The sequence below is a fragment of the Bombus impatiens genome, unplaced genomic scaffold (genome assembly GCF_000188095.3).
Source record: "Bombus impatiens unplaced genomic scaffold, BIMP_2.2 scf_0296, whole genome shotgun sequence".
Classification (NCBI taxonomy): domain Eukaryota; kingdom Metazoa; phylum Arthropoda; class Insecta; order Hymenoptera; family Apidae; genus Bombus; species Bombus impatiens.
The window spans coordinates 86,959-159,047 of record NT_176715.1 but is presented as its reverse complement, the minus strand read 5'-3'; the positions used below and the strand labels follow the sequence as shown (position 1 = coordinate 159,047).

Below are 72,089 nucleotides of genomic sequence, written 5' to 3'. Positions count from 1 at the left end.
TTTACCTTGGAATTTGCTATTATCCGTGTCATCTTCTTGTATAGATAGACGGACGAACAATAGCCGAGTAAGTGAATAAATGAACAATAAACGAACTCTATATTATGGTCGCCTGAGAGAAGATCAGAAGCGAAAATTAGATCGAACTAGAGTTTTACGCGAAGTATATTTCATATACATGCTTGCGATAATTTGAAAGTGCCCAAATACTGGCGCAACAGTAGGGTAATTAATTTGTTTCTAAAAAATTGGTCATTATCGGTATACGTGAAGCTATAAGAATTGAAATTGATCGATTTGACCGCCGAGACGCTTCGTATACGAGCGCAAATAAATTAGCGCGATAGAATTAGCTCGAATAGCAACGAGATAGAAACGACACGTTGAAACTGGTCGCAGAGTATGAGGATTCGCTTTGACGTTTCGTAAAGAACGGTAGTAGTCTCTTTCTCACGATACACCCAGCGATTTCTGGTCGAGAAGGACCGCTCGTGAGGGCAACTGCGAAATCTTATTACTTTCTGTAGCGAAACGCGGCGGCTCGGATCACAAGCTCGAGAAGAGGCTAAGAGAGGAGAAGTGGAAAATAGCGGTGGAGGAAAGAAGAGCAGAAGAGCTGGATCGGTGTGCGCGCGCTCACTCTCACGACGTGATTCATCCGGCTTTCATGAGAAAATGCAATCTTTACGGCGAAGCCAGCCCCGGCCTTATGTCACGCGCTATAACAGCAGCTATTACGACCGCCCCGCTAGACATCGCTGAGACAAAGCTAACCGGTTGTTCCTTCTCGGATGCACCGACACGACGCCTGCATTACCGTACCACTTGCGAAATGAACGGTATGTACACGTAGGTACACTGCATATTACTACATATGCGCAAACGTGTATCGCATTCCCTCGAGTATGCCGCCTGACATTTCCACCCGGAAATTTTCTCTTCGATCAACTTCTAAAAATATTCTCGCCTTTCTTTTCGTTTTTCGAATATATTAACGCTTCTAACGTACGCCAGACATAGATAACGCGGAACATTACGAATAAATACTCTCATTATATACTAGGTTATAACATTCCCTTTTCCCTTTTCACACCTTCCCGTTCCACATTCCCTTCGCTCTGCTATCTAACATTTTGACCCGGATGTTTTCTCTTCGACCAACTTTCAAAAATCTTCTTGCAATTTTTTTTCTTTCAGTTCGTTTCTCGGACGATAACATTTTCGATATACGAGACGTGTATAACGTAGAATATTACGAATATACATCTGCTATCATTGTTAGGTTATAACATTGACGTACTATATATATACATAGGTATACCGTGTATGCTCAAACGTGTCTTGCATTGCTTCGACGCTATTGCCTGAAATTTCGACCCGGAAATTTTCTCTTCGACCAACTTCTACAAATGTTCGCGCACTTCTTTTCGTTTCACTTCGTTTCTCGACATTAACGTTTCTAATACACAGGATGTTTCACAACATGCGCGACCCACTTCAGCAGTGTACAGGAGACGCGGAGCCAATGAAAAAAGTTCATACAAGCGTGTGTCCTATTTGACCTTGTTTCAAAGTTGCAGCTACTTTCCTGTCACGATGATCCGCGACAGCTTATCTTCGTAGAAAGTGCTCGAAATAGTGTCAAAAAAATTCGCCATCTTTCAATATGCGACCAGCTGTATGTCGTATAACGCAGACCGAGCCATTTCCAGCAACTTTTACGAAGCTAAGCAGTTGCGGATTATCGAAACACAAATGTGGCTATAACTGCGAAACAAGGTCAGACAGGACACGCGTTTGTATGAACTCTTTTCCTAGTTTTTGTATTGCCAAGTATCGAGGTTGGTCCCACGTGTTATGAAGCGCCCTGTATAGCAGACATAAATAGCGTAAAGTGTTACTAATACATATTATTATTATTAGGTGATAGTATACGGAGTCACCTTTATTCGGACGAAATAAGTACGTATGCTTTTACTTTTTATCGTAGTAGGTCTATTAATGGAATTACGTTTCGTTGGAATTGACACACTTTACCCTCGACAGACAATATCTTCGATGTCGTGTTTCTAAAATACTCTCGTTTTAGATTTTGCGAAACTTATCTTACACGTTTCCTCTACTCTACATTTTCACTCTACATTTTCAAGACCAGTATCGCTAAGGTAGTATTTAGGAGGCCAGTACGCTTTTAAGAGACTTTTAACGTAATGCGTGGCTTTGATCGTAGAATAACTATCAATAAGCTTAAGCAAGAGAAAATAATATGAATTTTTTGTGTATTAGCTATACCGCTGTGAAAGAATATACCAAAGAACTTTCAATACTATTTCAAACAAATGATTTATAAAATAAACAAGCGTAAGCCGGCCTCCAATATTATATAGAATATATCGCAAATACACAACATACTCTTCGACATAACTTATGCCCATGGAAAATGAAAAGAATTTAAGCGAACGTTTCATGTTCACATAGTCGTGCTACAAGTTGTCATTGTAGTATGCAGTTCATGTAATTTTGAAAATAATAATTCAAACATTTTTGTTATGTATGAAACATCGGATAAGAATAATTTATTTAGTAATAACAATAATAACGTATCACCAAGTGATCAGGCAACTAAATTCTTGATGAACTCGTACAAAGACTATTCGGTTGAATAAAAAATTTTGATCGATATAGAAAACGAAGTAATCGTATGAATTAATATTTATGTATGTATTTACACGAAATTGACTTGAGATTGGATTAAACAGTTAATTATTAAAACGCCTGCTCGCTACATTTAATGAGAAACTCGAATAAATTTTACTTCATTTAGTCTTTTGCATTAAAAAAAAAAAAAAAAAAATGTCATGCGACTGAAATAACACGTTTGTAATAAAATAACTAGGAAATAAAAACAGTGAAAAGCATACAATTTGTATTAAATAAATATTACATTACATAGAAGAATATACTACGTACATACACAGTTCTTATAACTACTTTTGCATTATTATTTATATTTATTTTTCAAAGGATGATCAAATGTCTGTGTTGTCTGCTTGAATTTATTAACTAATTATCCCACGAATTGTATAATTGTATACATGTAGGTACATGTAATTTAAATTCCTTTAGAAACGCGTTGTACAATTCACTCGCGATGGTAAGATACGTTCAAATAATTTCAGCTCGATTTAATACGAGAAAGTAATGTTTTCCCTCCTTTTATATTTGCATAAAAGTAATATTAAGTTTCGCACCCTATCAGCGCGTTTCGTATCGCCAAGTGAATTCGAAAGTGAAAATCTTCGTTATCGCGAGAATCTGAAAACGATGTGTACATGCAACACATGAACCGACGTTAAGTAATAGTTTGCTTTTCCTCTTTTCAGGCTGTATTTGTTTTTGACAATTGCCGATCGTGTAAAACGTTAACGAAAACATCGATAACTCGTTAATTTACTGTTTTATACGTAATTAAAGTTCTTTGCCGTTCACAGCGGTTCACGAACGCATTCGAACGCTTACCATAGGACATTTTTACGAACATATTGTGCACGATATGCGAAACCTTTTCATATTTTGTTAGCACTGTAACGAGACACGACTACTGTGTGATTATAATAGAAAAATTTGTTCAGGTGTTCACGCTATTATTAGCCAACTTTTTTCTCGTAAATGGGATGCGTTAGAAAAAAGATGAAAGAGGACATAGTTTTACAGTTTTTTATAATCGATACAATAGCGTGTATAATTTTTTTATATTTGCAATACTTTTAAAAGAAACATGTACGTTTTTTTATATTATGTGAAATCGTGCGTCAAGAGAAATTCATCCATGTTCCATACGATGACTGTCAAGATCGTACAGGATCAATAATAAAAGAATTGTTTCGGATGTTACGTGCCAATGTGTTTACAAGTATTGTCCTTCGACGAGGCTACAGTAAATGTTCAATACGATCTGCTTCAGCACATTTCAGCTTTATGAATAACATTTTTGGAATACATAATATATAGAATAATAATAATAATATATAGAATAACTCGAGTGTTTGAAAAAGTAAGAAGACTAATGGAATCGAAAAATAAACATCTATGTTCTGGCGTATAGTGATGATAATAGATCAGCAACGAAGGAATACCAGTATCTAGATATACATTGTATGAAAAGGTTTTGTAACGTAAATACGAGAAATATATTAGAAAGAAGATTACAATGAAAGTGACGATAAAGTTACGTATTATTTTGAAATGTTTACGATATTAAAAGAGGCACTTGGAATTAGGTTTGGTTCGTACGTCGAAGGTTCGACTGCAATTGACTGTTCCAATACTTTGTCGATCTCTGCAAACTATACGTTTCCGATAAATATTTTCCAACTTCTATATACATTTACGAATTCGTTGCAAACTTTACAAGTACCGCGACGATAGGCGCGTCTCGTTCTAGAGCTAATGAGATCTCGAGATGTTGCGTGTAAGATTTATACGACAAAACGTTTCTAACTGTTCGAACAGTTTCGTGACCCACCGTAGGTTTATCGTACCATCGTGGTTAACTAAAAACTGGAAGAAAAAATTGAACGCAAATGAAGCAGTCTATCGCTGTATAATTTAATCGTAATTGCGATCTGCTAAAACTGTCATGGATCGAGTGGAGCGAGTCTGAAGGCAGTCGGCGGACACTATATTTTGCTGTAACAAGATCGAATCTAGAGCTACAAATTCCAGAATTCCGGTCAACAGAGAAAAGGCATCTACTAATGAGTGAGTTTCGTGGGAAAGGGCAGTTTTCTCGTGCTATGACGGCGGCTTTCATAATTGTCTGCACGAGAGACTGAATACAGAGTAATTAGTAATTACGGCACGACACAGCGTTCTCTGTCCGTGTGGGTAACTAAACGCAATATACGTACCGATTGATATATCGATTTTAACGAATTAACGTGCTTTTTGTTTCTCGTAGATAATCTTTCCATGTAATACGATAATCGTAATTTTGCAAAAGTTATTTTGAACGTTCTCTTGTGAAATACATTTTGTGATTACGCATCCGCAACAGCTCGAATAACTTTGTACCCTACAATGAAAGTTTGAATATATTCAGCCTTCACCTCGCCGTTTTCGAATAAACGTAACGCAAAGTACGTAATATCGGTAATTTTGACGACCAAAAATGCCGTATATTATAATGCGAAGTCGCCGTTATGTCCTTTTCTGAATAATTGTTCGTTAGCGTGCGCTCGTAAAAAGTACAGACAGCCAGGAAATTTGTCCCTAGAGGGGGAATCTCAGACACGCGTGAAGAATATGATTCAGCGTGTTCTACTTTTGAAGGATATTGTCGCGCTACAAATACAGTAGAGTCGATTATCCGACGTGACGTGGAACGAACCCAACTCGAATAATCGAGATCTGGAGTAGCAAGAAGGGAGGCTTCGTGGGTGTTAATAAAAACGTTTTAACGTATTACTTGATATAATATTTAAACAAATATGCAAGCATTTTGATGCGATCTTCGATACGACATTTAACGTATATAACGATGTACGATATAACGATATTTAATTGATTAAAAGTTTAATTAACTGCCTCAACAAGCCATGGTATTTACGCCTCCGTGCTCTATATGTTAAACTTTCGGAAAACATGAAATTACGGTTAAGCTCGAAGCACCTCGGATGATAGAAAATTTTGGTTAAAATTTAAAAAAAACATTACCTTCTCCGTAATATCTCAACGATAGAAATTTCATTGAAAAATGAAAATTGAAATTTGCATGTTACACAATGTTTGCCATTTTATTGTGGTCTCCGATTCTATCGGATCTGACCGGTTTACGAACGATGAACGTTCATGTGTGTGTGTGTGTGTGTGTGTGTGTGTGTGTGTGTTGTTATGTATATATGTGTGTATAAGTACATAAGAGAGCGTGCAGACGTCGTGAAGCCGACTTTCTCCTTCGCCGAGCAATAAGGCGGTATTACGCAACCACGCTCTCCGTACCTTTTACCATGTTGCAAACAGAGAGCCGTTGGTCAGGCCTGTTTTCATCATCCGCACTCAAGCTGCGATGTATACGCGTGAAACGTTTCCTTCGAACTCGAATGACATATACTGCGTTTCTCTCCAGCCTCTTATCAATTACTGTACACTACCAGAAGTACATAGTACTTTCTCATGGATATCGACGTAATCAATCCCTTCTTAATTGAAAATCTAGTTATTGTATTCTGTACGATCGTAGTTCATATGTATATATGCAGATTTCAATATCATTACTAATTATTTTAGGCTACGCTTACCCCTCTTTATTTTTACAGATATGACATAATAAATGGAATGTGTAATAATAACTAGACTGCGGATTTTTATGCATTTATGGAAAATCGAAAAGCAGAGAGTATACGTAAAAATATATGTAATATACGAAAATATTAAAAGCGAAATAGTTGTTACAATGGAATTAATGGGCGAAATACATTTTTATACAGGTTCTATCGCCCCAATTATGTCAATAAAGATATGAAATCGTACAAAACAGGCTAATAGTAATAATAATAATAATGTCTAGCTGCAATCTAACAATAACTGTTATATCGAAATAATATAATAACATAATTTTAACTGAAATTATGTTTGCCTTAAAATGCTTCGCTTTTTCAAAGAATCTTTGCATATCGTACGCTAAACCTGCAGCTTAATGCCTAATTGTTATTAGTAGTATAAAGTTAGTAACGTAAATTAAGCCTCAGCTGTATAATCGTAGAATTTTTCTTTCACTTACGAGAATAAAATTATAGTTGATTAGAGGTTTTGCAAAATAGTTTGGAAACCAAGAACCATAATAACTCTTATTAATAAACTACTCGATATCAATGTAATGATATAGCAATAAATTAAGTATAACGATAAAAAGCGACGAGAGTGTGTAGATACAGTAACTTGTAACTGATACAACCGTTATATACGATAATAAACATTTTACTAAGTAATATGAAAAGTTTAGCATCGTAGAAGCACTTAGAATAATAAATATGCACATAAAACTCGACCTCCTTTTTCACGTGCATTGAAACTATGCTCATTACGTTTTAGTTTTATCAGTTAGTATCTTTTTTTACATTGGAAATTTATGTTGCGTTTTTAATTGCATTAATTATTTTTAATAGCTTACTATTCTTTTAATTAATACATCGTAATTTCTTGCTCAACTATACTAATAATTACATACATAATTCCCCAAAAAATAAATGAGATTTAATCCAGTTAAAATGAAAATGTTAAAATAACTGCTTAATGCAAATATTTACATTGGTCTAATGCAATCTGTACGACACATGTATAATTATATCACGTATAACATATTTTATATACATGTACATCTGCTTATGTAATTTATTCGAATATATTGCTATTATTAATTAGTTAAATTTCTCTTATATTAGATTTCTACTATTGTCAGTAATTAAATTTCATATATAACTATTTCAGTAATTAAAAATACATGTGCGAAGGAAGATAATAAAAGATTGTACTACTTCGTGAAAAGTGCATTGAAACTAAAGCTCCTTATACACGCTGAAACATGTTACGATGTATGCATCAACACCTAAGTCCGATTTACGCTGAATGTCAAAAGTACGGTTCGCGATCAATCAAACTCTAGGATTTTACGGAGCTATTCGCACTAAAGCCTGATTCAGAATAGCGATCACGGTCAGATCACGTCAAATCAAGCATCGGTCAAGAGATTTTCATTTAACTTGACCGATCCGCCTACTATGAATGCTATCGTGTTACATGTAAGAGATTTTCACCGGTGTCTGATTTGACGTGATCTGACCGTACCATGATTGCCAGTGTGAATCAAACTTTAGGTTCCATGATGCATGGTACAATGTATGTAGTTTGGTATCGGCAAATCGGCACCGGAAGCAACTTGTATCGATGCAGCAATCAGAATCCTACGTCAAGCTTAGTCTACACTGGCAGACATTTATCCTCGGACGTTTGCAGGCTATAAATAAGCAAGTAAAAACACGAATTTAAGTAATTTTAAGCGTTTTAAAATCATTTATACTTTCTTGAGATGCTAACAAGCGCGCGCCTAAACGTAATAAATAAATAATTAAACGTTTCCTGTTAAAATTTATTTATATTAATTTTTGCTTGAAATATACAGTGTCGATAACGAATCTTGGAATGGTATTCGACAAGTTCTTTACAAGTACCGTATTATTTATTATGAATTAAATTTTGGCGGGCTAAAATTATCTTATAACAGGTGTTTCAAAACTTTCCAGCATAGTTATAAATTATAAACCATAATCTATTTGGCGAAATTCTCAACGATGTGACAATACTACAATACGTCGGAAACTTCGCTAATTGCTATTGTTCGCAGAATAAATAATTTTGTCGAATTAATATTAGACTTTTAAACGATGCTTTGATTTTTCAGTTGAAATAAATTGCTGCATAATGGAACGATTAAAGATTTCAAACATCAAAAAATTTCAACATCTACTTTGATACATTGCTATTAATAACTTTGTAGAATTACGCGCGAGTATTGTCAGAATTATGTTCATTAGAGAGTATTACCTTCGTGAGTCACGTTCATTGAAAATTCGTTGCGGTGGTTAATTAGTTTTATCGTCGCAAAGGTAGTACGTAGTATGTGACCAAATGTAATTTATATAGCATCTATCTTACAGAAGAGATCATTAACATCGTTATTATACACATACACATTGTCGTCGTTGAAAGGATAAACTACAAATATATTACAAAATTGAAGCACCATTCATCCACCAAGCGGTAAAAACCATTTCATGTGGTTAAACGAGGCTAAATCCTTTTTAAACGATGAAAAGAGATTTTCTTGCGTATTGCGCACAAATATTCGTCCAAAGCTCTTAATCTTATTTTAATATTCATTAAACTAAAGCTATTAATCCTATCTTGATGTTATCTATATTAAATTTGGCTGAACTTCAAATTGTTTCATTATTAGCTATAAATGTTTAAGTATTAATGTTTCTAAATTTGATCGATATAAATAAGTAAAAATATAATAATTTCTAGATGAAAGTGATCGATGGAGCAACGTCAACGAGTACGAGACACGTGCTTCGTACGAAATTCCATCGTATTTTTACAAAGAAGTGGAATGACACTGAAGTAGGGTTTAGAACCATTATAACTAATGACAACATCGTCCGCATGCGATTTTCATTTACGCGAATACGATCGTTTCAGTAATATACCATTATGTTCTCTTCTATAGCGAGTTTTTATATTCATTTACAAAGAAGGTTTGCGCAACATCGAAAGTAAATTATTTGACCATTTTCTTTATTAGCCTCGAGTCTTTGTATTATCAACTAATTGCGTTATCGTCTATACGAACCACTAATAAACCGTTCTCATATCAATTTAACTTCTTTTTCCGAACCCAAGGTGTTCCTAATATGAGAAAACAAAAAGCATCTTATGGATATTCGAAAATGGAGCAAACTGACAAGGAAGACAGTTCTGAATCGGAATTAGATGGCGACGCAGGATTTGCTTTGTGTTTGTATTCTAAGGACCAAGTTAGTGAACGGTAGCTGCGATACATCAAAAGCTAGAGATGGCTGCATGAATATTATGGGGCTACTAACGCTGCCTTCCTTCGTGTGTCCAATTTATTTTAAAAAAAGGAAAAAAGTAAGTAGCTTTTTATTTTACACCACAATTTCAACTTTTCGTTTGAATTTTGAACAGGAGCATTGTTTTAAAAGCATTCATTTTGTACTCTTTTATATTTTCTGTATTTTCATAGTAAATAATAGTATCTATGAAACTCGTAGCTTTTTAAGCATGTATAAATGAATAACGAATGTAGAGAACACAATTTTTTAAAAAGCTTTTCTCTTTCTATTATCTGATATTTAATCAAACGCAAATCCGAAACCGTTACCCTGTTTGATTATTTAATTAATTTGATTCTTTGATCGGGGATAATAAAAGCAAAATATAGTTTTTTCATTAATTAAAATTAACGAAAACATATTTCACGTTACCATTTTTTAATAAATATTACCGAAGACGTTGGTCGCTAACAACAGTATTTCGCAACAAGTTTCGACAAACTATCAAAAATTTTACTTCTAACTAAAAAAAAAAAAAAAAAATTCAATCAAGCACTTCTAACTAAAAAAAAAAAAAAAAAAAAATTCAATCAAGCGTTACTATTATGCTTGAAACAATAACGATTTGAGTTTGTATACGATTGCACATACATGAATGGGGTTCCAGAGTGAAAAAGCTATTGTCGCCAACAGATCGATCCTTTCATCCCACCTCTCCACTAGATGATACGAAAAAAAATATAAGAACGTTTTTTTTATTGTTTTTAACGTAGATTATGATGCAAATAAAAAATTTTCGTTCGAACTTTCCGAGGTTATTTGAAGGTCACTCTGTCACTCACCATTTAAAAATGGTGTGCCATATGCACTTACTTATAATACTTATAAATTATACCTATCTATAATAAGTATGAACTTATTGTAAATAAACAGCCATGTCACTGCGCCACGCCAGAAAAATTACTGAAAATTCTCAATGCGAGAATTGATTGTAATTTCAACAAATAAATAAAAAAAGAAAAAAAAATATTTTTGTTCCCGTATGACAAAAAGAAAAGGAAAAAAAGAAAGTCAAGTTCAATACGCTACTTTCAAGTGACTTTCGATCAAAACAAGGCCGCTCATCATAATCAAAACATAAGAAACAAGAAGGAAAATGTTCCAATGTTTTATTTTATGTCATCTATCATTTGTCAGTTTCTTTAAACGGGGAGAATTTGTAGACACCCTGTATGTAGTAAGATATCTGTTTTACGCTTAAAACCACTTGCATAATATAAAAATGATTTCAATTTCACTCTTCCGAATCTTACATATCGTTGCGTGTCTTTAGTCAAAGTATTTTGCCTTTCACAGGACGCCTGGTTCGGCTGGATATCAAGCTGATTCACCGCGCTTCCGTTAAACGCGCGTACGAGCAGTTCGAACTTGTAAACACATTGCGGACCGAAATAAGATTTATATATTAATAGCTCGTTCCCAGATGCATCCGGATGAAAGTGGCCAAGCTGCGAGAAAGAGCGACTTCGAATCGGAAACCAACGAACACCGTGCCGTACGTGAAGAGAGCATTTCTCCAACGTGCTCTTTGAAGCTTATGTTAAAGGCATCAATTGACCTTGAGTGGCTCGATGGTCTCTAGGAAGTACAACAAGTGCTCGAAAGAGCGTTTGATATCGACGAAGTGACCGAAATTCCCACTTTTGTATATTATCCTGACTCTTCGCGATATTTCATTTTTCAGTAAAATTGTACAATACGAGTGGTTTATTACGAATTATCGAACGTATACGCCAAATGTTTCGGTCAAACCAAAAACTTATTTAAAAAAAAAGTAGGGCGATGTGTTCGATCAGAACATCCATCGTTGCTTTCTATAACTGTAAGTCGTCTGTAGTAATACCCACTTTAGCATCCGCAGTTGGGACCAAATTGGGACGCTTATTCGGGCAAGTGATATTCTGCGAATACAACAAAAGCAAAGAAAAGGAACAAGGAGGAACGAGTGTGAGTGACAATACTGATACCGATATGTGCGAACGCGGGTTCGAGCATCAATCGATATGCGACCGGAACAATCGACGAGGATCCGTGTCAAGTTTTATTCGACGCTTTATCTCATTCGGTGTGCTCGAGATTCATTCCGAGGTCCCATTTCCAAGAATTGGTGGGGATAGCGACGGACGCTTGAGCGAGGAAAAATCCGCACGCAAAAATGAAGGCTACTGTATCAGGCAAGAGATGAATTCCATCATGGAAAAATGTTGTGTCTTTAGACAAGATCCCATCGTTAGAATATTTTTGTATTAGCGAGTAAGCTGGCCGTTAGAAGATGTCCCAATCAAGACTCTTTATGGTGTCTTTTGTTGAAGAAGCAGTGTGTGTATGGTCTAAAAATGGTTGTCATGAAGCAGTTTCACAGAACGTTATTCTTTGTCAGCGATCTGACGATTAATAATTCTGACGAAATAAACTCTGAGATTCACTGAAAAATTTGGATTACTCGTTGATACGCCTAATATGTACAGGGTGTCTCATTTTAATCGGTCCCTAAACTATACGTTATTCGAAAAAGTGACTCAAATAAAACTTGCTAAAAGTTTCAAGGGGGCGTCTTACGATCATCGCCAAATTTGTAGGTGTGTTGAAGATGTTTTCGAGATCTCCAGGTAATCTTTATTTTTTAAAATGGAACTATATATCTTTTATACGCCGTTTGATACAGTCTTTTAATTCTCTACAAAAAGTTATCAAGGTACTTGTATCTGTTTATTTTTATAGACATATTTAGCAAGGTTTACATTATATTACGTTGTAAGGCAATATTTACGCAATTTCATGTTATATTAATTTCATGTTATATGTCGTTTCTAGTAATAAGATATTCTAACTTTTAATAGTAATTTTTGTACATTCTTCGCTTAGAAATTTGTATCATGTTGTTAGGTAACAGTAACTTTAAATGGAACTTCGAACAGATGAAATCGCGTGCCTTTGATAAAATCTCTATTGCCGCAAAGTACGTACATAGCAGGCTACTATATCGTTAGATTATAGAAAGGAGTGGGAATAGTGTACTTACAATAGTATCAATAGCATTACACGTAATAACACGTATAAATATGGTATTAACATTAATCTTATTAGCAAAGTTAATGGTATGAAATTAACATTAACGTCAGTTGCATAATTGACTATTCGTTTCGTATTTTCTTCCTCGACCAAAATAGAAATTTGAGTTCTGACAAACAAGTGATACGAAAAAGATTATAATGTGAAACTAACACTAACGTTAGTTACCTAATTGACTGTCTTTTTTTTTGTGTTTCCTTCGTCGATCAAAATAAAAATTTAAGTTCTTACAATAAAAATATCCAACTCGCTAGCAGCAAGCGAAAATAAAAAGTAACGAGGAATATCAATTTAAGATGCGTCTATCATATGCACAAATAGCTCACTTTGTTTCGATAAATCATTATTTAGCGAGGAAGTATCTTTTTGTGTCATGTGTTCTTTCGATCGTCACTTCAACGAATCATTGGACATGTCGAATAAAGGGACCTGATGATAATTTAGTTATATTCGTCAGGAACATTGAATGAAAGGGGGCAATCAATCTACTTGACATTGCAAAATTGAGGAAACAATAGTTATTATATTTTGTATATCATTATATATCACTGCCATATCTTATAATCCTGTATTTGATCTTATCAAACTGAGATTACTTTTGAATAGTTAACAAATTGACTTTCTTACTCGATTAAATTGTCCTTTACAAAGGTGACGTTAATTTCTTAATTTAAATTTATTAATAACCATATAAGTTTTCATATACCATAAAAGTGCTCACCGATGAACTTGTAATTGACAAAGTTTGTAATTTTTTAGGAAATCATGCCCATCTCGTATGTAGCTGAGCGTTTTAATAAACACGGAGATAATTTGATAAAGTAGATTCGTTGAAATTTGTATAAAACTAACAAGAGATATTTAACAGTCGATAAATATTATAGAAATTACTAAGTACAAAGAGTGATTCATAAATCGATTTCTTTTTGTAACGACTAGTTTTCTTAATATACCAGTTTCTCAATCACGAATAGGGTATGAAAGAAATCCAGACAAGTCTTTCTATCCTAAATGACTTTGATTCGTAAGTATTATTGCTTAATTAATCGAATACATTCAGCTGATTTAACCCCCTTTCAAAAATGTATCTATATAAATCGTATTGTTAAAAATTTAGAAAATAATAAGAATTTGTTAATAATACTAAATGATTGTTAACTTAATTTACTAATTCGATCGATCAAGATTTACGTAGTATTAGTTAATGCGTTTCCACGTTTTTGACTTTATTAACGTTAATAACATCGAGGAAGGAAAAGATTAATTGAACGTGTTAAAACGTTCTTGAAGTTGCTTACCTTGGGCTGGCCATGCGATGACGTTTCTTCTTCACATTCGCCACGTGACAATAGTCCAAGGAATCGTGTTCAGAAAAATCCGAGACTCAACGACAACTGGAAGAATCGAAACACCGATCAGGATCTTGTCAAATCCAGAAACGATTGTCAGGAGGAAATAACGTATTCACTAGAAAAATAACCACCGAACGATAACTTTGAAATTTGACAAAATATCTCTTTGGAACTCGCGAAAAATATTCCAAGTGTTCCTAACCTTAATACGTTAAGAAGCGTATAGGGCCGACTTTAACCGAATTTGGACCAATTTAAACCGAACTTGGACCACTCGAGTACGCATTGACGACCGAACTTTTTCGCACGAGTCGTTACGGTCACGTCAACGACGGCGACGACGACGACGATGCTGACAGCGGCAGCCGACGAAGCGCGGATACACGACAGGAATAGAGAACTCCGGGGAGAGTAAAAGGGGGCGGTTGGCGGTAGCCGCGGAAAGGGGGTGGGGAGTGAAGTGAACCTAAGCGCAGGTTTCTGCGCTCGGCGAGTACATTTGCCTATCGAATGCACTTTTCTGCGATATGGGAATAGTCGTAGTAACAGGGATGCGTTTCTTCTTTTTTATTCGCTGCAAAAGCTGCGCTATCAACGCTTTTATGAAACATCTACGAATAGATTTTCTACGGTTCCTTTTCGATATTAGAGGAAAGTAGCCAAATATGGAATCATTTCGTTTTTCCAACGTCATTATCAGAAAATCAATCACGACAAATAAAAATTTTCATGGATATTCGACCATATATCTACGCTCAATTCCGGGCCATTTTTACACTCTCAACGCTATGAACGATTTTCGATATTGGATCGAAATTAAAAAGATGGAAATCATACCCGGTACGGAATAGACATCCAAATATGGAATACTGACATCGGGTACTATGAAAATTAAAAGAGAAACAAAAAATAGTTTCATTCTTTTTACTTTATTTTTCTTGATCGTAACAAAAGCGCACGTTTCAATAACTGCAAGATGCAGCTATTTACAATAGTCGCAAGTCCGGGTATCAAACTCCGCAGCAGTACACTCGTGACTACGCTAAAGTGGTTTGATGCTTGGAGGTAGCCCATTTTCTTTTCTCGAACCGTTTTTATGGCTGCTCCAGCCATCTCTTTCTCGTCCCATAGTTTTCTTTCTTATTGATTTTTCCTCCTGTTCGGAGAGGATATTCTGCTATCTTATAAGTAAAACGACCTATAAAAAAAGTAATTCAAATGTTAGGATACTGTATAATTGGACAGCTATTGTGTATCCATATTTGGAATTTTACCAAGCTAAAAACGTGATATTCAGCTCGTAAATACTTACGAGTATCACAGGCAAGTACGCTAGCAACGACAAGGAGTACAAATATGGCAAAATAATAACAAATACGAAAAGACACGTCAAATTTATACACGATCGAAACTTTTCGACCAGTAAAAAAGTAAAACGATCCTGGCACGATATTTTAACATCCGCCCGATTGATGAACCGCCACGGTGTACGGTACGAAGCTAACGAGTGACACAATCTATAGCTGTTTCATAGGTATTCTTCATTTGTCAGATCTTTAAAAATAGATCTTTAAAAATTATTCTGTATTTGACTAATTTCCCCAGTTAAATACAATTCTTTAGTAGCAAATTTATTAACACATATAGTGTCCCACCTAACTCTCTTATTTGCCACGATACAAACGAATGTTTTAGACAAAATTGCATGGTATCGAGGAGGACATACCGCGCTTTTATCTATTTGACCGTGCGATGAGCTCGAAACGTTTAAAGACGACATTAAAATTTCTAAACGGGTACTCTCATTTTTTATTACATATTCCTGTAGACATTTAGACGTTTTTGAAACACTGGAAACGTGTGTCCAATAAAAGCACAGTATGTTCCCCCCGCTACCTATGCGGAAAATGCTGGCAGAAGAAAGTTTACGTTTGTAAGAAATGTGATGAATAATAAATTTTGTACCCAATAATATAAATCATATTTGTATTTTATTTATTCTATTACGTTTATTACGCTTACTGTTATACAGGGTGGTTAGTAACTGGTGGTACAAGCGAAAAAAGAAGTCGAAAATATAGAATAAAGATCTTTTTTTAATTTTTTTTTTTTAATTTTTCCATCGAGACAACGATCTACAGCCCGTTATAACGTACCGCACGCGTACCGAGCGAACATTCAAAGTCAATTTTCTCGAAAACAAAACCCCAAACGAAAAATTTTTATTGTATATTTTCGACTTCTTTTTTCGCGTAGAATCACCCCCTTTCCGCTTGTACCACCAGTTACCAACCACCCTGTATATATTTTGTTCGAAACATTTTTTAGTATTATGACGAGTAAGAGAATAATGGCAGAGTTAGATGGGACACCTTGTATATGTAAAATACATATTTATACCTACAAATGGATAGCTAACTTGGGATAGATAACTAACTTTGGTTCAAATAATAATAATATCTTATATTACACTTGAATCAAGGTAATTATCGACTTTTTTATATAGAGTGGCGAGCAGGAGAAAGTTTAAAATTGCTAGTTACGTATATGATCGTAAGTAAAATTTGTGTTCCTGATTTTTTCTAAACTGTACTAAACATTCGTCTGTTATATTATATCAAATTATATTGTACATTTATCTCTCTTGTCAATTATAATTCAGCTTTGTAAAATTACCGTATTTTCCCTTACTTACTCTTTAAACTTTCTCTTGACTGCCTCATTTAATACTTTCTGTGCCAATACTATATTTAATTCATTTGAGCCAGAGTGATGTTCTCTTTCGATTACTTCTCATTTGTATCGTTCTGAACAAAAAATACTTTTGAATGGCATAAATGGCTTATTATCATCTTAATCTTCCACTGTTGAACTGTCTTATTTAAAGTTCCCTTGTAAAGACTAAAAACAACGATGTAGACAAAATAAATACATATTGACGATCATGACGAAGATAATTTTTAGAATAGGAAATACAATTATAGCACCGACAGCGCATAAACAAGAATAGATGGCGTAGAATGAATAAATTAATAAATTGTATCAGAAGGAAGATTAATCGTAATTCAGCAACGTTCGTTTCAAAAGATAGCACGTTTTTGCATTAATTCATTAGCACTAATGGTTTCAAAAAAGTGTACAATGACAATGAAAACTGAGTATATATATCTTGAAGGCACGAAATTTATCCGGAAATCCTCACGCGCTTGTTGCATTAATTGAAAATTGATTAATTGGAACGATACGGAGTATCAGGAATACAAATTAACGATAAAAAACATAGGTAAGTTCATATTATACGAATTTTGAAAAATGTATACTCGCGCATTATTCGATAGCGTTTAATTTGCCAGTTAATAACACCGAGTCGCATTACTCGGTGATCGATACGGAACGAGAATTTATTTTCCGTAATTTTCTGTCGGAGGGAAACGAGCTGTCGTCGGAAGTAACGCGTTTGGAAAGACCTTCCTACTTCAAAGTTTCCACGGGTACGGTTAACTGGTCGTGTTGTTTGTACGCCGGTCGGTTTCGCTACAAAGGAATTCGAGTTTTCTCTACGAGGTGAACGGTTGCCGCGGAAGAATTTCTGTTTCGGCAGTATCGTTTGGTTAACCGCCGTTCCAGAGGCAGCAGTTTCGTGTAAACGTGAAAGATTACACAAGCTTCGTGGCATAACGTCGTGTATATAACATCGCAACATTGTACCAACTTCCTTAATTTACTTTTACGCCACGCGTTCGCCTATTTATGCCCGCGTCGCTATGGGGATGCTTTTAGCTAATAACACGTCGTAACGACCCTTCCTTTCTTCTCTTTTATTCGCCTCGCCGCGTCTCCTTCTCGCACTCGTCCCTTCGTCATCCTTGTATTTCTATCCTCGAAGGATTTACGAAATTTTCAACGTGACTTTCCGTGTACATCTTATCGAAGGTGCTGCTTTTAACTCTGCTATGATCCTTGAATTTCTATATCTGGAGTCTTACTTTTATTAAATTTATTTTATTCAAGGTCGACTCGATCATCTTTTACCTTTATGCTTGTCGGCGATAGCGATTAACAAAAGTAAGCCAAGTCACAAATTTAAATAATGGTATTTATACATTTTGTATGTACTACATAGCATACACGATAAAATTGCTGTACAACACAATGCAATTAACCTAAAGTTAAATTAATACGATACAGTATATCTTGAAACTAAATCGGTAGTTTACGATGTCGTAATTAGCGATATAGATGAATATCTTTGAGAAAATAAAGATTTTTTCGATGTTTTTCGTGACTTAGATACGCCCGAATCTTATTTGGACGAGCAAATCTAATTTTGTATCGGGAAACGTTACTACAATTAAGAAAAAGAATTCTCACGCAACACGCAGTTACAGCAACTGCATTTATTTCGTTCATTTTTGGTTATAAGACGAGAGTGTGTCAGTTTAGTATGCCCAATTCTAAGTCTGGTGAGAATAATTTGCTCTTTCCGCGACCGTTTCTAGATTAGTCGAGATTGCTAGTTCAGTAAAACGTAGCTTTTTATTAATATAAATTGCAACTCCTCCGTTCGTACTTTCGGTATGAAGCAACAAAAGAAACTCGTAGATAATTGACATTCCATCGTAAGATATTTTTTTGATTGATAAATAACAACATCAGACTAAAGCAATAGAAAATGTCTGTCTCCCTTGTACGTATCGATACTGTTGTAGTTACATCACAATTTCTTTTACTTTTATTCTTATTCCAATAAACAAGAGGATCTTCGATGTTTCAAGAAAATGAAACGAAAAATCGGGTATGCCAATGAAGATTGGAAACATGTTACTATCATGTCAGGCGATCTCACGGGCTATCATACAACGTAAATCCATGCAACCATGCACGGCATACATGAAATACACCGGTTCACACTTTTCAGATGTCATCGTGGAAGCACGATGAAGCATGTGATTTCACGTGACGCGATACTAATGTGTTTCTATCTCGAAGGTCGCCACCCATGCAACAGCACAACGCCTGACCAGCATCGGACTAGCATCGACGTATTCACAAGTGTCGACCATTTAGCAGCGCAGCACCGGCACAACGAAGTTCCGCTATCCACGCGTCGGCAACATATGATACCATATTCTCAATTATCGCCCATTTTACAAATATGTCGAAATTTACTATTACAGGAATGGCAATAATAGCGTCGCTACTTGACGAGGAGCAAGATAATAGAAAAAGAAGAGAAATTTGAAATTAAGAAAGAGCAAATATGAGTTTCATACGCTATATGGATTAGGTGTACAAACGAGTAATTGAAATCTTTCAGTGGGGCTCGGTTTATTTAAAAACTAGTATAGCAAGTTGACCGATCAAAATATTCGCTGTTGCTTTTTAAGCCAGCTATCAGGCGAACGATGCATTTCATCGTGGAGAAACCCCGCGTCTTTAGGCAAGATCCAATTTTAGTTAATGGTTTTAAAGCAACGTTAAAACCAATTAAAAAGAAGAAAAATAAGATTGGGGTTAGGTTGGGGTTAGGTATAACGATGAAAAGATTATGACGGGCTAAATTGTTTGATTTCGATTCTTGATGGTACGATAAACTATCCTCCAAAGAGTGGATAACGATACAAATCGTTATATAGGATTTTTGTTTCGTAGCACGCAATTTATGTCACCCCTGTATATTGACTGCAATTCCATATTCATTGACAGCATATAATCCGGTATTTTAACACGTTTAGCGTTTAAACACGGTCTGACGCAAATCGCCATTTCCATTTTCATTACTTTCCGTTGCTGACACCTTCCGTTTATTGTTTTATTTCTTCTTTTATCTCTTTATTTATGTATTTATATCGTAAATTTGGTCGATCGAAGATACCAACAATTTCATGATAATTGTTTCACAATTTTGAAATTAATTAAGAAGATTGATTAAACGGTAGTATATTTGAAATAAAAGTATCACACACGTATGTGTATATGTATAATAATAATAATAATAATAATACTATTCTTGCTTTAAATTCAAATAACGTGGAATAGATAGACGTATCATACCTTTTACAAGATAGAGTTAGCAAAAAAAAAGGTTTCTTTAGACCTTTTTCTCTTGTTTACAGACAGCACTGGCATAATACTAAATGCATAAACGAGTAATCCAAATTTTTTAGTAAAATTCAAAGTTTATTTTACGAAGAAGGAAATTATTTAATCAAAGTATTTGATTCATCAAAGAATTCATAATCAGGTACTTGCCGAAATATTAGAGTGTCTCGTATTAGAGATGCTGTTCCATATTAGGTACAGTTACTCTATATGTTAAGGTATTTTTCTGAAGTATATGCTATCATTTAATTAACATCAGCATAGTACACAGAAAAGGAAAAATATTCTACGATTCGAATCTACCATATTTTATATCGATTATTTTTATCGTTTATCGATCGCATTTTTCACGTTTGAAAGAAGTAGCACGGTTCCCAAAGACTTGTCAGCAGTATCGTATACAGTCGCGTGCAAAATGTAAGTAGATCGTGGGAAGCATAAGAACGTATCGTAAGGGTATTAAACGAGATCCCTCGACTCGTGTTAAATATTGTATTTCATTTTAGAAGATGGTGGGATTTTCTAGATTCTAGATCGAGCACGAAGAAAAAACGTGCTCAAGGAACATCGAAATGTTTTTCTTTTTCATTTTATTATTCAAGGTAATGCTAATTGCCTGAGTTATTAGCGACTACTTTTCGATACATTTAACGTGTTGCTCTTGAGAGGATCGTTACTTGCGTACGGAACTTAGACGCATTTTATTTGGAATAACATAAAATAATTCAAATTTGAAATAATGTATTTATTATTCTTATTTTAAAAGCAACATAGAGAAAGTAACTTTATTTTTCATGAATTCAAATAAATAATTTCCAAGTATTTCTTGTCCGAGTTGATAAAATCATTCAAATAAAATAGCAAATAATCTGACATAAGAGATTGTGATCGGATTGCTCGTTATTTATGCGAACGGACGAACTTCTATTCGACCACAATAAAATGTTTAAATTTAGAGTCCGTGAATTTTTGTAACGTAACCACGCTTGCTGCAGCAAAATTGTTCTTGCTTCAAACATTTCGGCAAGAAGACATCCATATTTATCATTGCAGCAAATGGAAAGGATCTCTCCACAAGATAGCGCAGACAGTGGCAGTATAGCGTTATATTTAAAAAAAATTCTCTTCATATTTGGATAATCTTCGAGCATCTTTATTTCTTTATGAAAATTCTTTAAATATCGAATAGCGTGTGTTTGCATGCGCGAAACGCTCTAGGGAAATCTGTATTTCAGAGCAGCTCAAGATGTTGATATAAAGGGATCAGAAAGTACGTACTTAAGAAATGGTTTAAACAAAACTTTATTCAAATAGAAACTCTTTTTTATAGCCTCATAGATTGGTCGCAATTCGTCCTGGTGGAAATTTGTCAGGTTGTTTCAAATAGAAAATAAGAGAATAAAATAAAAAATTTGGCAGCCAAATACTCATCGCAGTAATAACCTCGTGGCATTTGCTACGCACACACAGCTGGATTGTTGGCTAATGAAATAATTTAGAGAAAACCATCTCGTGCTCGAATGAACTAACGCACAACCGTTTCAAAAAATTATTTATGTAAATTCACATTTTTGAGAATCTAATTAAAAGAATAAAATCTCGGTAGAAAATTATTTTACGTATGAAATATTACATAGAACACTATACTTTGGACGTTTTATGTACTTTTTCATATTGCGAGCATTCGCTGCAATTTTGTACCTCTAATTTTCTTGAAACGCATAAAAATCCCCAATTTAAGGATATTATATCATATGTATCGTTCAAACAAAGATTTCTCAATTATGTTATTTGAATAACGCGTAATCAAATATATTATTTGAATAGACGAGCTCGTCGTGTACAAGACTTTAGTACTCCAAGGCGTATCCAAGGAAAATACGTGTCTGCGATGATGGTCGGACCTTTAAGGCTCACCTACACTGACAGACATCGTCCGCGTATATTTTCAAGCCGGCGATCGTCAAAATATCGAAACTGCTAAACTAACCAAAATTATCTATACTGCCTGCAGGAAATATCGTTTCTCCACTAGGAGTGTGCCAGGGTATACCTCGGTGTCGATAAGTCGAGAATGTGTTGAAAATGATCATCAGAAATATGATTATCGCCAAGCGGATAGTCCCCCTCAAGTACGAAGAAGATACCTTAAACTTTTTGAATGCCCACTTTTCAAGTAGGTTATCACATAAATACAAATAATTAACATTATAATGACGAAAAACTGCTCCACGATGAAATATTACACCTGAGTTTTGTTGTTAATATTCAACAGGGAATCAGAATTTAATGATCCTATATATAGACATATAGAGCTATCGATGTATTAAAAGATATATATAGTTGCATTAAAAAAAATGAAGTTGACCTTTGTTCGATTTCCGAACAATTCTTTGCCACATATCCCCGAATCTGCTTTCGTGATAATTTCGACAAGCAGTATGTATTCTTAAACTTTCTACTTCCGCCTTTCCTTGTCTCAGCATCGCACAGCAGAATCGTTGCTTCCCGAACGAGATAAAACGCCCATGTTCCTACATTCGCCAGCAGACGTTATCTCTTGTTTTTCATTTTGGGAGAAAACAAACTGCTTGTCCGTTTACGTGAATTTTACGGTGCTTTCCCCGAACGACGTATAGATATAGGTTGACTGCAAACGCACGTCAACCGACGATTGTCCGTCAGTGCAAACCAGGTTTCCATCCGTGGAGTCTCTGTGGACCTGAATCTTCTCCCCCGTCGTCCGTAGATGTTCCACGGAAAACAAAGGCAAATTGTCCGCAACTACGTGTACGTGGAAAAGTATCTGCAAGCGTGGAATGGGCTTGAGGTCGCACGGCTCGTCGTGGCGTTAGCCGGAAGGTCGAAGGATCGAGACCGCGCCTGCGCGTGTATCCGCACAGGGCTGCACCGGGGAGGTAGGTCGTATTCGGTGGGTGGTCGGCGAATATTGACGCGTCGCAGGCGAGCCAGGGGATAGCAGGTGGCAGGAGCTTTGCAGAGGCCAAGGGCTCCTGGGGGTGGCTACGGGATGGAAGCACGTTCGAGGAAGCTCGGATCCCGCGCGCTCCTTCTTCTTCGTGCAACCGCGTCTCTTTCCAATCCGCTGGATGGATGAACGCGAGCCGAGATCAAAGTTTCAAGATCGTTAGGTAATCCGCTCGACCGTCGGAGTATCACTCTCATTTTAATTATGGAAAATTTGTCGCCGTTCAAGTTACATCGCGGCTGTTCCAATAGCCAGAAACGGTCTTGTTTTTCAACCGAAAGCCAATTACACTCTTTAAAGGGGATGGAGCGATCAAAGAGGAATTTACTGTGGTTCGCGAAATTACAATCTTACTTTGCCCGATGACGTCTAAATGTTGGGCATAAAACGGATACGTTACGAGTAAAAATTGTATTCGTTGTAAAAGTACATAGTTCGATTCGACAAAAGTAATATTTCATAAAATTCTAAAGCATATAGCTACGAAGAGTACGTAAGACAATGTTAGAGAAGAATTTAATATTCTTTTATATTATATATAGAGAAGTATTCGAATACTTATAATAGAATATTTTTTTTACGAGTATATTAAGTGATAGGATTACAAGAGTAAAATTTGGAACCAATCGGATTACGTACGAGTATGTAGACGTTACGAGACATTTATTGCAATGATACACTTAGGGAAAAGTCAGCACGGATAGTCTTAAACGTACAGTTAACGAGGGTGGTTTGGCTACTTATTGCGATTTATTGATATAGCGAATAATCGACTGTACAAACAATTTGGTGATCTCTGTAAAACGTTCCTGATTTATCCGTGCAATATATGATTAAGAAATTTCTAAGAATATTCGAGTATTTCCCTGAGCTGCTGTACATTGTTTCACGCTACTTTATAACATAAGTTTCTACTTGTAATTGTTTTCTATTATGAATTGCGTAATTACACTTTTTTACAGTTGTAACAAACATTATAGTAAAAGTCCAAATGTGATCATGTCGATCATCCTTATTTTCTTCGTGTCATTGATCGTTTTAATACATTAAAGGCATATTCTGTTATACACCTTCGAAAGGAACAGATCTCTTACATTTCCTTGAAGAACATTGTTCTGAGCTATACACGCAGAATCTTACGTTCGATTTCTTAAAATTAGCGAAGTTATGATTATTTAAAAAATACGATGTTCAGTGGTATTAAAACAGTAATACGAAAAGTTTTAAACGCATTTTCCTCGAAACTAAGTTTTTCGAATTGACGTCCACGATATTTCAAGATCTACTTGGCCGATTGGATCAAAATTTCGCTCGCGCTTTCGTTGTACATAGCTGTAGCTTGTACCAGAATCAAAATGAATATTTTTCCAATTTATTTAGACGGCGAAGATTGAAGACAGGTAGAATACTCGGAAACACGAATATCGCGAGAAGATGTTCTTTAATAAAGCTATAACAAGCGAGGCTTTGCAGTATCACCAAGTTTCATTATTGGTTTTGTTATGAGATTGTAAATGTCACTAAGACGAAGAAATATACCTATGCGCAAAATGTTGGCGGAGAAGGATAATTCCTTTCGTCAAAAATGGTAAAAAAGGCTTGAAAGGAACACGTTTTATAGCAGATGACCTCTTTTAAGTATCCAATTAAGATCTTTCTTAAGAAATCGTGCACATAAAGTTTCGCAAGTATTTAATTATTTCTATATAATTAGTAATCCTTTTAGTTTCTTCTAGAAATAGATTGATAGTAATTTTATAGATTTTATGTACGTATAAACAATCTTCTGACAGAGAACACTTTTAGTTTATTGGTAAATCAGATGTACAAAATTCGATAGGTGTATGCTCACTATTGTGACTGACTGTATGCACGTTTAATCATCCGTTGGTTTTAACTCATTTAATCAAACTAACAATCGCATCGATTCAAATGTAAGGGCGTCGGCTAAACGGAAGAAGGATTTGCCGTGCAACGAAACTCTGCTGTTTAACGAAGTTATATGTTTCGCTCTGTAATTCTGTTGCACTTTGTAGCAGAGTGTAAAACAAGTTAGCAGAATGAAATTTAGGCCGCGTCCCTGAGGAACGAAGATATCCTCAACCCTAGTGTACGTTATTATGCGGCGGATTTGGTAGCATCTTGTTGGTTCAGTATCCAGATGTGAACGCTAATTTGAGCGACGACGGATGTCATAGGACAATCTTAAACGTCCGCAGTAGAGTATTTGCTGCGAGAAATTGGGCAAATCCAATATTTTATGTTTGTTCAAAACGAACAATATTTTCTCCATATGTTCCTGAGTATATATATATGTAATTTACAACAAGCAGCAACATCTACAGCAGCTACAATTATCACGGACAACATTTACAACTCAATTCAACGAACCTCCGCCGCTATTCGGGATACATAGACAGTTCGAAGCGCGTTGTACTCCACATTTGCTGCTTTATACAGCGCAAATCAGGAGGTTTGCACTATGTCAACTGTTTTCCCTGTCGAATCCCATGAAATTTTAAGTTTTTTTAGTGCTCAAGGCTAACAATTCAATTCAACGTATCTCCGCTGTTTTTCGGGATACATGGACAATTCGAAGCGCGTTGTACTCCACATTTGCTGTTTTATACGGCGCACATCAGCAGGTTTGCACTGTGTCAACACTGCTCCCGGTCAAATTCGATGCAATTTTAGTTTTTTTTAATGCTCAAGGCTAAAAATTCAATTCAACGTATCTCCGCTGTTTTTCGGGATACATGGACAATTCGAAGCGCGTTGTACTCCACATTTGCTGCTTTATACGGCGCACATCAGAAGTCAACAATGGTCCCTGTCAAATCCGATGCAATTAGAATTAGATTAGTAAATCGCTGTACATCGCAGCTATGATTAGTCTAGTGACAGGGTAATTGAAGCTTGAACGATAGATGCTTGGAAGTTGGCAAGGTAAATCATACTTTCTGGTCGTACACATAAGAATAACAAAAAAGATATTGTTTGCAATCGATAGCATTCGGCAAATGTCAAGAAACTTTTACAGTTTGTTATACTACTCTTTAAGGGTGAACTTTACTCCGTGTACATTCATCTAGGTAGAATTAGCTTAAAGAATCAATAATTAGAAAGTTCTATATTTAAAATGTTTTTTGTTTTGTATATCGTATGAAAGTGACATATGATAGAGGAGCTACGATGGCCACAAATAGTGTGAGCACACCATTGTATTTATTACAGCATTTAGATATTAATTAATTATGTCCGATTATATTAAATTTTTCATTATTTAATAATACTTCCATATGACTATAAAAATTATATATTATGAAAGTAGAAAGATGCTTTATTGGAAATATAGAATATATTTGCCAATACTTTCTCTAGCCACTGTATATGCAGAGGGGGTCAAATGAACGAATACACATTTTAACAAAAGAAGGACCTGTATGTTAATTCAACTTCGTAAAAGTCCACAGATAACGTTTCTTAACGTGCGCATACATTTTTCTGCCGCCATCTGCATAACGAATCGAAAGTTGTAAAATTAACAATAACATTATGCATATTACGATAATCACGGTGTTTTAAAATGTAAATTCTTCTCAGAAAGGGAAAGAAGTTTCGTTCTATTTCTGAAGAACAATCAAATTTGCATTCAGTACTTTTAGAAATGCTATGTTTGAAACTTGCTCGTTAGATTCCTCGTTGGAAATACTACGTTTCAAACCTGTAAAAATTATTATACTAGATAGCAATATTTGCTTATTTATTCGTTTATTTATTTATTATCACGGGCAGGAGTTCTATGTTGCAGGGAAAAAAAGAAGTTACAGCAATGAGTAGTCGATGTACAAAAAAGAAAACAAAACTCAAAAAGAAAATATAAATATATAAAAAAATATGTAGCGGCTGATGGCTGTAGAGAAAGTTCCAGGGATGAAACGCATGTGTTGGCCGCATGGCCTGCGAAACGACGTCCGAGGTCAGAACGACGAAAAATAAACACTGGAACTTACTGAAAAACCCAGGAGCCTTCCAGGAAAATTTATTGTTTTGCGGCCTATGGCTTTTTCCATTCCCACCTTGGAAGAAAACTTTCTCTTACGAGGACCTCGGCACATATAAAAAGGGAAACGTGAAAAACTCAGAGAGTCAGTTCGATTCATTTTACATCGAGCCAGTATCGAGTTCAGTTCGTTCGGTATCGACGTCACGTGAGCTCAACGTGTGTCACGTTACGTAGTCCGACCAAAAACAACGCGTACAAGTCATCATTGGTAAACACTGTCGAAATGATAAAACACTGAGTGCTCTAATAACACCCTACACGTCCTCCACCTCAAATGTATGCTTAGATTTAACTTTTTCTAAAGAAGTTAAGCGTTAAGACTTGAAATGTTCATTATTTCAGCTGTTCTTGTTAATTAATTAATTATTGTTGTCACATATATTGATTTCAGGGTTGTGTGTATAGTTTCAGAATTTAACTGGTGTTAACGGAGAGGAACATTAATGTTCAACGTCACTGTAATACCAGTGTAAATTTGATATTAAAGGTGATTAAAATATTCTATTAAAGAACTTGTCAGACAATGTATATTTCATTCCTTCTAAAATATACAGCATGGTTTAATCTCCATAATAAAAACTGTATTCAACACGTACCATGTTTCAAAGAGAAGGAGCTTTTCTGGAAGTTTGTTTGAACAGGATTTTTGCAGTTTTATTCTCTGAAAAATAACTGGAGTAAACTTAAGTGGATGAAATTTGTCTTATGAAATTCCTCTCGGTTTGAACTAGCGTCTGATTGTCACGCAATTTGATTATTTTATTTAAAAAATGTCCTTGCTTTATCTCAATTTCACTTCTGTCCATAAAAATATCTTTACTTTGTGCGTCGAAATAACAGTTAATTATCTCAAATTTTTCAGATATCTGGAAAAGTTGGAGAATTTGTTAACTGTACGTTGGTTCGCGTTATACGTTCGCGCTATATGAACAGTAGGGTAGCCTTTATCGTTAGCTAAAGATTCATTAGTAAATTCATACTTTTGAAAATATAATTAAAAAAGTAGAACCTCGGTAGAAAATCGTTTTACATATAAAATGTTGTAGAGTATGTGTGCGTTATCATTGCGCGTATTCATATAGCTTTGCACTTTCTAATTTTCTATAAATGAATAAAAATCCTTAGACCAACTATTTATTTATTTATTCGGTTAAGCCGGGACACTATATTACAAAACAGATACAGAAAAGGAGAGGATTAATCTAACAAGACACAAATATCAGTAGACCAGTTTCGTAGCCGCTTGTCTGTATTTATTAATTGGTCCAGTGAAAAGATCAACATTAGCATAGCTGGGTGCACTGGTGATAGAGTCAATGAGTCTAAGATTGCTAGTAAAAAATTCAACACGGAATATAAGAGTGTTGCGCAGAGGACGTGTTCGTGCATTTAAATTAATTAGTTGAAGCAGCGACGGACAGTATACTAAGTTATTTATGACGTCGAAGAGGAATAAAATATCAGCTGAATTTATTCGGTTCAAGCGATGAAACGTCGAATCTATGTAGTACAGCGTCGTAGTTTTGATCACGACTGTGAATAGGATAGCTTAAGCAACGTGATAAAAAGATAGGAATTTATGTTGCGATCTTTCGATAAGCTGGACATATTTAGTGTGACGTGTTTGTATTGCAGGTTTTTCATTAGCTCTCCCATATCTTCTGTTGATAGTTTATTTCTTGGTGGACGATGAATGGACGTAAAAACGATTGGATGTGTATCTTGGATATAGCTTGGACGTAGCTCGGATATCGTTGATGATCGTTCCTTGCGTTTGCAAACGTTTGAAAATGCAAAATGTAACTACATTTCAAGACAAAATAAAAAATATATAGATTTAGTGTGATATGGGGATCGCACGAAGCTTGCGTACTCTTATGGGATCTAACCAGAGAAGTGTGCAGAGTTTTCAGTGTTAGATGGTTTCTGAAATCTTTGCAAATACCGATGGAATCTAAACGATTTCTCTTGAATCTCCAAACAGGATTGGAACCTTAAAACTCTCGAAAGACTCGATTTAGTCTTGAATTAGTCTCCATTTTGTCTTGAATCTTAATGAGTCCTAATTCCTTTAAGTGTCTCGAGTTTTGCTCATTTTAGAAGTCCGTTAACAGTCCGATAACATAATAGGAACGTAATTCGTACAAACCGAGCTTATCATTCGCATTTCCATTTCATGTTCTGTTATATTCCTTCCGATACGAAAACTTAATATCAATGTATATTGTACGTACAGAATATCTCGTATATATTCCGCTTAAAATTTTGTGCGGTATTGTAATATCGTTTGCGTTGATAAAATACTGCTTTTCATTTACATATTTCCAATGTACATTTCATCGTTTACGCAAATTTAATTGCCTTAATTTTATTTATCGTACGGACGAGAGGTTCTTTTCGTATCGTTTGACAACGCTAATAATTTCTACTCTATGAATGTTTTCCTAGGAGTCTTTGTAGCTCAAATATCTCTCAAAATTTATAGCTATTTTGTACATTCTTGAATTTGTCTTAATCTTTCATGAAACGCAGTAATCGTGTGACATACTAACTAAAAATAATCTGAAAGATGTAGTCGTTGCAATCGTACTTTCTTCATGGATCATCTATTGTATTAAATTACAGAAGGTTTGCAGAAAGAACCAATTTCGATCCTCCATCTGAGTTTCATTTAGTTCTCGCCAATGAAAAACTACTTGGACAATACGGGTCATTATCGCTATCTGTAAAATTATTTTTTTATGCTTTTTTCGTTAAGTTTTGGAAATTCACATCAAAACGTTCCGATAAACAGATATCGATACTATCTGTAGTATCTTTTGTAGATATATTAACAAATATAGTACTTTTCTAGAGCAATTTTTCCATACGGTTCCCATCTTGTCCCAACTTTCCCAATTATGCATTACGTGTATTATGTCCCACGTATTCTATATATAGCCAGAATGGTCGCTGACAATCGTAAGATTAACGAAACGTTAGATAAATAAAATAATGACGATGTATTTACGATCTTGAAAAAATCTGTCAAAGCGGAGGAAACGATTGACGCTTAACATTTTAATGAAATTAGACGCCTTACTGCTGTAAGATAATCGTGTAACAGGTTTGCTACAGATGACGACGAGGGCGGTCTGATAATTTCACCCTTGCGCCGGCTCGGTCAAGGTCATTGCCTCCAAAAGATCGTCACGGAGAGATCTGACGACCTTGCAGCTCTTGGTGCCTGCACAACCGAGACGAGGTTCGGGTTCGATGTCCTCCCCTTCCTGACCTACGTCGTGCACGTACGCGTGCGCGGTTCTCGGCCATACACCATACGATTATCCTCAATTATGCTAATTAAACTGTCGCGATAACATTGTCTTTCAAATCGATTATCCGCTTTAAAAGAGATATATGACGTAGTCGTACGTTTCGTTTATATTTAAACTCTACGTGATATAAACGTAAATAAAATCACGCTCTTACGTTGTATGCTTTTATCGAAATTCCTTTATTATTAGTAGACTGCGTAGTTTCCGTGCATTTAAAAGAAATCTGAAAGTGAAAAATTTTTCGGAACGCAGATAATATGAGAAAACACGTAACATATCCAAAGTGCAGTAATTTCTATATTATTTGGTAGACGAAACAATTTTCTACGGAGCTGCTATCGTTTTAATTACATTGTGAAAAATATAAATTTGTATAAAAGTCCGCGATTTAATTATTAGCCATTGCTCGTAACACGCGTTCCAAAAACTAGCTGGTGTAACAGTAAAAATTGCATCTACGGAAGAACCAAATCAGCTACCCATATGCACACATCGCGTTATGACAAAATACAATGTAAACTCGCTCGATAAATTAAACCATACCTTCCGTGACTAGAAGACAAATGAAGAGTTCAACCGTAAAGAACAAACCGCAATAATAAGTTCAGGACACGCTCAACTAACGCACATGTGCGTAAATACTGAAAGATAGCCCTCCTGTTTAAATGTAATATCCGCAACGTGAGATTATCGATCACTCACATAATTATAGAGCGTTCTATATACAACGAGGAAGCAGAAAAACCTAACGTCGACGATCTTAAGAATATCCTCGCATCGATCACATCCCAACAAAAGATCGCGAACTTCCGTAAACAAATTAAGTTTTTGAAGAAAATGCAAAAAAGAAGAGAAAAACGAGTAATGAGCCACAGAGTATAAAAATAGTTAGTAATGAACATGATAGCCGACGCGGCTTTAAATAAAATAAATAACAATGATAATAATAATATGTTTCGACACTTTTCATTCGTGTATTATAGTAACAATCAAAATAACTTCTTCGTAGAGTTATTCTTCTTTCGATTATGTGAGAATATGGGGGATGATCCATGTTGGGAAGAGAATGTCTCGTTTGCACTTGTTACAATTGTTTATCGCTATTATTTATAGCTTACAAGCTCAGCGCTGTATCAGCTACAACTTTCAATTTATATATTTTATATTTTATTTTTATTTTTTATATTGTATACTTTATATATTATTTACATTTATGTGGGATAGTGTGACATCAGGGAACGACGTGGAATGGCGTAATTGTTTATTAGCGTCGTCGAGATATGTTGACGTTGTCAAAGAGTGTTGTGAGCGTTACCAAGGTATGTTTGGGAAAAATGTGAGCATGGAAAACATTGTAACGAAAGTTGAGAGAGTCAGAGTTGAATTTATCGTTGTCGTGCGTAGATCGCTGTGTCGTTGTGTCGTAGAAGTAGCGAGTAACGAATACGTGAAACGGGGTTTTATATTCGATTTCGTGTCAGTGCAAACGATATTGTGTTAATCATACTGTTACCTACAAACTACCTACCTACAAACCTACAAACTAATAATATAACATTCCTACATTTATACAATGTTTGTAAAGAGCTCTTCGAAAACTATCTATGAGCGTGACAATGAAAAATAAAACGTAAAAAAGTTACGGGTGGTGAGGATAAATTGAAAGGAAGGTTTGTTTCGAAAATTTCTCAGATGCACGATATAGATCATGAGGAATACCACAACTTTTAATTTAACTTCTTTCCTGCACATTATTAGTTTCTTAACTATTCACGATAATACGAAAAGTTGGAATTTCTTTGTAAGAACGGAGATATCTCGTCTCTAGGACCGTTTTTCAACAGAGAAAAGAAATTGTTCAGCTATTAGCATCACATAAACTACGGTGGAACTTCGTTTATCCGAACTGGTCGGGGGACAAAATATTCCGGATAACCGATGAGCTGGGATATTAGAAGCTCGCTTGCTACCCTCAGCAGCTGCTGCTTCGATGATAGACTTCGTATAACTGACGGCAAACAAAAACATAAAGAAAAACTGGTTCGTAAAAACGAGATTCGGACAAAAACGTGGTTTCACCGTACGTTAGTGCAGTTTGAAGTTCTTGTGAATTTTCGACTTTCCGAACTTCTCTCGCGTATAACATACGGTCGAAACGTTAAAAAAATTACAAGAAAGTCAATCTACTTTACAAATAAGTATCTCGAATTTACCGGAATATCGAATGTATACAAAAGTCCGATTTGATAGAGACGTTTTCTTCAGTTCGAAGAACGGATAGATTACGTTTCCTCGCTATTCCCGCAAGCGTTCCCTTTCTTCTTTTCGTCAACGATCTGTTCGTTCTTTCGGTTTCTTTTTATCTATGCCTCGTCCTTCTCTCGGAGAAAGGGAAGACGAACGTCTAATGGATTTAGCTCCCCTTGGAGAGCAGCGAGGTTGGTTTTGAAAGGAAAGAAGATTTTCTTCGGTGCTCGGATCGTCGACCGGGCTGTAAGATTGAAAAGTGAATAAGTAAAATCGTAGAGAGTATCCCGAGTCTCGCAGCTATTCCACAAATACGATGATGGAACAGCCTGAAAAATCAGTGACAAGAGTTCCTCCGATTGTAGTACGAATACATTTACCTACGATCGAAACGTATTTTTCAACTATTATCTAAATGTAGCGTTTAAAGCGTGTAAAGAATGATATCAGTATTTCGCATAGCCACGTCGCTGAGTTAAAATTAGTTTTTCGAAAATATACGCTATTGCTCGAAGATACGTGGACACCGGGTTACTTTTCACAGAATATAACACTGTTCCAAAATTTCATATGGAGAGATCCGGCATGGTTTATTCTTCTGACAGGAGAAGAGTTACTTTTAAAAAATAATATACAATAAAATAATTGGTTTTTGCATTCAAACATTATGGAGTAATTTTATTGTTCGTGGAGTTTCTTATTCTCAACTAATAATGGGATCTGAAACGCTTCGAATGGCTTCGAATCTGTATGCAGGATGAGTCAGAACACGTGGGAAGTACGTAGTTCAGCACACTAAACCGAGAAGAAAAGTTCATACAAATATATGAGCTTGGTTTCGACTTACAGCTTTTGCGATGTTAGCTGTGGCTTTGTGATGACATTACTTAGATTAACGAATGCCTGCTAAATGGATAGGTCGTGTTGGTCTTATTTTCTGGTCAGCTCGCTCTCCGCACCCCAATTCATTCGATTATTAGTTATGGCAGGGGCATTTAAAATCTCTTGTTTGTAAAATGTCAGTTGACAGCGTTGTACCGTTCGCGAGCGTGACGATGAAACGTCGACGCATTCAGGTTTCTATCGAAGTTGGACCTGGTCACTTGGAGCAATTTATCAGAAGGCGAAGATAAGATAATATCGAGCGTACGTTTATATGAAAAACAACAAATAAATTCTGATTCTAATCTTAAAACTCCTGAAAGTTTTGGTCTTGAATCTTAATAAGCCTTGGTCCTAGAGTTTTGACGCCCTTGAAAGTTTTGATACGAGAGATATTCGACGTTCTTGAGAGTTTCAGAGTGGAAATGAAGTTTTCATAATTTTTTAATCTTCCCCTGTTCGGTTAGGTTTTTGTAGCTCTTGCGTATTGCACGCGTTTCACGAACAAAATGTTTCAAAGAAAGAAGATATCCGAGGAGATACAAACGTGGGAAAGAATCGAGGAGAACAGCAGGGTTAACTACGTGTAGCAAATACATGTAGGAGAGATTAATTGCAACGAAGCAAATATTAAATTCTATGTGATGTGCGAAGGTTTACTGCGAAAGAATGGAGGAAATATAGAAAAATCTTTCCTTCGCTAGCGTCGATCAATGTTCGATAAAGTAATTAGACGTACCTTAGGGGTGTGCCAAACAACCTCGCTTCCCAAGAGGGCGAAGATTCAAGTTCGATAGGGGTGGCTTATCGAATTTTGGCGGCCTTACCCTGGGGAACATGTTGGAATCGAATTCACCCTCCCGCAAATATACTCGTGTATGTATTAATGCCACACGTATACATGTATATGGAACACATACACATATACATATGACTATATATTTATACGACCAATACGCACCTAGTAAAACGCGTTCGTAAAGGGAGCGATAAGATGAAAAGACTTCAATCCTTGTTATTGTTCATTTTCTTTTATATCCCACTAGATTCAACACTGACGATCGCATTATTAGTCTGTGAATATTAATGAAACGTAGTTCGATAAGGCTATATTTATTACACGATTATGCATCAGGTAAAGGCTAGCTTGCAATTAGGTTTCGCTAGTGCGAAAAACTATATATGCGCTCTATGTATATATATACACTGCCTGAAATTGCCACAAAGTGATCTCCATTTTTACGTTTTTCTGTACAGATATCATCAGATTTATTATCTTTTCTCATCTATGATTATATTTACTCGAAACGTAACATAGAACCATAAGTATCGGCTCGGAAATGTTTAAAGCTAAATACAGGTACGACATTTCTATAAAGCTACTTGCGATTAGATTGCGTTTAGATTTTCTGTGCACAACTACAGCCAGATGTAATTGGAGAAGTGTAACTGCGATTGAAAGTTAAACATCTGTGTTGAAGTTGATCTATAGATTCATAGAAATCGTATATAGTTATACTTTGTTATTAGTCGAACACCACGAGGAAAGTTATTGGCAAGCGAGGAAAAGGAATTCGCTGATGCATATAGAGATATGGCATGTTCCAATCGTACAATAGCGAACAAATTAATGGATCACGTACTCTCGTAAATAACTACGTAAATTTGGTTAAAGACTATAGCAAAAGCCGTCCTAGAGGTGGAAGTTGCAAGCCAACCAAGAAGCAGCGTTCGTTGTGGATGAGAACTGCGACAAAGAATTGAAAAATGTAGCACAAATTCGCGTGAAATTAAGCTTGCCAGTAACTACGAGGCGAGTGCAGCAAATTTTAAAAAGTGCCGAGCAGTTTCACTGGATAAAAAGCGTAGAGAGCAGCATCCAAAGCAGAACGCAGATAAGTTCGTATGCGTTTCGTTCAGACGCACGTGTCACGAACCGAAGAATGGGAATTTTATATCTTTTCCGACCCTTCTGGATATACGAAATATCACTACAGGATATGACAGCGAAAAGCCACATGGCCAAACTCCAGGCCCAGCAATCGATCATCTTAGCTTTAATCGCGCCGTGATACGTAACGAATCTGTGCAACGACGAAATGAGGGAGGACTTAAACATCGTTACGACGTCAGCAGAAATAATTAAAGCAGCTAGCAGCTACAAAAGAAGGATTGAAACACGCATTAACCCGCTAGCCAATAACGTACAGGGTGTTTCATAACACGTGGGACCCATTTCAGAAATGGACAGGGGACACGAAAACGATGAAAGGGATTCATATGTTTAACCTTGTTTCAGAATTACGGCTACTTTTGTGTTGCGATAATTCGCGGCAGCTTATCTTCGTGAAAGCCGTTCGAAATGGTCGCCCTCGGTCTATTTTGCAGTCTTTTAAAAATTCCAGGTACGTGTCGAATCGTACGAACCAAGCATAGCCATATCGAGCACTTTCTGTAAAGTTGAGCTGTTGCAGAGTATTGAAATACAGAAGTGGCTATAACTTTGAAACAAAGTCACGATGTTTGTACGAGCTTTTCTATTGGCTTCGTGTTCCCTGGCCACGTCAGAAGTGGGCCCCACGTGTTACAAAGGCCTGTATGTGACCAATACGTCGAAAGCTCGACAGAATATATTCTGGGATCTATCAAAAGAGCAAACAACTGGACATTGCTCAGATCGATAGATCTTATCGACATAGACGTTGTCTATCATCGTCAATGGATATGATGATGCTATTTTCACCTATAACAGTTTGTTTAATGTCTATGCTTACAGTAGATACCAGGCATGTAAATATGAAACCGGAATTTGTGTATAGATACAAATACACGTTTATCGTATGAAAATGATTAAAAATATTTTATTCGAAGTATTGTCCATCGCTAGCTATACATTTTTCTCACCTGTCTGGCAATTGGTGGATGCCACGCCAAAAAAACTGTCGCTCTTTTGAGGCAAACCAGTCATCGAGCCATTTTCGTACATTTTCGTAAGAAGCGAAGTGCTGGTCAAAAATTGCGTGTCCCATCGATGCAAATAAATAGTAATCGGACGGAGCCAAGTCTGGTGAGTAAGTCGCGTGCGAAAATATTTCCCAACTGAAAGCTTCGATCGTTTCCTTCACCGGTTTTGCCGTATGCGATGGTGCATTATCACGAAGCAAAATTACTTTGTCTTGCCTTTTTTGATATTCTGGTCGTTTTTCCTGCAAAGCTCGATTCAAATCGATCATTTGTCGTCGGTAGCGCTCGGTATTAACGGTTTCGCCAGGTTTTAACAGCTCGTAATAGATCACACCCTTCTGATCCCACCAAACACAGAGCATTGTCTTCCGTCCATAGCGATTTGGTCTTGTACTGTTCCGAGTCTGAAACTTGTATTGTTCCGAGTCGAAAATGTTTGTGAGATGTCAACAAAGACTTTTGGCATCAATGACGCAGTTTAGCGATAACTACATTATCAGCTAGGGCCATTTATAGGCAAATTCCGGTTTCATACTTACAGTCCTGATATATATGATTGTAGTATATATTTATGGCATTTATTTATGGCATATAGTAGACATGATACTTAACAGCTTACAAACTATACAGAGGGTATATTGAAGAAAGAAATCTCTTTTAACGGAAAGAAGTTCAATTCGGATGGGCGAGATGGCTTTAAATATTACTGGCACGATACAAGGAGGAAAAGAAACGTGACAAAGAGTCGTAATCTCGGTGGTGGTGTATTAATGATTTAGGCTGCTTTTAGAGCTGACGCAAGGACACCGATCTGTCGCATGACTCATAAAGCGAATGTTGCGGAATATAGGGAATTGTCGGGAACAATTTTAACGTCATTCGCTGAAGAAGATGGGGTCGACAATTTCATTTATGAACGCGATAGCGCTGCCAAACATGCATACACGATGCAGTGATTATGGTAAAAAAAATCAGGGTTTTGAGAGAGCCAGTGTGTACCCCAGATTTAAGCCCAATAAAAAATCTTTGAGGAATAATCGCAAGAAAAATTTGTGACAACCGTATACAATAAAATATCATTTGCGAATTATATCCTCCTTATAAAACGATATCCTACGCAAACTTGTCACAAATGTGGAATAATTGTAAGATATTATCAAGAAACATGATGTCTTTATAGACGTTTCGGCCACTGTGGTTATGTGCTTACGCGATAGAGATTATCATTCATATCATCCACAAAATTCAGGTGTTTAAATCATCACAATGAACAAAAGTAACATTTGTATAAAATAATATAATATTTGTAGATTTATAGAAATTCGATAGAAAAGTGGCAATGAAAATTCCTTTAACAAATTTGAGAAACAAATAACTCCATTTTTCTTGTTATTAATTTATTATTTATGACATAATCCAACTTAATGCTGCTAATTTATATACTAATCATTCTATTAAGCTGGTTTGTATTTACATACCATTTTTCATACAACTAATAATGACATAACTGATGGATGGTAATACGTAATACGTAATACGTTAGCTGCGCTACATTAATTTGCAATGTATGCTAAACGCTAAATACTCGAAATAGAGACAATTAAATATTATACTATTCGTAGATCATACGTACCTGAACGTTATAGGCATTACGTAGGTAATTAAATATTAATACGCTTTCCAATACCGCTTAAATGGAAATCAATATCGAGTTACATTCATAAATGTGATAAATGTTTAATAAATGTATATAATAAAAAATAGTAGAACATAATAAATAAAGATGCGATATAGGGGACAGAGCAGAATCTTAGATAAGTAGGTTACTTCTTCTTTTTGCATTACGAGATATATTTGAGGAGATTCCCTGTAGGGCTCAACTGCACACTGAATCTCTCCTGAAATTACATTATAGGGAAGTCTGCGCGAAATGAGAGCATCGAAGATTCGCAATTACCCAACGAAATTTCATTCGAATTCCATCGACGTTCCGAGAACCCACGAAAAACGCTGAAAATATTGCAATTTAGCCAACCCTCGGCGACTTTAGCCAAACTTTATTAGATTTGCTTCGTTTCACGTTAGATATTTAGCAATTGCCCTTGTGCATAAATAAAATATTATAAATATTACATTATATAAATGCCGAGTAATTTAATACAGTTTAGAGAAAAAACACGAGATTAAAAAAGGACCAGTTTGATTTGTAATTAAATGAAATTACCTCGATAAAAATACGTAAATAAATAAACTTGGTCCAAAGAGAAAAAGCAAAATGTGTAGGTTTATTAAATATACTTCTTACCTGGAAAAGAAACTTGGTCCAATTAAGAAAGACCATCAGGTAAAATTGGATGAACGGTAAACGAGAAAGGCATTACATATTTTATTAACAACAATCTACATTGCAATCTATGTAATAGGAAAGAAATGGAGATACTGGGACGTATCCTAGTCAAGTGTCTTCGATATAGGCAATGCGAATCAATATCCTCCTTTAAAAAGTATAGACATTATAAGTATCCTTTGACTTCAAGAAGAGAAGCTAATAAAAGATACACGCATAAAATCATGCATGAGATTAAGATCTCTCTACTTGGAGAAACGAATAGAAAGGCAAGTGAGACACTACGATAGGAACGAACGGAGGAAAATCTAATCTGCCGAACTGGTTAACAGCAAGGGGCTACAGCTTTAACAAAACAGTTGACCCATTGTATAAACTTGAAACACGATTTACATTTTCGCATATATGTACATCTATATGTATGTGCAGGTTGTAAGGGAACATGCGGGATCCACTTTGGAAGTTGACTGTACACCTAAAGGCAATGAAAAAAGTTAAAAAGAAGATGCGAGGCTTGTGAGAAATTAGAAGATCAGTTTTAGACGAGGAAAGCTAGTAAAAATTAATTGTGTAATAAATCGAAATTTTGAATAAAGGATAGTAAAGGAGGAAGATACGATTTAGATACGTATGCTTATCAAGTAGATTATATTTGTTGTCATCTAAAAGTAGACGCGTTTATTCTCCGTCTTGCTATGTATCGAAGAGGATATTCGGAATTTCACGTAACGGTTTTACTCCTAATAACTTGCATGATTTTTCCATAAAATGGAAGATGATAAAAAAAAATCCGGGTCGACAGCTGATAATTAAATTCCGGGTAAAACATTAAATCAGACTGCAGACTCAAAAAAGAAAAACGAGAAAAGCTTCGAGCGAAAAGCGTTAAATTCAAATGGACATTTTTAAAAAAGCGATGTTCGAGCTACGCTAAATCAAATTACATCGTGTAAAGAGAGAATTGGGATTTTTTTCTAAACCGTATAAAATCAAATTGCGCAAAAATATATATATATAGAAGCAGAATTGAGCGCACGTTTGAATCATAAAATTCAACTTAAATTCCATTTATTAGTATTAACAGATATTCACATTCTTTTTCGTCGTTAAATGTATTTTTTACGTGTATTTATATTTATAACATTTTATACGAATATTATCTGTTAAAAAATCAAGTCGGATTGCACTGAATCTTATTATATTTTATAATTGTTTGATATTTATTACGGTATTTATTAAAATGATCTATCTTGTTGTATCGTATAAAAAAATATTTTCTTAAATTCAATTATATACTTATATTAAGTGTCAAAATATAAATTATTAAAAGGGACAAAATATAATTATTATATATGTAAAATGTAATTATTAGGAAGCGTAGTACTGTTGAAAAAATTGTTTATCGTTGGGAATTTCGTCATTATCACAGACACGATGGATGAATAAATTTCAAATTTCAAAAATTTCAGTCGAGGATCGATAAAAAACTATAAGTATTGTCCCGATCTTATATCATCCTATTACGATTTGTCTAGACTTTTACAAGATTCCTTTACAAGATTGAAAAAAAAATTGAACACCAATTGTGGCAATTAAGTTATGAAAGCACTGGAAGAATGTTTAGATCATAAGAATGAGAAAGTTTACAGAAATGGAACAAATAAATTGTCAAATAGTTGGAAAACAGTTATACGTAATGACGATAAATATTCGAGATACGCATAGTAATGAAAATTTCATTAAAAAAATTACACTGGCGTAAAAGTAAATTTATTTAACGTTCGATAAATAACAAACAAAAATAGCTAAAAATAATAAATATAAAAGAAAATTGTATTTTCAAATGACAATTAATCTAATTATTCTAAATAACTTATTTCTGTTTTCTACTTGAACTCTTAAATAAAAAATGATTCTCCGTTTCAATGACTATATAAATAGAAATTTATTCGATAGCGGTCAAGATCGCTCGATGCACTCTTTCCAGATAAATGCGAACGAACTTGTTACTGAACCTAATATTTCTCGCGAGTGATGAAATATTTAATGAAACTTTTAACTGACGTGCTTTTTCCTCCGGTAGAAGAAGTTTTCGCTGTCGTCGGTACAAGTCATTCGATTCGATTTGGTCTGAAGCTGGTTAGATTCGAAAGGTGGTCTGATTAAATTCCTTCCGGAATAAGAGTACCGCAAGAGAATGAGGGAGGAGCGTGAGAAGATGGCCAACGAACGCTCGAAATCACCGGAACAACGGAGCCTCTTCGATTTCTCCCTAGTTCGATCGATTCGCTGCTGACGAACGAATAAAGATCGCTTCCGGCCTGTGATCGCATTTTATTGACTCAGTCGCTGTTCAACATGTCAGTTGTCTCAGAGAATATTGGATAATGGCAACTTCGTCACTGAAATTTCTTGTCACGCTCGATATTTTAATCAACCCCATCAAAGCGTGAGAAATGAAATAGATTTCGAACATCGGGCTGTATGTTCAAGGGAAATGTCGCTGTTCACAGCCCAAGCTTCAGGATTTCGAAATCTTACATAGTACGATATACCGTGCTGTGAATAATTATAGACTCGAACATATTTTTCCCGCGCTATTTCGGATTGCGTTGCGAAAAAATGACTTTGGGACGTATTCGTATCTCTGCGACATTTCGAAAGTATTGTCCGACTAAAAAGCTGCATCGACTCGAATAAAGTGATAATCTGTCGCTGACAAACTTGTAGAGTACACCGCGCGTGGAAGAACTTGCCACCCCAAGTGATTCGAGCCATATGGGGCCAGCTCACTGTTGTTTTGTCAAGTTATTGTCGATCGCGAAGCTGGTGTTTTCAGATAAATCAATATCGACCAAACGATCGTACTGAAGATCGGTCAATTTTATCGATTAAAGGTAGTTATACACGGCCGCTTGAAAAAAAGACTAAAACTTTTGCATACACTTAATAACTGGATAATTGGTCAAATTCTTTCCCTCTTTTTCTTTTGTTTTATCTCAAATTTTATTCTTATTTATCGTTTTTCGCATATGCCATTAATGTTACGCGCTTGAAATCTTTTGTACAACGATATCTTTGCTATTATGTAATTTTGTCATTCTAACGCAACAGTTAACGGCGTTAACGATATTTGAACAAAAATCAACGATGCTGTTTCGGTAACTCGAACCCTTTGGACTCGCAACGGCGGATGCAGGAGATTTTCTTGGTGCGAAATGTGTAAAAGTACACGAACAAGTACGTCTTTGAACTTTCTTTTACAAAATTTAAGATTCGTTTGCAATTTATATTTCAATATTTCTATTTGACATTGCAGCTTAAATAATTAAATTCGCGTTAATTGTATATTTAACAAACTTTTCAGAAGCTGACATAATATGCTTATATTTTATTACTCTTCGCAGGGGAAGGAGGCGATCGTCCCTATCGTAATATCATTCCAAGAATTGCTCGATGTTGAAAACATGTAGCAACAGTAGTTTTGTAGTACGCATTTACGTCGTGTATAATTTACACGTGGGAATGCGAGGATACGTGTGTTCGGAGAATTGATGCGTAAAATTTCATGAAGTAGAAATTGTGAGGGGCACGAACGAACTGCAAGGGACATGAACATTAATACAGTTTAAGGGTTCGGTGTACTTTAACGTTGAAAATAAAGAGGAGAGGTATAGGCGGTGCAAACGTGGCGAGTAGAAATCATTTGAGACCTCTTTTACGCTAAATTGACAGGCGTAAACGATTTAAACGATATTAATCATACGTATATAGATGTAAATCATTTGATGTTATCGTTTAAATAACTTTTGTAAAGAACGAAAGCTACAACTATATTCCGATTATTTCAATACTTTCTTTCTCTTCTCTTTGCTATTACAAACGATTTCGTGTTAACAATCCAAAGGCATCAAAAATGTATCGACGATTATATGCTGAATATTGCAATAATTATAATACGCGTAATATATAGTACGCGTGTACAAGAAATTTGAAAGCGCAAGATACGCGATATGATACAAGTACAAACGTTACGATAAGATACATGAAATATTAGTAAAACAGTTTCCTATCGACGTTCTACTTTCTTCTAAATACGTTTTGAAAAATATAAAATTGCGTAAAAGTGCGCCAAACAGCTAAAATGATACAGTACTTCTTAGTCGTTATTCAAATAACTCTTGTAAAGAATGTATAATTGTGTTTTGATTATTCGGATATTCGTTTCTGTTATTAGAGACGATCTCGTGTTACTGACCAATTAAAATAAAAACGATGTATTAAAAGCCTCGAATCGACGCTATGGAATTATACGACGAATATCGTAGCAGTAAAAGCAAAAGTTAAATAATATGGCCTAGTCGTTCGTCAGTCGCTACCCCATAAATCATTAGAGATTCGCAGGCGGACCGTTTCCCTCGTAATTGTCGACTGGGAACCCCTCGTCACACAGCGTATCAGCAATTACGGGGTACCGCGTTAGCACGATGTGTGTTCCTTCGTGCAGATCCGACCTGACGTAGTATCATGGTGGACCTAGATGTTCGTACACATATATATACAATATGCACGTAGGACAGAATCGACCACAAAGACAACGCAGCATGGTTACACCATTAATCGAGCCGATTCTCGGCCATTGTAACGTAATCGGGCATAGTACGTGGAAAACGAAGAGCAGCTACCCGATCTCTCGTTACAACGCGACGTTCCCTTGCTGAAGCTCCTCCGACGAGGCAGTCGATTATCACTGGGTGAACAAAGAATCGTTTGTCGCCCACGCACAATTATGTTAAGAAATGGCAGTTTGGTTGCCCGTTGCCCGCTCTCTCGCGTCTAACGATTCGTTAAAAACAGCGAAATTACGTGTCAGCGCGAGAACGCCTGGAATGTAACTCAACAGCATGTTATAGAATGTTCCTGTACACGCGTACGTGTAAGTACGAATAGCTACATATCACGCGCCAGTGCATCTCTTGACGATGATTGCATTCCGTACAGATATTGATTTTCCTTTAGTTAATGCGCGGTAGGTACTACATACGTGAAATATTACTATTTCACATTATGGCTCTCCGATAATTGCTCGGGCGGGTTAAAATACACGGTGTCCGTCGATAAGTGCCGTTTGATATAACTAGCGAACGGTAGGTGATAGGACAAAAATATACGCAGAATTTTATCATCGTTTTATACGCAGAATGTCACGATGAAAAAAATCTGATATAGTATCAGGGCTGTACAAGTTTTATCTGAACGTGTCTCTTCCGAGGTATTTTAGGTTACTAAAGGATCGTTTTTCGTGGAAATGAACGGTTCTGAACGTTCGACGATCGACGATGCCTTCTATGGTACTCGATTAATTTGGTAAAAGAAGTTTGCATTTCTCCGGTCATATACTTGCAAATGTGAATTCGCATAAAAATCTGTAATTTGGTTGTCAGTATGGAAACGATTTTCCTGCGGAAATAAGCCTGGAAGACTACTCTGGATTTAGGAACTTTGTAACTGTTTCGTTAGAAAAAGTTGGCGCGAAAACGGAAAGAAACGCGAGAATCGTTGCCGGGTCGTTGGCGGAAGTAAAGAAAATCAGAGTGAAAGGAGCCTGTCAGCAAGAAGACGATTAAAGTGGACGAGCTGCGTGTTCCCATTTGCACGTTCTTCCAACAACTGTCCGTAGACGTGGTCACTCGTTTTCCATTCCAATGGGAAACAAAATATTTGTTTCGCAATTGAATTTTCCCTGGGCGACGTATACGGACTGACTGCGGACACACGTTTACAATCGAAGAATGCTTCTAGAAAACAAGTATATAATGTGCTCCAAGTTCATGGAAAAGGAAAGTGTATCCGCGGAAAAGCCTTATATGTGGCACCCTTTAATTTTAAAGAAAATTCAATGTTCCATTCGTTTAGACAAAAACTGGCGTTTATCGACGCTTATACTTTTTTCTACGTCTTCCGACATTATTAAAAACCATCTAGAAAGGGAAATTGCGCTTAAATTCTATTCCGCAGTGTTCTCACTGCTGCGTAGAACATTTCCCAAAGACAATCGTCTATCAGCGTGGACGAGGCTTAATCCGCGGAGGAAAGCACATCGCAGCCGAGAAACCGCGGTTGAACGTTGAGGGCGAAAGTTTAACGCTCGCTCATTTCATGGTAACGTCCAGTTTCTTTCGACTGTATATACCGCACTGCGACATCCTGGTATAACCTGATGCAGCTGCCATCGCAAAAAGTACGACCTTCCGCAAGTATAATAAAACTAATACGACTGCCTCGTCTTTCGTTGAAATTCACATGCCGGAGGTATTACGCACCAGTGCTGCTGTGGTTTGTCTTTCTTACGCAAGGATAATTAATCGCACGTTGTTGGTACGTGTTCTTGCAACGAGAAAAAACGAACGTTCTTTTGGAATCTATAGCAATTACGATCGAATAATCAAGCCATCCTACAATTGCTCTTTTAAATAATTGATCGCGATAATAAAGCAATCGATATATTTTAAATGTTTCAAATACGGAGGATCTGTAGTGTCTAAGTACGTGTTGCGCGATTCATGTGCAGAAAAAGTTGTTTACAGCTTCTAAATGGGCTGCATTGACATGCGATATTTATGTGAATTCGTATTTTCTCGAAGAGAAATAAAAAGTGGAGCTCGACTGGACAATTTTTTATTTGTTACGTGTTATAACAGGTATTATACTTTGAATATCTTCTATATCTTTACATGTTAGATCAACTGTATGCATTTACGCATCTACCAATTTCGCATAAATGGATAGAAATCTGAAGTCTAGATACGTGGTTGATACTTTAAACAGCGTTCAGAATTTTTTCGTTGTAACTTTTTAAAATCATCGAAAGCATAACGCGGTGAATCATGAGTATATAATTTTCCTTGCATTGCTGCTGCTCCTCATAACGTCATACAAATTAACGTTAAGAATAATTTTTCATTCAGACATAAGTAGATTATTTATACGTGATCTTAATTTGATATTGGTTTTGCTATGCCGATACAACGAATAAAACTGTATACCTTGAAAAACGCCTAATTTTCAGAGAACCATATCCTGTTCAAAACGAATTACTACATATAACTTTTATATATCATAATATAACTTTGATAAGATATTAATTTAATAAATATGTTTCAATTAAAAAGCAAAATTTACAATATACTTCTCGTAGTTAGTAGAAATACCTTTCATTAAAATAGAAAAATAACGAGAAAAATTAAATTTGTTTATCGTACGATGTTGATTATTTTGTGATATCGTAAATTTAGAATTGGTAATGAACGATCTATTTACTCTACGCGTATGCAATTCTTTCGAAACATAAATCAAAAATGTAATTAAAAAAGATTCTCAATTTGATAGACGGAAGAATGGCCGCACGGTCTTTAATTTGAGAAACTAACTTGAAAAGCGTTTTGAGGGATGTATATGTACACGTTCATTTGTATACGTCATGAATACACGGATCCACGTACTTATCGTTGTACTGCAGAAAGGACTGCATTTCGTTCGATACCACCTGCATTTCCAATTTTTGCCTCGTGAATGCATCGCCCGGCATAACGAGGGCGAGCATTAGAAAGTAAGATGCGGTGCTTCCCGTTAATATTAATTGCAAAAGCTTTGCGAAGAAATTGGAAACGTAATAATTTGCATTTTATTGCCACGTAATTCTACCGAATAAAGTATATTAAACGTTTTATATAGAATAATTTACGCTAGACTTAATATTAATTACAAAGGTTTTGTTAGGAAACGTAGATCGACAACTTAATAATTGCCACTTTATCGCCATGTAATTGCACGCAATAAAATGTATCAAGAATGTTTTACGTAATTATTTTTAGTAAATTTAATGTTAATTGCAAAAGTTTTGTAAAGAAACGAGAATTCGAAACGCGATGATTTGCATTTCATCGCCGTATAATTGCATACAATGAAATACAGGATGGACCATTTGAAGGAATGCACGCGATTATTTCCTACATCGTTCTTCGTGCAAAAGAACGTTTCAAGTAAAATTTACGTCGTTTCGAGAGGTACATCTTGCGATGCTCGCGATTCTTGTCTAGATAGACATGGCTTATAATATGTTGTTGTTCCGAGCTCCTTCAAGGTCATTTTTCGCTGTTCAAAACTTCCCTTCGTGGAACATCCCCAGGATTCGACTTACACTCGTAGGTATACTTCGTCAATTTCGGACGTAAAAGCGAATCATAATCACGCTAACGATGCGACATATTGTTACTCTTGTTTACAAACAGGGGATACTGCTGCTACATTGGATTTCTGGATACTTGAATAGGAAGAGGAAATAGAATGCCAAGGTCCCTGGATTTAACACCTGCGGATTTTCTCTTCCAGGTTTCCATAAAAGATCAAGTCTATTGGAAAGAATCCACTAGGCCTGATAATATGAAAGACTTGCCTGCAAATTACTTCTGCAACATTGGTCGAGACACAAATATCTTTCAGGGGTAGAGTAAGTCGATGCGTCGGCGTCATTTCGGAGGTCGTCATCTCGAATACCAAAGATAAGGATCGATTTCTGGCCCTTTAGCGAATGAAGGTAATTTACGAATAACAATGAACGACCTTCAACGTCCTTGGAACAGCAACGTATCAAAGGTCAATAAATTCGTCATGGAACGAGCTACACGCCTATCCGAATAAAAACACTCTATTTAAAAAAAGCAGATGTCACTTTGAGATCTCGAAGGCACATCCAAGGCACATCCTGGGCATATCGCAGATAAAATTTCTGATCGCTTCGAGCTGTTCCCCTCGAAATAAAGTAGAATTTATTTCGCATAACGTATAGGAGACAATTGCGTTTGAATAATCTGAATCACTTCGCATGGATCACCCTGTATATTAAGCGTTCTTCATACGGGGTGTCTCGCCTAACTCTTCCAGACTTAGTTGTTCTTATTTGTCGTGATATAAAAAGATGTTTCAGACAAAAGTCGTACGGTATCGAGCAGGATATACCGTGCTTTTATCTATTTCACCCGACGATGACCTTAAAACATCCAACGGTTAGCCAGTTTCGAGCCAGTTTTCAACCAGTTCCTTGTATCGCTCTCTCGAATTCGAAAGCTCGTACTCGATGGCGAAGTTGCAAGAGGCACGAGTTCCTAATGTTTTGAAAGAATATGCAATGCAATGAAAAATGGAACCATCTAAAAGCTTCAAGTCTGCATTTTATTACATACGATAAAGTATATTAAAAACTTTCGATATAATAATTTTTTAGTGTTATACTTTAGCATGCATATTAAAGTTATTAAAACAATTGAAATTCACATCCGCGTTCTGAAGCAATTTGTGAATCGCAGAAGAGTTTTTCTCCGTTTGAGATGAAAAGGGGATGAACAACAGGCTTTGGTCCAATCATATACCTTTTCTGCCTTTGTATTCCTGTAATTGCACATCCGATATAGTTCACGCGTAATGATTTAATTTTAACGAATGGCGTCATCATTTAGGAATGTGATCGTATCACAGCCGCGTAATAATAATAAATGAGATTGCCATATATGATAGCATCGAAAAAACAAATACAACCTGCAGCGCTTGTTATTCTTTAAATCGACAAATATAAACCCATTTTTTTGTAATTATCACGTATTTCGTAAATATATGTAGAAGATATTTTATGCTAACGAAGGTCGTTGTTTTTTGTTGACAAAATTGTACGATCTTTCTTTGTCCGTTGAACCGACATTTATTTCGCGTTGTTTTAATAAAACGTTTTCGTGTTATTTTCATATTTAGGTTGCTTCTCGTAAGTTTAAACTTTGATGTTTACTTATGAAGAACGATATTTTTAAAGATTACATAATTCCAAATACCATTTAGGATTATCCGATGCAAATATATATCAACATTCAGTTATAATTTTTCTTAAACAACAAAATAAACGTTTCGCAAATTGCAGTATCTTACGCTAAAATTGTAGAATAAATTTATGCGTAGTAATCTATTCTTACATTTATAAAAATGCTATCCTTGCTATCTATTGCTATATACATTCAAAGCTTCTAGGTTAACAATACAATAATAAATCTTTGCAAAACACTGTTAATATTATTGTACAAACTGTCGTTTGTTCGTACGATTTTTTCTAGTTGTTTGTTTTACTTGTTAACAATAAAATTGCGATGCGATTCAAATGCAATGAAACAAGGAACAGTGACGTTAATTACAACGAGAAATTAAAAAACATTTTTGTAGATATTAATTTAAACGAAAACAACTGTCTTAATTACGTTCGCTTCGTTCTTTCTTTCTGCTGCTCTTAATTAGTGTGATTATGGTGTAGTGTATGATAATAGTTACGATTAGACTGCGGATTTTTATGGAAATTCATATTTTTGAGAACATTAGAAGAAGAATATTAAACGAGTAGAACCTTGTTGGAAAATTTTTTTACCAACAAAGTGCTGTAAAAAGCACTGTATTTTGTATATCTTATATATCTTTTCATATTATGCGCATTCTGTGCAATTCTGCACTTTCAAATTTCCTATAAATGAATAAAATTCCGTAGCCTAGTTACGATGTTTACGCACGCTTGCATTTCGGAGGCAAATATTAAAGAAAGAAAACGTAAACACGCTTCGAAAATAAGAACTTTCTTCCTTTTCTATCAGGAAATTTCATCGAGTAATAATCAGGAAAATTCGTATATCGAGCTAATAATTAGAAGGTAAAATTAGTACGCGTTGTAATTGTGTACAAGTATCGTTTAATCAATACATCACGTAAAAATAAATATCATAGATGCGTATCGGTGGAACGCAATTTACATCGTAATTTATATCGCTCTTTTGGCAAATGTTATGAAATTTCTAATGAATTATCGTTTAATATCGTAATAACCGTATCTGTTAGGTACTCGCAACCGAAAACAACGCTCACTCGTCATGATTACGAGAACGTAATGCAGGGAAATATAATGATTAAAGTATCCGTAATCGGACAAAACGAAATCTTAAAGGGGAATAACGAAAATTTGTTCAGCCAAGATATAGCCGGAACAAATGCCTGCACATAAAACATCTTTTATAAATACCTTAAATACTCGGAAGCAAAGAGGAAAAGCAAAATATATAGACTTAAATATACCTCTTAGCTACAAAGGAATCCTGGCTAATTAAGACTACCAGGTAAAATTGCATAGACGGCGAACGTTGAGAGTATCGCGTATTTTATTATTTCCTGTATATAATATAAACAAAATTGCACCGGGCGTGAGCCTCGCGCAATAAACAAATGCTACCGCTATCGTTTAGCGTTACAATTTCACAAAATTACGAATACTTTATTCGTACCGCATCGGAGTATACGTAAAATTTGACATAAAATTCGAGTAAACTGTGAATTGCGGAGATTTTACAAAGAGTTAGGAACAGAGAAACTACCTTTTAAACGAGATAGGGTGAGGAAAAGTCAGGGAAAATATGTTCTTTCCAATCCTTACCAATCTTTCGACTAAAAAACGTGACAGAGTTTATGAATTGGTATGATACGTACTTTTCTCGTTTGCTTCTGTAGGTAGAATTATGAATCCCATATGTCAGCGCGATCGATTTAATTCGACCGCGTTAAATAGATTCGAAGGGAAATGGCAGTACAGCGTTTGTCATATACGAGTCAGGGGGTTGCAAATCATTCCATTAGGATAATCTCACTACCATTGCATTTGTGTCAGCCTAAGTAATGACTCATTTGTTATGTCTTCTCTGTCTCTGATATTTCATCGACGTTACGTGATACGAGCTTGTAAACTGAATATTTTTAGGCAATTACACAGCCGCGATATTTCATTTTTCAGAGAAATTTATATCGAATCGTTTCACATTAATCCTAAAATTTTAGAGTTCAAGATCGTTTCTCAGAAGATGTCGAAGATTTTTACGAAAATCCTGGAAACTAGAGCCCAGCAGCGGTTACTCGTACAAGAAAAGATCATTTCCATATTCCAAGATCATTGAAATCGAGATTGTCTCTATTCCGAATAATTAGCAAAAATTCGTGAAATCATTTCAATTACGTTAGAAACATTTCTCCTTCTTTTTTTTTTTTTTTTTATCACAAATAGCAAACATATTTAGGTGGCCTGTTACAAGCTGTACAAGCAAAGCTGCTAACGCTAAGCTTAATTGTCCTTTTCGAAGAGCGAATTTTTATCCGGAGCAAGTACATTGTACGATTAAATTGAATCTCGTTTAAAGTTTCCCAACACTGAAATAAAGTTTCGAGTGCTAAAATTAACTCGTTTTACTCTTTCAATGAATCACTTTCGTCTCGGTTTGCATTGGGGTGTACGTTGATCGGTTGATGCTCCAAATGTTAATTTCCCAATCAATCACATCCTGACTGTCGCACCTACGCCCCTTAGCGAGTCTTCTACTAGTAAGCAATATATGTATCAGAAGAACGTATGGTTGAGAGTGCAAGGCAAATAAAAATAGCAATTGTGTAGCGAATCTTTTTCACGGCTAGGAGGCAGACTAGACTAGACTAGACTAGACTAGAATAGACTTAATAGACTATTATAGAAATCCCCGTTTTGTCAGTATTATCTATCGATCAATATCGATCAATTATACAATGTATTCGCATCAACTGGTCTGTTCTAATCGAGAATCTTATTTAATTGAAACTTTATTGGAATTTCTAAACGAAAGAAACAATTGTTCAGTGGCATTGGTGGAACATTTGCATTGAAATAGAGCAGCTAATGCAGTACTGTTTCAGAAATGTGATAACAAGCGAATGAATATTTTACTCTCAGCTCGTTCCCTCTGTATATTCCAATATTCGTCTATAAGCGTCTGTTTCATATCGCAGACGAATTTGAAAAAAGTTGCTTTTTCTGATAGATAACATTTAGTCGATGATAAAATACGTGTTCCATATGAGAGCAGGGAACTAATAAGTTAATTATCATCGAAATCTTCCAGTATGTATCATTATTACAACATTTAATATTATATCTAGTTTAATAAATTAGAAAATATAAAAGAATCGCTTTGAATTTACGCAGACTGCCTTTTACATTTCATAAGCGGTAAATGCTGAAAGACTGTGGCCGGCGGAATGTGGATTAGCATAATCACGTGGTTTATTATGATTAGACTGCCTACATTTCTGCATTTATGGGAAATTTAAAAAATATAAATGTTGCGAGAGAATAGGATTTATAGCTAGATGAGTGGTTGCAAAATGAGGCGAAACATTAACTCCAGCAAGATACAGGGTGTTTCATAACATGTGGGATGCACTTCAGGAATAGACAGGAGGAACCAAAACGATTGAACAAATTCATACGAACGTGCGTCCGATCTGATCGTTTCAAAGTTGTAGTCATTTTTGTGTTTCGATACTCCGCAAATGCTCATGTTCGTACAAATTCCTCGAAATAGCTATTCTCCGTCTGTATTCAAGCTTGCATTTTCCGCATCAAAAAATATCGCCATCTTTTGAAAATTCCAGGTATTTGCTGAATCTGCTGGCAATCTGGTTATATACGTGCACGGAGTACATACCGCAACGCCGGCCATGAACGTCGAATGCACAATTGTTTCCAAGTGGCAAGAAAATAAAAATCTAATGGATTTAAATCCGGGGAACGAGCAGAGCAGGAAATAAGTCCTGCACGACCTGTCCATTTACGAGGAAATCGCGAAGGTAGACAGTTACGGACTATCGAAACACAAAAATGGCTATAAATTTGAAACGAGATCGGATAGAATACACCTCCGTATGAACATTTTTATCGTTTTTGTGCCTCCTATTCGCTCCTGAAGTGAATTCCACGCGTTATCGTACATCTTGCTGCCAAATAACAAACAATAATAATGTTAAAAAAAAAGAGCAAAATGCTTAATACAACCGGCTTTATGAATATTGTAATACTAAAGTAGCTGAGATTTTTAATATCTACTATGTGCGTGTTGTCGCTGTCGAGCGAGTCTCTGCTTCCACCAAAGGTAAGAAGGATTAGAATTTTTGAAGCGTGCATGGAACGAACGAATATAGCGTAAGTATGTTTTATTCGTGTGTACAACAGCAAACTATGTACACAAAATATGTACTATTTTGAGGGAGAAGTAGATTTCTATGCGGGCTGCAGATTTCTTTAGTTACGTCGATCAAAATATGAGATTGCGTAAAAATCCACGGTCTAGTTACGACATAAAGATTGGAAAATATGAAAACAAATATGCATAGCATAGATCTTCCAAACTGTTTGCAAAGTCTTGATTACACATGGCAAATATTTGCCAGCACATATTTATTTTGTTAGCTGTTTCTATTGCGATATAAAAATAGTTACGTAGGTGGTGTCGCTAGAACAGACAGTGCGAAGCAATATACACACGTAATGTAATCAACGATAAGAATAAATCGCTTTAATTAATCTTCGAACAAGATTCGATAAAGTTTCTAATCAAATTTACTAAAAGGTTTTTAATCAAATCGCGCAGAAAGGGTATTCGTGTTCTATAAAGAGATCCGCTAATGATTCTTGAAGACGTGTTTTAGTTCAAAGATAATGGTTAGCAAGGCGGAAAAAATCGAGCAAACGAATTATTTCAAAGCGAACGAACGATGACAGAATGATCGTAATACTACAAATCTAAGGATCCTTTGCCGAGAAACAGCGAGATCTTTACAAAGATCGTCGTGTAATTTGGGAACCCTGACGAAGTAATAGATCTTCACCTACAAGACAAATACAAGGGGAATCAATGCTCAACCTTTATTAGCTACATACCCGGAAGTAGGATTCTCACGTCTTCGATCTCCTCTGGGTGAGAAAAGGGGAAAGTCTTTTGGGAAATGGACATTCCATCTCAGTTTCGAGCGAATTTCTCTCTTTCTCGCCTGCCCTTTTGGGTTGGCAAGGCAATATAAACGAGGGACGGTAATTCAAAGGAGCTTGAACTCAAGATCGTAATTTATCCGTGTAATGAACTCTGTGACGTCCAGTTCTTTTATATAGCAGGTGTACAAATAAATAATCCAAATTTTTAAGTGAAATTGAAAGTTTGTTCGAAAGAAGTAAAGCAAGTTCGATCAAAATATTCGTCGTTGTTTTCTACAGCTTTCAGCCATCTATCAAATAAGTGACGAACTTCGTCATTGAAAAATGCTGCATCATTAGACAAGGTCGAGTCGTCGAATCATTTTTAATAGTATACAAAGTGCTATTAATTCGCTCGCTAACGATTAACTAATTATTTACTATTTACATATACATGCAATTGTAATCACTACTATTTTGCCAGCTGATGCGACGATTAATTACAAAAAAGAAAGAAAAAGTTACAAGATATTTATCGGAAGTATACGCTCCGTCAACATCGCTAAAGTTTTGTATACGATATTTTTAGTTTATTCGTCTACGATGTATCGTGCAAGGAAATTGATAAAATATTTTTACCAAAGCTTTTTCGCTAAATTAATCGATAACTGCAAGGTATATAAAGTCTGCGTATAGAGAAAAGACTATTCTTCGAAGATTACGCTATCGCAAATTTTCTCCTTCGAAAGTTTTTCTAGATATTAAGAAAGTTATCGAATTAATAGAGTTCGTTGGTTACCCTGTATCGTTTTTTCTTCGTATTTTAGAACTTCCAAAAAAACTGCGTCCGCAATTTCCCTCGACTATTAATAACTTTTATCAGTTTGCTTTCACTGCGCTTTGGAAATATTCTGAAATGTTGGCAAAAATAGTTGTTCAAGTACCTATACGTGTCAAACTTTGCAGACGGCGAGAAAGGTACACGAAACTAATAATTGCCCAGTGTTTTGTAAAGTACTCGTAGATTATACTAAAACTTTCATGAGTTTAGGACGTTGGATATGATTGGCACTGCATCATATTCGCATCACAGATCGAAACTTTGTTCTCTGTGCGTCGTATATCCGTCGCTTGTCGCGTTTCCTTATTAATTTCATTTTCTGCGTTACGATAATAGTTTTAAAAGCAACGCGTTAGACATCATTGGTATATGAAAATCGAGTTAAATAAAATCCCATTAACCGTAGTTGCACGAGTCGGAAAAGTAGTTTAAGGTACGTAGAATGCAACGAACATCGAAGGTGTTCGAAATAAATCTCTACTTTTCTTCGATGGCTAATTGAAACTTATTTTCTGAACACACACGGACGAACTATTTTCGTGCTAGCTGGCAACCGTGATTTAATTCGAGCAATAGTTGTAGATACGCTCTTTCTACTTAACATGGCGGTGTTTCTTATGATGAAAAAATTGTGAAGGATACGGAGGATAAGGTTTGTCCCAGGGGACAGACTTAAGCTCGACGAGAGTACTTTAATGGGTTGGCTAAGGCGGATTGTATTTACGGTAATATAACGTTTCCCCTTTGCAAATTTTTCTTTGTAGTCGTATATTTCTCCCCTTTTCTCTTTTAATTTAATCGTTTCTCTTTGTTTCTTTGTACCATGACGCTAAATTAATAGTTATGGTTTATTGTCAACAATGAAAACAGATTTTTAAATGCCATTGAATCGAGTATATTTTTGAATTAAACGCAAATTGAATAGACGCGATTTTTAATACGGCAATGCCAATGCGAGTGTAAAATTAATAGTCCTTTCGTTTGTTGAAATTATTAAAGAAAATATAAGAATATTTGTTATTTATATATATATTACACTTAAGATATTTATTATATAATTATTTCGTAAATTCTATCTTTTGAACCGTCTGAATATTTATATCAATGGATCAGTACAAATCGTAAATTGTCAGGTATTATTCCGTTATATTTTGTAAAATCATATTTTATACTTTTACTGAAATTATATAAAATATAATTTTACTAAAATTCGAAGTAACCCAATCTGACATTGCAAGGCACAAAATGTTACTGTAACAGCGTAGAGGGCCATGTCGATACGAAACAATGGAAAATATAGTGCTCTCAAACGAACAAAACATCACGGGCACCGCGCTAATTGTAAGCTCGCAAAACAATACCGGCCGCCGAGTGCTGAGTGGTAAACGCGTTACCGGTAGTCAATGCTCCAAAAAGATTCATTTGTCCCTCACGCGACAAAGCGTCGTCCCAGTATGATGTAGTCTAGACATCGTTTTATAATACATTCAAGGTACGTTAACTAATTTAGTTGAAAAGTCACAAAGCCAACTGCAATTACAAAGGTCATGGCTTCTCCGGTATCGACGAACTCTGTTCAACGAGGAATCTTATGCGTCATACGTAGCTACGTTCTAGTCGTTGTACAGGATGCTTCAAACTTAAACGACCAAACTTTACCGCTATAGTAATGCCCGCTTTAGCGTCCAGATTTTTGTTCACTTAAGCGCCACTCCCACCAATTCTTACGAATGGGACCTGGAAGTGAACTCCGAGTGTGCCGAATGAGATAAAGTGCCGAACGAAACTCAACACCGATCCTTATCGTTTGTTTCGGGCACATATCGATTCACGCTCGAGTTCGCTTTCGCACGTGCCGGGTATCAACATCTCGCTCCCACTCGTCCCGGCCCCTTCCTTCGGTTGAATTCGCAGAAGTTACGTGCCCAGATAAGCGTCCGGATTCGGTTCATTCCGCGGAGGACGCTACAGTGGCCGCTGTGTATTCTATGAGCAGAAATAACAGAAAAATGTTAAATAATCGCAACGATAAATATATAAAAAGATAAATATATAAAATATTTTATACAACATAAGTAGTTGGCATCGTAGGCAGTTTGAGTTTATCATTCTCCGAATTTCGTGTTTATCTTGCTTTGATTCAGTGGACGCGCCATTAATCCTTCCTATTAATTCTTGTCGCGAATCGACTCTTGTACTATATCAGGACTGTAAGTATGAAACCGGAATTTGCCTATAAATGGCCCTAGCTGATAATGTAGTTATCACTAAACTGCGTCATTGATGCCAAAAGTCTTTGTTGACATCTCACAAACATTTTCGACTCGGAACAATACAAGTTTCAGACTCGGAACAGTACAAGACCAAATCGCTATGGACGGAAGACAATGCTCTGTGTTTGGTGGGATCAGAAGGGTGTGATCTATTACGAGCTGTTAAAACCTGGCGAAACCGTTAATACCGTGCGCTACCGACGACAAACGATCGGTTTGAATGGAGCTTTGCGCGAAAAACGACCAGAATATCAAAAAAGGCAAGACAAAGTAATTTTGCTTCGTGATAATGCACCTTCGCATACAGCAAAACCGGCGAAGGAAACGATCGAAGCGTTCAGTTGGGAAATACTTTCGCACGCGGCTTACTCACCAGACTTGGCTCCGTCCGATTACTATTTATTTGCGTCGATGGGACACGCACTTTCTGACCAGCACTTTGCTTCTTACGAAAATGTACGAAAATGGCTCGATGACTGGTTTGCCTCAAAAGAGCGACAGTTTTTTTGGCGTGGCATCCACCGATTGCCAGACAGGTGGGAAAAATGTATAGCTAGCGATGGACAATACTTCGAATAAAATATTTTTAATCATTTTCATGCGATATTTGTATCTATACACAAATTCCGGTTTCATGTTTACATGCCTGGTACACAAGCACTTTCGCTGTCGAAGGGTCTAAAGTATAAAGCGTAAGTTTAACGTAGCGTATACCAGCGTAGGTGTAAGATCTGACGATCTCGCGGACCAATTACGTACCCTTTCTGACCAGTCTGTCTTTCGTAATAGCGTCCGTCTATCGCCATTGGGTTTCATATTTTTGTTGTAATTTTTTTGCAAAGCGTTTGCGGATCTATGTTTACGTAACGTCTTTCTCTTATTTCTACTCATAAAAACATACCGGTGATGTTTGATCGTTTAAACTTGGGGTACCTCGTATGCACTCTTTATGTAATCATACGATGCAGTTTTTAATATCTACACTGCGATTTCATATTTCTATGAACGGAACTAAGGAAATGAAACCTACACGTAGATAAATAACTATTTTCCTGCCTTCTGGCCTTGAAAAAGGGTTGACACGTGGCTACACAGGTTGGTCATGGTTTCGTTGCATACCGTAGATATAGATAATATAGATATATACATCAATGCAATACTTTAAAAACCATTGGACCCTTTTATGCGAAACCCTACCAGGAACCAATGACCCGAAAGCGATAAAATTTAGTTTAACATTTCGATCTTTGAAAGAATTCCACCCGATGTACAGTTCTTCTCTGTTTTTACCCAGAATCTACTAATTCTTTTGTCATCGTCGCTCGAGCTCTCTATATTCCTTCTTCGGATGCTCTGCTCCATTTTCCTCGTTTAATCCCCTGTATTTTCCGTTATATCTTCCTTTTACTATTCCGTCACAGGAACCTACATATGAAAGAAGCAAACAAAAATGAAATGGAATATGCTGCAATAGGTAGTTTCTCGTTATGAAAATCATGTGAAAATCTTCGCTACCTCGCATAGCCTTTGATCAAGGATTCAAACGGATCAAAGTATCTGGCGACAGCGTTGAAAGACATCGAACAAAGCTCGAGAAGTCTCGTATTACTTTTACATTTTGTATTTCTTTCGACACGAACGATATTCTGAAAAACATAATCGAATTATTTGGTCCCGGATGATAAGGCTTGTTTCAGAGGATCAACCTTTTCGTGAAAATACTTTCAACTATCTTGTAAACCAAGCATCTTCGGTTAAATAAGACATACGTAGATGAAAATTGCTCCTACAAAGAGAATTTTTAAGCCATTGCGACGTGCGTGTTCAAACGACGATATCTTAAATATCAAGATAATATAAAATTGGATTAGATCCTCAAGAAGTCTGCGAGATGATCGTCGAAACATCGTGGAATTTATTAGGTCGACGATAGCCGGTGTTTCTCGTTCTTTGATGTTACTCAAATATCTTAAAGAAGAGAAAACAGATCAGGGTGCGCATTTACGAATCGGAGAAAGACAAATACACCCCAACATCTTTGGCCTAAGCTGGACTCGTCATTCACTTCTTGTGTTCTTATCTAACAACGTATGCACGTTTACACGAGTAAATAGGACGAGCCAATGATCATGGAAATGACCGAAGGTAAAAATGTATGAAACCACGAGCTTATCGTTTATTTCGCGTTGCGTCTATTTACGTTAGAATAATCTGAAACCATCTTTGTGGAAATTGAACGCAAAACTTGAAATATCTTGAAGCGAAAAATATACGACTTACGCCACTTTTGTAATCACCGGCGCATATATGAATGTAACAGCGATCAGTAACGCAGTCAGTCCGCATGCTTGATTAGACAATGACCGAAAGGGTTTGTATGCAGCCATATCCTATCCCATATCCTATCCACTTACACGGTGACATATGACTGGCGTATTCTATCTTTGTATCTGAATGTGTGCAGCTGTCCACGAAACAGCAACGAACCGTTTCCGTCGCTATGCGTTTTCGTCGTGACGAGTGTTGTCGACATTGCCAGTAGCGAGGCGTATGTCGCAGCTATAAGCCTAAATGGAGACGAGCGACTGTTGATCCGCGCGATATCGTTGCGATCGTACGTTGCTCTTTGTTTGTCCAGTTAAGAACAACGGCGACAGTCGTACGATCGTAACGATATCGTTGGACGAATGCAACGACACGAGATGAAAGCGTCGCTCGGCATTTTAATAACGAGACAAAATGTATCTTGCCGCGTACGCTTCGTAGGCTAAACACCAGCGTAAACGTATCGTCACGTCTAGTAGACTACGTTTAGACTTCTACGAAACGACGCTTCGTGGACAGTGGGCTACAGTCTCTCGAATGAAAACGGAAGACGAGGCTCGATGCAGACGTCATACGTGTTTCTTTGTCCTGCCGGTTAAAAGCAACGAAGACGAGCGTGTGTGGCAGCTAGAACGTAGCGGGAAAAAGTCGCTCGTCTGTGCCAGGTCTTGGAAAGAAAGCGATCGACGCGAAGAAACAAAGCGAAAAATAGTTGAAAATTGGTGTGTGCGTTTCCTTTGTTCGACCGTGGCCGCCACGCGGCGCGGCGCGGCCGTGCCGAAGTTTCTGGCACGTTGGAGGGGCTCGAATCCGACATGGCGATGGATCGATACAGCACCAAGGGGTAGTGTTATGGGGGTGGCTTGCTGGTAATACACGGGGGTTGCTGCCATTGCCCGATGGTGGAGAGAATGTACGCGTATTCTACTCCACCCCAGCGTTAGATCCAGAGGTAGCACCCTATTCGTCAATCCTCTTCCTTCGTTCTGAAGGCCCTTTCTCTTTATTCGAGTTCGTTAAACTTCCAGTCGGTCGGCAGAACCCTCTAGACTTCTCGGCCGTTTTCTCTTTCCCCCCCCCCGATATCATCTTTTTCTGTTTTGTCTCCTCCACTTTGTCTCGCTCGGAATTTTAGATATCTTAAGTGTACACCCTGCTTTTTCATCATTTTCACGTCAAAGATCAAGTTCGTTATATCGATACGAGAGTTCCTTATTTTTCAACCGAATATACATCGACGGCAAAATTTTTCAAGTTAAAGATAAGACTTAATTTCACGTTCTGTAAAATCCAATTTGCATCCTCAAGTACAAGTGGGCTTATCGAAGAAGATATAATTTATCGTACGTTTTAAATTTGAATGTCGTATCCTGCTCTGATATACTGCGCGGATTTTCTGTCTATTTAAAGCACCGTACGAGTGATGCTATTTAGCCGTATGTTTAGTAGGCTGTCTGACCAGATTAAACAGTTTACTACTTGAATAACTGTTCTAATGCGCTTCACATGTATAATTACTCGCTACTTAGTTTTCATTGTTCAGCATCGCACATTTTAACTACCGTTGTTTTCGTCCTCGGTAAATAAATCTAAAGGAAATTAAACATACCTATGCATATGTATAAAATGAGTAATTGAAATGCTTTGAAAACTTGTTCCTTCTACCCAGCAAATTGTTTCGTGTTAATTAACATTTCAACGAAGGTATCTAAGTTGAATAGAGAATGACGCACTTTTACTAATTTCCACGTATTTGTATTATAATAACTGAATGGTAACTGTAATCCTTTTTCACAATTTGTTATTTATTATCTCAAAGTTAAATACGATTGTACTTGTAAATTTCAAACTATTTATCATATCAGTTAGCGTATATTCCTACGATCATAAAAATAGCATTTGTTTCCGCGAATTAACGGAAGGATACCTATACAATTTTTTAGATAATACGGCCATAATCCGATGGTATAATTTAGATCTGCAGTTCTGCACGATCTTCCATGCAAATTGGAAAATGAAGCGAAATTGGATCGTGTGAAATACTGCGCGTAAATCGTATGCTCTTTCATTATTAATACATCCGAAAAATGCTACTTCGTCCATTTTGAAAATTATGCATAATTTCAAACATAGTTTCAAAATTAGACTTTCGTATACGCTAATCGACTAGCTTTTTATGCTCTACGAAAATATATTAAGGAGTACAGGTTGATTCAACTCGGACGAACCACCTCGATAACTCTTTCATTTCGAAAGAATAGTCAAATTATTAATTGAAATGTTCAAGTGGCTCGTTAACGATCTTACTTTTCAACCGAGTTGACACTCGATCAAAAATTTAACTATCACTGTAACGCGTAATTAGCGTAGACATTGTTAATTCGTTAATACTAACAGATTGTGTTTTAATAGAAACTTTCTTTAATTGTGACATTTAATAATAATTAATCTGTCCTTAATAATAATAATTAATTATTCCTTAATAATAATCTGTTAAATATCTGTCCTTAATAATAATTAATTAATCCTTGTTCGTAAATATTTAGATGCCATTTAATCCATGTTGGTGTAAATATGATACGACTTGTTGCAAATAGATACAAATAAAGCAATGTATTAAGAAACGAATAAACGTTCTTCCATTCTTTTCCTCTCACGTAATCTCTGATAAACGAATAGCAAACAGTTGGTAAACTTGATTAGTTCAAGTTAATTAGACTTGAACAGTAGACTTTATCCTTTAAAAGTTCATAAAGAGCAGTAGTGTAAACAGGATGCTACAAGATATTAATATAATATCGAGCCTTCTATTTTTATAATTTCATGTAGACATAACAGGTGTATTCAAATATTTGTAACATCGTGTTTTGCATTTCTTTACTTCTTTTATCTTGATAAAGATGAAAGCGGATAAATCGCCAATATCTGCCAATGCGTGTCTTAACGCGTCAGTGAAATTCTCATAGAGTCGCCGTTTTCGCCGTAATATTTTCTATTTAAAAGGCGCATGTAGACTTTTATGGCCGACTGTATCGTATCCAGAATATATTATTTTGGATCGATGCATCACGAGTATAATTAGAATGCTTATCTGATTTCGTGCAAAAATTAACTGCGTTTAGGGTTCATACGTTCTCACCATTTACGTTCTCACATACGTTCTCGACGTCATTACTTTTACTTCTGTCGTACCGTGAAGTTCTATTGTTCTTTCAGGTGACTAACAAAGAGGAGAGCGAACGTTCTGGTACACTTACCTCAAAGTGCGCTCTAACAATAGAATAAACTCGAAACGATAAAAGAGGAGGCGCAAGTGAGCGAGACTTCGAGGAAGGTGCACAGCACCGTAACGATGATTATTTTTTATAGCCCTACGACCGAGGCCAGAAGATCGTGCCGCGTTCAAGTAGAATAAACTTTGCTTTATCTTTAGCCATCTATGTTGCTTTCGTTATTATGTTTTACTCTTTTAAATGCTTCACTAAGATCTTTGTTTTCGAACTTTATGATCCAGTTAATGCCTTCTAACAGACTTTATTATAACATTAAGACGAAGCACAGAGTTCAGGCGAGAAACACGTTTGCCGGTTATCGCGATAGAACTCATCGCGATAGAAATCATCGCGTTAGAAATCATCGTACAACTCGTACATAATCGTAGATCGGGCAAGTTGGCTCAACTTGGAAACGTTTATGACAAAATTCTTCTAGAATGCTATATCTATTGATGTTGTATTTATAAAAAGTATTACATACGGTGTCAGTATCTGTTTATCGGAATATGTTAAGACAAACTTGCTAAACCTGACATAAAAAGCACAAAAAGATCATTTTTGAAGACCGTAACAATGTCCTGCCTTGCCGACGCCAGATGAAACGCATCTATTTGTACATGTCCTTTGTTGTCAGACCAAATAACAGGTCCCCTATTTCTATTAGATAAAATACCAATTTTTTCTCCTCTTCGAGTGAAAATACAGTATGCAAACGTTTTAAACTAGCCTTCGACATCTGTCGAGGATTTTCCCCGAGAGTCAACTTCCTTGGCAACGCAGTTTTGGGAAAATTAAAAACTCTGCGATAGCCCATTTTTCCGTACAATTGCTTTGTCGCTCTGTCTTTCTTCCATTGTGTGACCATTTTATCTAAGAACTATATTTCATGGAAATGGGCTTATCTTGCCCTAAATGTCGCATCGAGACTAATTGAACGATAATGTTCGTTCTTCTTACGAATAACATTTATAAGCACGCGATATGAATACCTTAAAAAATTGCCTAACTTATAATGTTCAACGCGTAATATGACTGGGAATAGTTACTTACCGATGCTCGAAAGATTTACTTTAGATATTTTATATACAGTCGTGGGAAAAAATAAATGGATAGGTAGCGTAAGTAGGTGTGAATGAAATTTCGTCGAATTGGTGCTAGTGACATATACTCGAGTTTTATTTATTAAATATCTACGGTACATAGATTATTTAGTAAATAATTGAAATTAGTATTTATATCGTTGTATGACCTTATCCAACTCTATTGATACTTATTATCACTATATTACAACTTATTGTCACTAATAGTCTTCCGTTGTATCCAAATTGTCAATTGTTTTCAAATTTCGTTCACATTTTATCTCCTTCCTTCGTTGTTTACTATTTATTTTATGGATTTCAGCCAGCACTGTCGCTTTTAGTATTTTTATGATATAAGAAATGAATACATAGCAGGCAAAATATTCTTAGAAATGGTCTGACTCTCTCGATTTATCTTTCAGTCAGATTATTCTCGCCGTTTAACAAAAGAAACTGTTTCCTCTTTATTTTCACTAGTGGAATATAGAGAACATTTTTCCCAGGAAATAATCATTGGGTTTTTGAAGGCACTTTTCTTATTCAAAGTCCCTCCTTTCTCTAGTCTTTCTAGAAAAGTCTTTTTCTCCCCGTCCGTCGTAAATGTAAATGTAAACAGATTTTCAAAAAAATACCAAACGTAATATCTACCTATACTTATTGAGGAAAATTAAATATTATTTATTTTCTAACGTGACATTATGTTTATTAAAAATAAACCAAGTATTTGTGAAACCTGCAATTATTAATTTAAAGGAAATGTCGTATTACTATTTAGACGAAGAATAAGATTAACATTTAGACAAAGAAATAGATGTTTAACTTCCCGTGAAACGAGTAATCTCATTTTTACTTACGCCATCGTTTACATATATGCGGACTTTTTTAGGTTTCTGTATTCTAAAAGATCCAAAAAAGTTCTTGGATATTGTTCCAAGTTCTTAGAATATCATTCAGCAGTTTTTATTGCTAGGTGTTAGCTTAATTTTTTAAGGCGAAGTAAAATTCGAACAAAAATATAGGAAAAAATGAAAAATTGCTTAAAATTATGGATCAAAACCGACCCAGCAGGCAGATGAAAAGTTAAATAACAAAGAATAAGATATTTAAATATCGAAATAAGAATAAAAAACAAATTTCACTGCATGCGCTTTTCATTTAGTTACGGTTGAAAAAAGAAGAGGCAACCAGTGCTGGTTGGAAATATTGCTCGGTTGAATTATACTAATAATATTTTGTAGACCGCAGATTTTTACGCATTTATCGAAAATTTAAATACGCAGAAATGCTTACAATATGTAAAAATATATTAAATATCCAGCATATTCATGATAATATTAGTACTCGTTGTAGTATTTACGTAGTGGATGAAATAGTTCTGTACATAAGGTTCCATCTTTAGTTGTATTTTATAAATTCATTGTTGAATAAATAAATAATATGTTTAATTCAAATAGGAAATCTGAATATTCATCGATATAACTGTTTTCGTAAGTAATCGGACAGGCAGAAAAATTATCCGCAAAATTTTCCTGTAACAAATATTTATCTTCTGTCTCATCCATTTTAACAAGGGTTGACGGACAAACAGGTACAATAATGCGAAATGATAAACAAGAAGACAGTATTCTAGTAACTTTATGCTTCTACAAATATGCGATCGGAGTGGAAAATAATATTATATATTTATTTCCTCGTCCATATAAATGTTTACTTTCTGGATACAAATCAAAATTATCTCGAGCCTAAGTTAGTCTTAAACATTAAATGTAAAACGTAGGACTTACACTCACCTGCAGATATAAATATCTGGCCTAAAAATATGACCTATAGATAGATATTTTACGTTTGGATCGATATTATTATTAATTTGTTATATACAACGTTTGCTCGAGTTGTATTTTGATTCGTTTTATTATTATCTGACAGTTTGGTCGTACATTTTGTATGCCTAAATTTATGAACTTAAAAAACATGTCTCGATTAAAAATACGATATTCCATGCTTTTTCCTGCGAAAAGCGCATCAATATACACCATGAGCAAAAATAAGGAAAAAGATGTCATAAAAACACGGGCTGAAAACGTTTTATTAAAAAGTTATAACTAGACTGCAGATTTTTATGCATTTATGGAAAATTTAAAGGTGCAAAAATGTTCAAAATGAATACAATAAGCAAAAACATGAAAAATATTCAAAATGAAGTGAAATATTTGTTTTAAAATTATATAGGTAAAATATCTTCTAATTTTAATAACTTTTAATAACTTTTAATAAACTTTGCACTAGTTATATGCATTTCGAAAAATGTAAAAATTATTTACAGAAAAGAAAAATAGACGTATCCAAGCTTTTTGATGAAAGATACACTTTCATGGGGAAATGCTATAAATAAAATTATAGTATTAATGTGCGAAAACATTCTGTGTGATCATAGATTTTAATACGCTTTAACACATCGTATATGTTAGCATCAATTATTGAATTAACTTTTGTAATGACTTTCATTCGTAATTCAAACAAGGGAACAAAGAATAAAATTTTACGATATCAAAAAAATGATATACAGCTACCCACGTCTAGACATATCGACGTCTAGACGTATCGAGTCTGAACGATACATTTGTCAGAAACCGCGAATACGTATTTGTAATCGAGTACGTAGAAGAATATTGGGTGACCATGCCATTTGGCGTGCTTGCTGTGGTTAACCATTAATAGTTTACATACTCCCATTTCTTTACTGATTACTTATTATAAACGAGTGGTGTGTATTTAATAAAAAAGAGTTTCTACATTCGGATCGTTTAAAAAAGTTATAAATCAACAAATATTTATGCCGTATTATGTTACGATACGTATTACGTTTCAAACTTTGCTATTGGTCAGCCAATAAATAACAAGCAATGATTTTTTCGTGACAATACCTTTCCGCTGTTTTCATAGTAAAAGACTATTCTAATGTAATTTATAAATGTATAGTTAAAAGCTGAGGTTTTAACGTGTAATTAAAAAAAAAATCCATTATAATTTATTAAATATTTTTAACGTCTGCTAATACTTATAATTCACGTAAAGATTTGTTTCATTCTCTAAATTTTATTCCTGAACGTTCCCGTGTTTTTAAATTTTCCATAAAAGCATAGTGTAGTCGTAACCAACATGATCACCGTGGATTGTGCAAACTACATGGATTTGTCTTGAGATCCAGTAAACAATTAAAATCCATGTTTATGTGATTATATGTTTATAGGAGACTGGTAGAAAATTATGTCAAATATTGTTTGGCAATCTCAAGTTTGACTTTAGTCATCGAAAGTTCATCAGAATCGAATTGGTATTTACGTATGAATAGAACCTGGCCCCTAGGATGCTATATACAATGTATAATGTCACCTATAAAGCAACGCTTAATTGCAAGTTGTCTAACTGCATCTGGTTGATTGTGAGTAAATCGAGGTCACAGAGTTTGATATTTCGACGCGAAGACATCGTCGTAGCGCGTCTCTTGTCAAGAAGATATTCGATTAATCAATCATAAAGATTAAGAAAGTTTAACACTGAGGATATTCAAAGTTATTAAAAATCCGATTATTAGAAGTCCCATATTTCAAAGCACGATAATTATATTCATTAGCAGTATTATGAATTTGCATATGTATTATTGTGATTGATTTCATGACCAATTACGTTCTAATATATGTAATTGAATCGAAAGAGGATTTCTCCTTCAAGATTTTCTGCTTGTAAGATTAATGTTTAATTATCAATTATATAAAATTTTCTCCATTTATTAAAATAAATTTGTTTTGCGAAATTCATCTCCAATCTTCCTAAATTAGTTTTGAATTATGCTTTTGAGGATTTTGAATAATTAATTATAATTATTCCTCTATAATATTATCTTTATATAATATATATTCCCTCGTATGGTTTAGTTACGATTGAAATCAATAGGTTAAATGTTATATTCTTTATTTTACGTATCTAATATGATCACTAATCTGCGGATATTCGCGTAGCTTAAGATTTTTCGAATATTTTACGCATTCTTTTCGAGGATACTTTTAGTTATTAAATATCGTAACGAGTGCTATACTTTTGATATTTTATGTGTCTTTGCATATTGTGCGCATTATACGCATTTTTGCATCTCTAAATTGTCCATTAATGTAAAAGAAATTCGCAGTCTAGAGATCACGAAAAGTACGTATATTGCAAAGAATTCTCTGCAATAATAAAGATTTTAAATCGTATTCGGTGCATCAGGTAAATTAAAATTAACTGATACGGTGAAAGCGAAATGATATAGCTTTTGACACGAACTGTACGATACTGTATAATGTAGAGAATAAGCGGGGGAGTTTGCATCATCGAAAGCATTTGAAAGATCTATTAGGTAGTAGGTTAACCGGCAATCCAGGCCACGATAGAAAGTTGATATTACCTGTATTACTTGTAATACCTGCTGGTAGTTAAGGCAACAATACAAGTCATTAGGAACATTAAATTATATAATTACTTACACATGTACAAGAGAATTATCGCAACCACAGTTGTATCGCAATCAGTCATCGATGTTTCTTTCAACTCAAGACTTTTAAACTTTGTCTATTAATTTCAATAGCATTAATTCGATTTCATAAAAAGTCATATCTTAATCTCTTAACGTTTCTTTCTTATTTCAACTGCCGTAGACCATGGAAGTTCGAACATAATCCTCTCCAGAAGACGATTCGATCTTCGAGTTGTTCGAATTTCCAATTATGTTCTCGCGTGTGAAATAATCTAAATCCAAATTCATTGTAAGACAGCTTAAGTGCCTAATTCGAAGGATCATATTGGTCAATAGTAGAGAAAAGAATTAGTTTGATAATCGAATGGATTTATTTATAATGCTACATGCATTTAGAAATATTGGTGAAGTGGCGGACTTCGATTTCGATGCTTTTGAAATATGTTATCAAAATCATCGTTCTGAACAATCTTTCGTTATGCACGTATAGGCCAGTTACATATTCTAATTCATTCTAATTCTAGTTCTATTCTAATTCAGTATCACGAGTATTCTATGCATATTAATCTTCGTTAAACTTCGTTTTCAGATTCTATTCTCTTTTTTTTTCAGCTTTTTTTATATTTTCTGGCAGTATTCGACGAATAGAGAGGAAATAGAGCATTTTTGCGTTTACGAATTCGTTGTTTCGGAAGTTTCGGTATCTCTAGCTAAAATAAATTTATAATATCGCTTTGGTGGCGATACATTTCAAGCTAGTTAACGTAATATACTTTTTGTTTTCTAGTTGATTGCTTTCTAATGCTGAATTTATATTACGTATTTCAAACCACCATCGAGAGACCAATATACTTCTACAAAATGTATCGTGATGATTAATTAATGGTCGAGTAATTTATCCTATAAATATCGCCATCTCAAAAACTTAAAGTATGATGTATCCATGTTCGTGAAATGTCTTGCTGGGAAAACTAATTCAACTTGGGAACGAATCCAACTGGGACTATTAAATACGTTCTGAAACTCTATTTTGCAATTGAACTTTCTTCTCTTAAACCATTACATCTTGTCACTCCTAGTTTTATATATATTTATATATACTTATTGTATATTTATATAACTTTTATACGGAAAATAAAATAAAATTTCCAACTGTAATTGTAATCCATATTTCGTTGTACCTTTGTGTAACGCTTTGAAGCTTTTTATTTTTATTATACCGTTTATCTGAATCTATCGACTGGACAAATATAATTAATATAGTTCGTGTAACGAGAGCTATCTTCCTCGCTACCTGTTATTTTTTCGTTCACACGATAGGAGCTTATGCCGAGGTAAAGTGAATTTACAGTTCAGTTAATCAGGTATTAACTAAAATTTCGTTCCAGTAAACGAAGCTCGTGATGTTTTACTGTACATATTTGGCATCTATATAAATACACGATATCTCTGCAATTGTAGCATAATCAAGCGCTCGCGAGAAGATTGACTGAAAATGTAGAAAAAAGTTCATATAGCTGACTTTCGAGTAAAACGCCTTTAACGTGCCCGATACACGTGTTAGTTTCAATTTGCCAGGCTTTGGAGGTGTAGCTCGTAACGTCCACATCGCACATTTAACATCAATCTATGGAGAAAAATCGTTTGACACCCACAGTCCAACGTCTTGTCCACCACGTTCATTTGACCTAAATCCCCTTGACCTTTTCTTGTAGGATTTCTAAAAAACAGGATGCGTACACAACCTTTTATTTCAGTAGACGACACGAAAGAACGAAACAAAAGTAACTGTTTAATTATGAGTGTTGGATAAACGGACAATGAAAAATTTAAGAAAATACTTAGAATGCAGTAGTGGTAAGTTTGAGCGTGTGTCGTGAAAGATAAAGTGTAAAGTAAGGAGGAAAGTAGCGAGTTTTTCCTGATATTACCCTAATAGTTTTCTGTTCCGAATAGCACGAGAAATCAATTAACGTGAAAAAGTAGTGAGATTTCATTTGAAAACAGAGCGTAATCGCAGTTTGCAACTGCATCGAAACAAAAAAATTCGGTGAACGATGCAAAATTTTTCTGCACAACATTTTTCTGCCCGCGGTAGAAACAGAATTATAGTCTGGCTCAACTACTAGACTCACCCTTTCTAGGAACAAGTTAATTTTATATAATTTAGTAGAAATATTACCTTAATACATAACCTGTGTAATATATAACGTGGTCTGTATTGATTTTGAAATTAATTTCACCAGTTAACGCAACAAACTAAAAGCTGAACAAATTTACGGAATTTTACCAACTTTGCGAGTACACAGAAATAAACTTTTACGTCCAAAATTAAAATCCACAATTTCATTGAAGGAAAGATTATAGAAAATTGATTTCTTTACTTGGCAGAAGATGATGTACAAATTTCCAAATTTTGAATATGTATTAAAACGAAGACAATGTAAGCACATTATATCGTGATTATAAAATATCTATGCTCTTCCTGTCTCTCTTCGGAGAATTTCTATCGCAAATTTATCATAATTTGTCAGTCGTTAAATTAATCTTTAATCTTTATTGATTGTCCTTGCAACATACATTTTTCCGTCCTGTAAAGAGAAGAACTTTAACAACATCCAATATAACTTTCGTAATACATTTTCCATTCACCGAACATAGTCTAAAAAAAGAATTATTGTTCTATTGTCTTTCTTGTTGCTATTATATTGTACTGCCTTATGCGACCATTTATTCGTGATAGTAAATTGGAAATTCAAAGAGTGTTTGCATGCGCAGTATTGTTTTCCAAATTACAACTATAAAGACGACATTTTTCATTCAGAAGCACCAAGTCTCATTTCGTAATAAACTGAAAGAACAAACATTGACTTTTACTCGCAAGAAAAATAAATATACGAATGTAGTATTTTCTTTGGAAGTATTCCATTAGTCGAAAGTGAAGATTTTATTGACTCGAACAGTCTGTGCGCGCTAAGGCAGGCTGCCACTGAGGACGTCGGCGATGTAGTTAAGGAGAGGAGGAAGAAACGAGGAGAATAATTCTGGTGAACGCCCTCACTGCCTTGACCTCAACGACCTCTGCTTACATTCACGGACCTGAGACCAGATTCCTTCCGAGCTATAGGTATCGAGAGAGAGAGAGAGAGAGAGAGAGAGAGAGAGAGAGAGAGAGAGAGAGAGAGAGAGAGAGAGAGAGAGAGAGAGAGAGAGAGAGAGAGAGAGAGAGAGAGAGAGAGAGAGAGAGAGAGAGAGAGAGAGAGAGAGAGAGAGAGAGAGAGAGAGAGAGAGAGAGAGAGAGAGAGAGAGAGAGAGAGAGAGAGAGAGAGAGAGAGAGAGAGAGAGAGAGAGAGAGAGAGAGAGAGAGAGAGAGAGAGAGAGAGAGAGAGAGAGAGAGAGAGAGAGAGAGAGAGAGAGAGAGAGAGAGAGAGAGAGAGAGAGAGAGAGAGAGAGAGAGAGAGAGAGAGAGAGAGAGAGAGAGAGAGAGAGAGAGAGAGAGAGAGAGAGAGAGAGAGAGAGAGAGAGAGAGAGAGAGAGAGAGAGAGAGAGAGGTGCATCCACTTACTTTGCACAATGTTCATCCGATAGACTAATTAGTTACATTTAATGTAAATAAAATTGTACTCATTTTCATACATCTGGAGTACTAACTATAAGCATGGAATTTTATTCAGTTCGATCAAAGGAAAGATTATAAGTTTGCCAGCGAGAATTAGATTTCAGTTTTAACGCGGACACGGCTTTCTTATTTCATGTACATATGGACAAGCTTTTCCGTGCTACCTGGTAGCAATGACTTGATTTAAGCGAAAGTTGCAGACACGTCTTTCTGACTTACTACGATGATCTTTGCTTCCAATCGATATCATGTAATTTCCATATACATTTTCAGATCAGTTGCAAATTTT

The 72,089-nt window shown here is 35.6% G+C and overlaps 1 long non-coding RNA gene across 1 annotated transcript; it reads right to left on the bottom strand.

Moving 5' to 3' along the window:
• Window positions 1-37,085: 37,085 nt before the first annotated feature.
• On the bottom strand, window positions 37,086-48,891 carry LOC105680673. The gene is made up of 3 exons (XR_001102233.3): window positions 48,880-48,891; window positions 40,921-40,927; window positions 37,086-37,217 (listed from the first exon to the last, which is right to left on the bottom strand). It is a non-coding gene; the product is annotated as an uncharacterized LOC105680673 (long non-coding RNA).
• Window positions 48,892-72,089: the final 23,198 nt, after the last annotated feature.